Source organism: Panicum virgatum, chromosome 5N, assembly GCF_016808335.1.
Source record: "Panicum virgatum strain AP13 chromosome 5N, P.virgatum_v5, whole genome shotgun sequence".
Classification (NCBI taxonomy): Eukaryota; Viridiplantae; Streptophyta; class Magnoliopsida; order Poales; family Poaceae; genus Panicum; species Panicum virgatum.
Window position 1 is genome coordinate 62647618 of NC_053149.1, and position 69923 is coordinate 62717540.

The 69923-nt window shown below is 47.0% G+C and overlaps 5 protein-coding genes across 5 annotated transcripts; 2 read left to right on the forward strand and 3 right to left on the reverse strand.

Annotated features, from left to right (window-relative positions):
- Positions 1-3551: 3551 nt before the first annotated feature.
- Positions 3552-12953, forward strand: LOC120672223 (V-type proton ATPase subunit a1-like). Its single transcript, XM_039952547.1, has 18 exons — positions 3552-3872; positions 4879-4923; positions 5986-6108; positions 6234-6341; positions 6628-6741; positions 6821-6994; positions 7221-7358; positions 7521-7628; positions 7754-7861; positions 7964-8112; positions 8308-8461; positions 9064-9224; positions 10029-10235; positions 10322-10505; positions 10600-10683; positions 10898-11091; positions 11172-11231; positions 12233-12953. The coding sequence occupies exons 1-18, from the start codon at positions 3732-3734 to the stop codon at positions 12435-12437; spliced, it is 2457 nt and encodes an 818-aa protein (XP_039808481.1). The 5' UTR covers positions 3552-3731; the 3' UTR covers positions 12438-12953.
- A 1403-nt stretch (positions 12954-14356) lies between these two features.
- Positions 14357-17212, reverse strand: LOC120672224 (nuclear transcription factor Y subunit B-3-like). Its single transcript, XM_039952548.1, has 8 exons — positions 17047-17212; positions 16721-16935; positions 16473-16602; positions 16314-16319; positions 15177-15269; positions 15056-15106; positions 14884-14936; positions 14357-14672 (listed from the first exon to the last, which is right to left on the reverse strand). The coding sequence occupies exons 2-7, from the start codon at positions 16903-16905 to the stop codon at positions 14916-14918; spliced, it is 486 nt and encodes a 161-aa protein (XP_039808482.1). The 5' UTR covers positions 16906-16935; positions 17047-17212; the 3' UTR covers positions 14357-14672; positions 14884-14915.
- Positions 17213-18322: 1110 nt separating this feature from the next.
- LOC120674408 (40S ribosomal protein S23) lies at positions 18323-20225 on the reverse strand. The gene is made up of 4 exons (XM_039955596.1): positions 20067-20225; positions 18986-19141; positions 18779-18905; positions 18323-18682 (listed from the first exon to the last, which is right to left on the reverse strand). The coding sequence occupies exons 1-4, from the start codon at positions 20069-20071 to the stop codon at positions 18542-18544; spliced, it is 429 nt and encodes a 142-aa protein (XP_039811530.1). The 5' UTR covers positions 20072-20225; the 3' UTR covers positions 18323-18541.
- A 4779-nt stretch (positions 20226-25004) lies between these two features.
- LOC120673154 (zinc finger CCCH domain-containing protein 11-like) lies at positions 25005-30610 on the forward strand. Its single transcript, XM_039953871.1, has 8 exons — positions 25005-25364; positions 25486-25570; positions 27453-27593; positions 27678-27766; positions 28383-28571; positions 28696-28826; positions 28899-29001; positions 30056-30610. Exons 1-8 carry the CDS (start codon positions 25188-25190, stop codon positions 30239-30241), a joined length of 1101 nt encoding a protein of 366 aa, XP_039809805.1. The 5' UTR covers positions 25005-25187; the 3' UTR covers positions 30242-30610.
- Positions 30611-50076: 19466 nt separating this feature from the next.
- Positions 50077-53403, reverse strand: LOC120676944 (cytochrome P450 704C1-like). The gene is made up of 4 exons (XM_039958294.1): positions 52600-53403; positions 52174-52500; positions 50354-50569; positions 50077-50259 (listed from the first exon to the last, which is right to left on the reverse strand). The coding sequence occupies exons 1-4, from the start codon at positions 53401-53403 to the stop codon at positions 50077-50079; spliced, it is 1530 nt and encodes a 509-aa protein (XP_039814228.1).
- Between the last annotated feature and the right edge of the window lie 16520 nt (positions 53404-69923).

Here is a 69923-nt window from a genome sequence, read left to right on the forward strand (position 1 = left end):
CGGTCATCCGAAAGCGACTCTGCCTGGCAGCGATCTCCATCCCCAGCGCAGGATCGCGTTCGCGTCGACCATGCAGCTGCCGCCGGCGGGTGCGCGTCGTACTCGACTTGCTTGCCGTCGTGTCCACTGCTCGGCGGACACCTACGTCCGTCCAGCTCGCTCCGCCGCCCACCACCACCGCCCGCCCGCGCGTGCCGCGAACGAGCGCATTCAACACGCCCGCCCCCGCGCTCGCGCGAGCGCGGTGTCTCCATCGCGACGCCGACCCCTCCTCCTCCTCCCGCTCTGTTAGCAACCACAGGAGTAATGGCGGGGAGATACGGCCGGCCGGCGTGCGTGCGGCGTGGCGCTAAGCTAATCATGCGGACGTGCTCGACGGTCGGCGTCACGGTAGCAGTAGTACGTCGGCGTCGGGAGGAAGGGCTTCCGATCGCTGCTGGGTCGGCATCAGTCCTGTAGCCTCGAGCCCCCCGTGCAGCTTGGACTACGTTGATCACTGCATCGGCGAATCGCGCGTCGTTTTCACGAGGTGGTCATTCCGTCCCGGAGAGTCTCTGCTTGTGCTCAGACGGTTCCAGCAGCACATCCTGTTCCAAGTCAGGGCCTTTTCTAGCTTGGCGTTGCGGTTCTCCGTTCAGACGAGGAAGAAACGAGCTGGGGTGCAGAGCTGCCGAACAAGAGGTGTGGGGCCGTGAAGGTTCCCGTGACCCCTTCGCGTCGCCTCCGCGTCGGGCGACCGGAGGGCGAACCCTAGCCGCCGTCCCTCCCCTCCCCTCTCCTCCGCTCCCACCGTCGCGCCGCTGCCCGAGGGGCCTCCGGCCGAGAGGCGTCGAGGACGGCGGCAGCGCGGCCATCTCCCCTGGCTCGGGAGCGTCGGGGCGGGCGCGGCCGTCCAGCCCTCTGTGGGTGCTCGCCGGCGGCGACGACGGAGCTTGGTGGCCGCAGATCCGGCGTCGTCCCGGCCGGATCCGGTGGCCGCGCGGCGGGGAGCGCATTTGTGTGGGGGACGCGGAGCGGGCGTCCGGCGGCGGCAGCTTCAGCCGGCGCGGATGGCGCGGGTGGTGGCGGCGGCCGTCGCTGCGGCTTCGGCGTTGCCTGTGGCCGGCGTGGGATAATGATGGCGGTCGGCGGAGGAGCCGGAGGCGCACAGGCGCGTCACTGTGCAGAGACAGCGGCGGTGGCGGCAGCCTGCGAGGTGCAGGGCGCGGCGCCTTGTTGCCGCAGGAGGCTCTGTGTGGGGGGCGCCGGCGTGGCTGGCTGCTTTGGGCCATGGTGGCCTGGAGGTGGTGCTGGCGGACATCTGGGCGCGGGCTGTGGGGACGGAGATGACATGGCTGGTGTTCTCTGGTTCTTCTCCTCGACATCTTGACGGATTCGGCGCTACTTCGGTGGTGGGGCCGGGTGGCTTGCGATGTGCTCTCGTGGTGCCGTGGTGGCATTACGGGATGTGCCTGAGTCATCTCTCCGGCAATGGCGTTGCGGAGGCATCGGGGAGCATGTTGCTGTTGCTTGTTCGTGAGTGTGCGACAGGCACGCTGATGATTCGGACGAAAGTCTTCATCAGCACTCTTGCCGGTGGTAGTGGTGGCGGCGACCTTGGGGCGTCGTTCTTCCCATGAGGGCATCACTACAGGGCGCCGTGTCCTGAAGCTTGGGGTCTCAGGGTGAAAATCCGGTCCAAGTTTGGACGTGCGACGGCGGCGCTATCGGCGTGGCGACCTTCCTAGAGGCGCCGCTTATGGAGACCCGTCACGGCTTGTGGCGGTATTGGTGGTGATCTAGTTGGCCCGTGTGCAGGGACTGAGGAGGTGTGCAAGGTCTTTGTGTTGGCGGCAAGGTGCAAAGAGCCCAGGGTGTTGGAGGTCTTGAATTGGCACGCATGGCAGTGGTGACCTCTGTGACGGTTAGGCGGAAGTGGTGCTCTCAAAGCGGTTTCAGATATCTGAGTCTTTGGCAGAGAGACGGTGGGTGAGGCGAGGCCCCCACGCAGAGTGGCCGGGATCAGTGTTTTTTATTGATGCTGTGATGAGAATTTTCTGCTGTCGCAACGCTCGAGCAGGGGGTTCGACGATCGTGGATGTGCGGTTTGAGGGTGATAGTCCCGTGGTGGAGGAGTTCAAGTGGCGGCTCAGGCTAGCAGCGGGCTGCGGCTTATGGCGTGGCCCAGCGTTGGTGACGACAGCACAATCTTGGCGGCTTGTTTTTAGCTTCTCTCCCAGATGATGGTGGTGTAGCGTTGTATTGTGTGCGTTTGTTTGTGTGGTATACGCTTCAACGCGTTATGTACGAATATTTTTTTATATGACAGAGCAGTGCTCCTGCTATTATTTAAAAAAAATGAACGTCCCGTGCAAGACTCGTGAAGGTGAGAATTGTACTTGGACTGGACGCATTGACAAGGGAGCCACAGAACCATCATGGTCAATCAGTGGGAGCAGCGGAGAATGTGGACCGGATCAACGCAGCACCACCTCGTAAGAATTCCAAAGTCAAAAACTTCACCAGTATCACTTAAAAAAAACCTTCACTGGTACTCTCCACACTGGAGAGACGCCGCGAAAGCAATTTTGTAAGATCATCTCCAAAAGTTTGTCATATTTTATTTGGCATATCTTGTGTTTTGCCAACTTCTAAAAAAATATGCTAAGTAAAAAAAAGCTTATCTCCAACATTTTGGCATAATTCACTTGCCAAATCCAGATCTAACTTACATCAGGAACCCTGAGAGAGAAACAAAATTATATTTATGCCCTTCCACCTCTTGAAAACTTAAATCAGGAATTTTTCTCTGTTATTTATTTCTTTTTTCACCCTCCCACCTGACTAGAAATCACGATGCCAACCGCGCGCCGCGCGCGTATATTTACGCGCTGGAGGCTGGTTTTTCCCAAGTTGCCAAAAAATTGCCAAGTCTTTTGCCAAACTGTTGGAGGAATATTTTTAACATTTTTGTTAAAAATCAAAGATGGCAACTCGATTTGCCAAACTGCTGGAGATGCTATTAAGCACACACGACATAACGTGAACCGAGACGTCGGAATCGAGGATTCTCCCGTGTCCTGCACGAATGGGCACCTCAAATTGCGTGATCACTCGCAGATTTTGCTCGGAAATTTGGTTCATCGTTCTACAATCGACAGACGGAGCAGCCAGATTCGGCCATTCGGTTTAGGAATTCTCAAGCCAAAATCTACAAATGGGCTGCGCCGATTCCAAATGAGCCTGACACGGCCCCTATATATTCCGCCCACTAGCCACGCACAACAGGGCCGCCAACAAAGATAACCACATTATTCGGCACGGCCCAACCCATCCGGATCCCGCGCGCCAAGCTAGGCCTTTGCGTTCCATTCACGTCTGTTGACTTGAGGCCCAGTCCTAGAAACGCGGGACCGACAGGGTCACTCGCGTAAAAACCACCAAACCCGGGGGGCCGAGCGACCAACCGAATGAAACACCGGCCGGTCCGCGCCCACCAGGGTTGGGCCCACGGGCCAGCCACCGCCCACCGCGCGCCTCCCTTCCGAGCCGCTTCCTCCCCGTCCTCCCCCGCGATGGGTCTCATGGCAGTTGCACACTCGTAGAATAGAGTGGAGAATAGAATTAGGCGGGCCGACCCCCTCAGATCTGAGGCGCCACCCGACCACCGCACCGCCTCGTCCTCCTCCTCGCGCTCGCGGCGCCTTCTGGAAGCTTCGGGAGGGCGCGCTCCGCTCCGGCGGGCGGGAGGGATGGGGGTGTTCGACCGGCTGCCCCCGATGGACCACCTGCGGTCCGAGAAGATGTGCTTCGTGCAGCTCATCATCCCCGCCGAGAGCGCGCGCGTCGCCGTCACCTACCTCGGCGAGCTCGGCCTCCTCCAGTTCAAGGACGTGAGTTGCCTCCCTCGCTCCCGCCGCTCCTCGCTAGCCTCTCCGCCTCCTGCGTTCTCGCTGGGATCTGCCTGATCCAGCCTCGGGAGTCGTGATCTCTCTCCAGACCCCGCTCGCGCGCGTCACTCTCTGCGGTCTGTTGGATCCAGCTCTAGGCCGTGGTCGAATTGGAGGGGTAGTGTTTGATCTCGGGTGTCACTGGATCCCGGTTTGGCGCGTGTTTCGTGTTTGAGCTTGTTTGTGCACCTGCAATGATCGGTTAGTGTGGGTGGCTGTTTTAGATTGGACTATTGGAGGGCACGAACCTGGCAGTCTCGTTGAGGCCTCAGGTTCACGTGAATGGGTTAATGTGGTAGAGCTGCAGAGTTTTTCATGACAAGCGTGGAATTGGATCACTGTGCTTTAGCTTCATTTGAATATTCATAGTATCCATCTGTACTGACTTGAGCCAGTGTAAGCAAATGAATAGCCACTGTTATTTGAGGTCATCAACACAATATTATACACCACATAGTTGCATGCTTTCAAATAGAGAAAATAATACTCATATACTGGTTCAATGAAATGAGTAATGGTGTTCTTTTCTATTTTGAGATTGGCTGTCCAAACCCCTGTATGCGTAAATCCTTTTTACTTTCTTAGTTTTATAAACTTTTTTATGTACCAGCCTATTATCATCACGTTTGATTATTATTTTGAGGAATCCTGTGCATTATTAGTTTGTTGCAATGTTGTTTGAGGGGGTAAATTAGAAGAATGGGTGGATTCAAAACGATATTTTCCTTGTTAATTCATTTCAGCTAGTTGCTTTATTTGAAGGAGGTAATATTCGTCGACTTGGTTTTTACAATGTCACTGTAGAAAACTTTGTTACTGTATGTGGTATTGTGGTACCATCACTGGGTGGGGCTACAGACTACTTTCAATTTTTTTAAGTCTGTTTCTGTTTGTGTTGGCTGCTACAATGGGTTTTGCTGATTTCTTCTATTATCTGTATCTGCTGCAGTTGAATGAGGATAAGAGTCCTTTCCAGCGTATATTTGTCAACCAGGTACTCCAGCTTACTGTATTCTTCATTTCACGTTTTCATTTTTGTGTTGATGGCCTTGCTTTGCCCGCACCTATCTTTTGATTCTACTACAGAAATGCCTTGACTTGAACATTGAGTTTGGAAACCATATTTTATTTTGTTTTATTCTTCAAGCATGTCACTGCTTTGGTTAGCTCAGACTATTCCATGTGCAGTCAGATTACTAGTTTCTTAAGAATTAACAAGACGGAGCATTACAAGGGAATTGCATAGTGAGAAACATTTTCGGCAAGTTTTATTTGATTTGTTGGAATCTAAATCGAACGCAATAAATTAAAGCAATTTGCTGCTATGAGCTTTGTCCTTGTTAGTTTCTTTCCCTGAAAAATTAGTATCATCAGCTAAGTTTGTCCCCCCCCCCCTAATTTTGGAGGCACATTAATTATGATCATTCTGCTCTCTAGGACAAGTGCAAGCAAGCATCATGGATCAGGTGCTTTACTTTTAAAATCTTAACAATGAATGTTACTCTTTATAAGACACCTACAGAGAACATATATGATTGTATTGAACCGATTTATCTTATGATTGAGACTAATATTTCTTTCCCTTTTTGTTTTTGACTTTTGAGAACTGTTGGAAGTAACTGATAAAATAAGGATTTTGGTATTATATATATGAGAGTGAGACATGACTCTTGTTGGGGAAGGGGTAAAAATACATGTGTTGCCGTAAATAAGCCATGGTTCTATTTGGTATTATGAGTACTGTATGTCCGATCGAGTTGCCTCTTGAAGTACGCTAATGGCACAGAGTACACATTGAGTAGATGATGGAAAATTTAAATATCATGATGAAGTCATTAGTAGTGGAACTTATTATTTCCAATGAAGTTAGTATGCTCATGGCACTAAGTACTATTTTGTATATTTAGCACAATAACGTAACTTTTTATTTGGGCTGTTGCTTTTCTTTATAGATTTTTTATGTACACCAACTCCCTGATCCCATCTAAAATTTAAAAAAGCTATCTGGTTCCAAGTAACTTTTTTATATTGACAAACCTCCATAAATCCCCTGCAGGTAAAGAGATGTGCAGAAATGGCACGTAAACTAAGATTTTTCAGTGACCAGATCAACAAGGCAGGTGTAAGATCTTCTGTTCGACCTGCACTTGAACCTGATATTGATCTGGAGGAGCTAGAGGTGCATTGATAATCTTTCCTATGACAGAAAATCTTATGCATTTCCCCCCCAAAAGTAGCTGATCTAATCGACAAAAAATAGTATGCTTTGGTGAAAATAAACACTTGTTCTTGTTGGTCCTCTAGGCAAGATTGGGCGAGCATGAGCATGAGCTGCTTGAGATGAATACCAACAGTGATAAGCTACAGCAGACATACAATGAACTTCTTGAATTCAAGCTGGTCTTGACAAAGGTTGTATCTCGATTCTTGTTGAATATGGAACTATCAATCCATGTATTTACTATGTATGTTCCATGCAGATAAAAGATCTGCACTTGTATATTTATGACCGCATTGGTAGCCCTAGTGATTTTTCTTGTGAATAGATGAAACGTGCCAGAAAAATACAGCATAGTTAATTATTGGTGTATTGGTGCCTTGTTTTAACCTATGAACTGTTATATTACTTGGTGAGCATGCCTTTATTTTCACTTGCCCGTAAATTATGTTCCATGTTTTCTCAAACAACATCTTGCAGGCAGGTGGCATCCTTGCTTCTTCTCACAACCATGCAACTTCAGCTGAGCGGGAGCTAGATGAAAACGTATATGACAGGGAAGTGGACGAGGGAAATGCCTATTTGCTCGAACAGGTCTTATTTCTGCTCTGATCCATTAAGTTAAAATTATTCCATTTTCCTGTTCCATTATCGTAAACCAAACTGTTGCCAGGGAGTGCATCAAGGATCTTCTGGAAATTCTGGGGTGAGGTTTGTTAGTGGGATAATATTGAAGTCTAAGGCACTGGCTTTTGAACGGATGCTTTTCCGAGCGACGAGAGGAAATATGCTATTCAATCAGGCGCCTGCAGGGGAACCTGTAACTGATCCCATATCTGGTGAAGAGGTCTGATTAGTCATGGTTTGCCCTTGCTAATTCCTTTGTATATTGAGTTAAATGTTTTGCTAAATTTGTCTCAAATTATTTACTGATTGCACTAGCTGCACTCTATTCAAATTTTCATTTGGTTCTGCTCGAATCAATACATAGTCTAGCTTAGAAATCCAACTTTGTGTGGTACAGTTCATTTGATACGTTCGAAGCATCTGAAAATATTTTGACGTTTTGACAGGTAGAGAAAACTGTTTTTGTAGTTTTCTTTTCTGGGGAACAAGCAAAAGCAAAGATACTAAAGATTTGTGATTCATTTGGAGCAAGTTGCTACCCTGTTCCTGAGGAGATGATCAAGCAGAGACAGATTTTCAATGAGGTATTTTAGTTCCCTGTTTGGACCCTAGTTCATCAATTCATTTGTGCACTTTAAAATGCAACACATCATTTTAAATTTTTATTTTATTCTCCCTATTACTATATTTTTGGAGTGTTTTCAGGCTTCGATGATAGTAACCTACAATTTTACGACTTCTGTCAGGTATCCGCACGCCTCTCTGACCTGGAAGTCACCTTGGATGCTGGAATCCAACACAGAAACAAAGCTCTTGAGACAGTAGGATCACAATTGTGGAGGTGGACAATCATGGTAATAAAGTAAATGCCAATTTCTCATTTTCTCTTTCTGTAACTTTTCACCCCTATAAGGTCTATGTTTTTTTTCTGTGCTGGTACATGGAACTGTGAATCATAACATTTCTGTATTCCTTTTAGGTTAAAAAGGAGAAAGCTGTATATGACACGCTGAACATGTTAAACTTTGATGTGACAAAGAAATGCCTTGTTGGAGAAGGTTGGTGTCCTATATTTGCTAAATCTCAGGTCAGCAACTACACATTTCTTTCAATCGTTGTCGCCATTCCGTTTTTTTTTTTCAGAACAAAAGCTTTAGAAGATGTTTCTTACTTCGATCCTGCGTTTCAGATCAAGGATTGTTTACAGCGTGCAACATTTCACAGCAATTCACAAGTTGGAATAATATTTCATGAGATGGACACCCTTGAATCACCACCTACATATTTCCGAACTGATAAGTTTACCAATGCTTTCCAGGAAATTGTTGATGCATATGGGTATGTACAAAGATGTCAAAGCCATCATGAAAGAGAAATACTCCCTGTGTTCCAAATTGTGTGTAGATACATAACAAAAACTATGCATCTAGAAATGCTGAAACGGCCTATAATTTGAAACAGAGGGAGTACTTATGATAGTTTCATCATGAATCTTCCACACCGAATTCATAGTGATTTTTTTTTCTATTGCAGTGTTGCTCGATATCAAGAAGCTAATCCAGCTGTATATTCTGTTGTGACATTCCCATTTCTTTTTGCTGTTATGTTTGGAGATTGGGGTCATGGGATATGTCTGTTACTAGGAGCTTTGGTTCTTATACTTTGTGAGAAGAAACTCTCCTCACAGGTATACTTGGTTGAATTTGGTCCTTCTTTCTTTCTTTCTTTCTTTTGCGTAGCCATTAGAAACAAATTTTGTATCGTGTTATTACTGTATTAAATAGTTTCTTAAACTGTAGTTTGAGCAAATATTACAAAGGAATTCGGGTAACTGAATAATATTCTTAAAATGGAAAAACAGTCTACTCCCTATTGTTTCTTGAACATCTACCTCATTTCTGATAGTAGTGGTATAAAGGCACAAGGGACCTGTTATGTCACAGGACTCGTTCATAAATATGGCAGATAACCTGATATATTTTCATACAAGTCAAGAAAGTTCCTCTTATAATGTAGATGAGATCCAGCGCAACATATCTGCATGCAGGAACCCAGTGAAGAGGTGTTCTGGGGCTTCTGGCTTGGGCGACAGTTGTCTGTTAAAGTCTTAGTATAATTTTGTGCATTAAAAAATTTTCCGTAATAAATATGATGTTTGGAAGCTACTGGTTGCTTTAAGTGTATCTTTGAGAAACTTAATCTGAGCTTGGCATCTTGCCATTTATTCCACATTGTGTATGTGAGTTTGCTTAACCTCTTCAAGTAACCTCTGTCAATTACTTATTTCAGAAGCTTGGCAGCTTTATGGAGATGGCATTTGGTGGACGATATGTTATTCTTCTGATGGCAATATTTTCAATATACTGTGGCCTTATATACAATGAGTTCTTCTCGGTTCCATTCCATATATTTGGCAAATCTGCCTATGAGTGCCGGGAAAAAAGTTGCAGGTATGTCTGCTTCAAGTTTTAATGGGACAATTGTTCTCTGGAGTTTCTAAAATGCTGGGGAAATCACCTAAGCTATATTATTTGTTAATTAAGAGTCAGCATTGGCTTCTCTTCTCTCGGACTTTGTAGTAGAAAAATCTGTTTTGGTTAAGAATTACTGTGAATCCATTCCAATCTAATATTGAGTAATCAAATCCTTCACTTCATTGTTTTTGAGATCTTTAAATAAGTGGATTAATCAAACGAGGATAAAGAGAGAGTCACATTCTACATGTTAATACTGACAACAATGAGAGTTCTAGTAAAAGGAAAATCCATTGTATTCTGTTTTGCTGGTTGCTGGATGATCTAAATCCCTACTTTTCTTGTCACAGTATCTTGCGATGACATTAATCCCTGTATCTTCATTTTGCCCCCATGTTGCTATCACAGAATATACAGTCTACGTGGTAAACATGTTAAATTACAGGAAATGTATAGCTTTATCTTTTGTACTACTAAAGAGCTATATGCATCAAACATTAGACATGTGCTGTCGCTCATTCTTCATACTACAAAAATCATGGTAGTGAGTTTGATTTAGTGCATTGGCTGTAGTAAAGTTGTGGTCTAGCGAGGCATATTTGTTGCTCGGTGGTAGTCCGTTTTGTTTGCATGTTTGTAGAGCTTTGTGCACTTGTTTATTTCATTCTGATTTTCTGAGTGTAGCCTTGTAGTTCATGACCTCCTTGAGTAATGGTGCGAGATAGCCATGTGCCAAATGTTTTATTCTGGAAGATCTAACACCTAACCTGTGTGCTTCAGTGATGCACATACTGCTGGTCTCATCAAAGTCCGTGATCCCTATCCTTTTGGGGTGGACCCAAGTTGGCGTGGAAGTCGGTCTGAGCTACCCTTTCTAAATTCATTGAAGATGAAGATGTCTATACTAATGGGTGTTGCCCAGATGAACTTGGGAATTGTATTAAGTTATTTTGATGCACGGTTTCATGGAAATGCCCTTGACATAAGGTATTGTATATTTTTTGTATCTTCTTTTGGGATGTAACCAAATTTGAGGGGAAGTTGCAGTATTTTTAACTATTCACATTTTTCAGGTATCAATTCATACCACAGATGATTTTTCTGAATAGCCTTTTTGGTTACTTAGCACTCCTGATTCTGATCAAATGGTGCACGGGCTCTCAAGCTGATCTTTATCATGTAATGATATATATGTTCCTTGATCCTGCTGGAGATCTTGGAGAAAATCAACTGTTTTGGGGCCAAAAGGAACTCCAGGTTCAATAAAATGCCCTCTTCTTAGAATAGAATACTCTGTATTTCCAACACCCTTTATGTGATAACTGATAACTTATCTGTTTCTCCCTTTCAGATACTTTTGTTGCTTATGGCTTTGGTAGCTGTTCCATGGATGCTCTTCCCAAAGCCTTTTATCTTGAAGAAACTTCACAAGGAGGTATACTGATATAGTGATAGGGAAAATGTACTTGGGAAACATATTAAGGAAACTTTCTATACTAGTTGCTTTTTAACCATGCCAACTAATTAGGGCATCCCGAAAATTTCTCAAACATTCAAAGTAAATGATCAATGCTTATGAGAACCAAATTGAAATACCTTCTCTTTTCATGTATGCAAGGTGAATTACTAATTTTCATACCTGGATGCAGAGATTTCAAGGTCACACCTATCGTTTCCTAGGGACATCTGAAATGGATCCAGATTCTGAACCTGATTCAGCCCGAGCACGTCATGATGATTTCAATTTCGGTGAAGTCTTTGTGCATCAAATGATACATTCCATTGAGTTTGTACTCGGTGCAGTTTCAAATACTGCATCTTATCTTCGACTTTGGGCCCTGAGGTTTGTCTCTTGTGATGTTTTGCGATAAATTTTATTTCTCCCAGTTCTACTGCTCACTTCTGTGTATTCATCCGTTCCAGCTTGGCACATTCAGAGCTGTCAACAGTTTTCTATGAGAAGCTGCTGCTGCTTGCCTGGGGGTAAGCACCTTCTTCCTCGACTCGGACAAACTCCATGTCTATTTTTTACATTCATCTAATTGAACCTAGTCGCAATGGCACTGATAAGGTGATTAGTCGAGATTAGTTGTTGATTAGGCCGATTAGTCAAATCTGGTCGAGCCTAGTTGTTTGTATAGTCGTCCTGTACATCCAGGACCAATATGATATGCATACTATACAATACATAGTATATAGCAAGCACCAACACCACAAATTTGGCCCGAACTCCTGGGCAGCAGGTATTAGCGGGGAGGCATGGAGCTCCTGGGTGGCTGGATGCACTGGCAGAACACAATGGGCGCCAAACTGGGCTCCTCCCCCCCCCCCCCCCCCCCCTCCAATGGGAATTTTCCCTTGCATGACTCCATGCATATATGCAAGGATGCTCTCTACTTCGTTTTTTTAACCTCTTCATAGAGCTGTTTCAAATTTCGCCCCCCCCCCCCCCCCCCTCTTGAGGCCACGTTCCGTCACTAGCTGGATGCACCGGTGAACGCACCTTTCTTTGGGCAGCGGTGCAAATTTTGGAAGACGGCGACATGTTTTTTGGCGTGCGGACCGCGGTGCGTCCGCTCGTGTGTTCTACGGGCGTTATGGGGTGAGGTGGCTTGGCAGCACCTGCAGCTATGAGATATATACACAAAACCTAATGGGCCTAATTGTCAGCCCAGCGCCCACCACACACTAGGCGAGTCCCATCATCTCAAACCTGATCGCTTTTAAGCCTAATCGGATGACTAATCATGGTTAGTTAGACGACTAGGTTTCTAGTCGCTGGCCCTTATCGGTGGCAAGGGAGCTATAAGCCCAACTAATTGCGACTAATCGCTATTAGTCCCACGAGTCCACGACTAGAAAACATTACTCCATATATATTGTCTGCATCGTATAAGGAAACCTTATATCAATTTTTTTTTTACTTATACTGGCATGATGCACAAAATTTAATGATCGCTCACTTCATTCTTTATTATCCATAGGTATGATAGTCTTATCGTGAAGTCAGCGGGACTTGTAGTTTTTGCTTTTGCTACTGCCTTCATATTGCTCATGATGGAAACACTGAGTGCCTTTCTGCATGCATTGCGTCTGCACTGGGTTGAATTTATGAACAAGTTCTACCATGGGGATGGCTACAAGTTCAAGCCATTTTCATTTGCTCTGCTAGCAGACGACGAAGACTGATGCATGTGAAATTCAGCACATAAGGAGATTCAGTTTGTTTCTTGCAAATTTTTGGAGCATGGCAGTGGAACTATGTGGGCGAGGATTCAGTTCGTTTCTTGCAAATTTTTGGAGCACGGCAGTGGAACTTCGTGGCGCGAGATGGGTTTCTGAATACACAGTATTTTGTCAGACGGCCGGACTTCTTCCCAGCACATGCGTGCAATCGTCATTGAGATTGCCAGCGTCGGGAAGGAGGTTTTGTAAGTTTACGGCAATATTGTAGAGGGCAGGTTCATCGTACAGTTCCTCCAACAGAGATGCAGATTATAGTTGCTAACAAAAAAGATAGAAATGTAGATTTGCCCCCACCTACTTTTAGCTTTAAATGTTATCAAAGTGACTGGCCCTTACCACTTAAATGGAAACGACTTTTTTGGCCATTCTTGTGCCGAGGCTGGAAGAAGGCATGACAGATATTACTGTATTGTTTTACGATTCAAATAAATATTTATCCTTGTGCTTATTCTTCTTGAATGCTGCTCTTTTGTCTGCTGTGTCCAGTGCTCGTGTGCGGGCTTAGCTTTTTGGAAGTTTAATTTTGAGTATTCACAGTCAGTCGCAAAACTGTCATTTCTGTAAATCACCTAGAAATATTAAAATATTGATGCACTCCATTGTATTATTTCCATGATGCGTGGCTGATGTCTTTCCGGGACGGGCGTGACAGGAACGTTGTCTCATTGCAAATTTTAGCGATGGTTACCGATTCTGCAGAGAATGGTAGGAGAGGAGAAAGAAAGCGAAGAAGATAGCAGGACAATCTTCAAAAAAAAAAAAGAAGATGGCAGGACTAGGACTTTTTTAGAAGAAAACACGGGGTGAGGAATAGCCATTAGTCAACCGCATGGTCATATACAGGGGTGGAGCTTGAGAAAATAGAAGCTTCATAATATATGTACATGATAAAAATTTAGAAGTAGTAAGTGATTATAGAATTTTTATAGATGCAGCCGCAACCACAACTTTCCACCTAGCTCCCCGCCTGGTCATATATCTGTTTGTTTCGCTGTGGCTTGTGACTGATGTTGATTTGTTATGAAAAAAAATACTGCTGACTGACTGGTGACTGGTGCTGATTTGGTATGAGAAAAACACTGTTGGCTGGTTAGCTGACAATGTTACAATGTTACCGTGCTAGCACATAAAAGTGCATAAAAAAAGTTGCGTGTTCAAGAGTATTCTATTCAAAGTTCATGCACTTGTTTGCAAGTTTTGCTACATGTCAGATCAAAATGATACAGCCATACAATTTACTTTATGGTCGGTGTAATTTACTCAAATTCAACTAGGGCATAAATATATCATTTAATTACCTATGAGTAGTGGTGGATCTATGATGTGAATCTAGGAAACTCATTTTTCACATTTTTCTGGTGTGTGTGGTGGGGTGGGGGAGCCCTATATAGGATGGGGCTCCCGCCCATGCCCCCACGCTAGATCCGCTCATAGTCTCTTTAAATTTGGGTTGACTAAAAATTTGTGCAAGGTGGGAAAAAGGTGGAATAACATATGAATAGTAGAGTTGCTGCTTAGGAATGAACTGTTCAACTCACAAATATTCTTGTGCCGATTTCTCTCTTTTCTGTTTCTCCTTGCACAACATTCTGTTGAACCTCAACTGCTTGGACATAGATAAGCTCATAAGCATATATCTTTCTTGGAATTTTTTATTCACTTTTAGAGGCGCTGGTAGCACGGTAGAGACCTTGTAGGAGCAGCTAAACTCCTCCCGTAAAGACCCAGTGCCACCCCAGCGGAAATGCTTATAGCAGCCCTGCAACACACATCATAGAACTCACGGCAGCGTCAACTAGGATTCAGGCAACACTCACATTCTGATCGGAGGGACAACCTAGCAGGAATAAGGTTCCAGAAAATGAGCATAGGCTGATAGGTGACAGCAGACCTGTATTTAATCACCATTATTTGCTCCTAGGACTACTACATTATATTTATGCTCCACAATACAGATCTGTGAATGTAAAAGGCTGCCAAAATAGCAACGGTCAAATCATTCTGAATATACAGACAAAAGCAAGCGCTAAACCATTATAGGCGAACTATTCTCAAGGAAGCCAATTTACATCTGAGAGGCAGCCATAGCAAAAGTTGAACACCCTTTTTACGTGCCTTCAATTTTCTGCCAATAAACATAGAAGCAATGCGGCAACTTCCCTAGCTGATGGATAACCACTGGAGAAAGAGACAGAAGAAATTGTCAGCAGATCAAAGAAAATAAGGATGATTCATGCATAGGGCATCAAGAGAATTTTCTGCTTTAGAGCTGAAAGATGCATCTTTAGGTTCCATTGTTAAACAAATACAGATTTCAAAATAGAATAGAAATTTTGTGTATGTCATGTAAACAAAAATGCACAGGTAATTAAGGGGGCAATAAGATTACCATAAATTGCTGCTGTCTTCAGTTTTTGCCCTTTAGGTATCCCCATTATGGTACTGAGTGTGCATGGAAAAAATTGTCAGTGAAATAATGCAACGGTTAAAATTTCGTGCAAGGTTTAGTATCAGATATTTACTAGCAGGGTTTACTGACAAGTGAAAGGATGATATATTACCTGTGGTTGCATATAGCCCATCCCTTGGTTGTAAACTCCATGTTGAACCAACTGCAGGTGACATGATTAGGTCAGTTTCAGAATCGCTGGGAGGAGATCGATACAACTTAAAAATGCTAACCTGGTTACTTGAGCTACTGGTGCCACCATGGGGACTAATTGCATCCTTCTTTACAGAGCCCTCACCAGCCTTTGTAGACAACTTACTATCACCCTACCAGAATTTAGCGAGAAATTGTGATCAGTATTACATTGCATCTTGGATGTGCAAATATTATATGAAAGTATTAAATTGCTCACAGCAACCATACTAGTAGCAAAGAAGCTTGCTTGGTAGCCCAAGCAGCCCAACAAAGAATAGGCAATTATAAAAAATAAATCGATCATCTATGCAATGTTTCTCAAAACTAGCATCTACAATGTATTGCTTGCTCGTATATTATTGGCTTCTTGCCTGCAGGCAGGTACCTTACTAGATGGCATACAAACCATCAGGTACGTTTCCTAGACAGCATTCTAACCACGATAAGGATATATCCAGTCCTGTTCAGGTGTAATGTTTGCTAGTTTGCATTTCTCAAAGCTAGTTTATGTGCATTTCCTGCCAACTGCCAAATATTTTCTAAGGTTATAGCCCAAATGTTATACGGTGCTGAATGTTGGCCTACAAAAAGACGACATGTCCAGCAACTGAGTGTAGCAGAGATGCGGATGTTGCGGTGGTTTTGCGGGCACACAAGGAGGGATAGAGTCCGGAACGAAGTTATTCGGGATAGGGTCGGGGTGGCACCAATTGAGGAGAAACTTACCCAGCATCGGCTGAGATGGTTTGGACATGTCCAACGAAGGCCTCCTGAGGCGCCGGTGCGTAATGGGGTTCTTGAGCGGGTCGATAATGTAAAGAGGGGTAGAGGTAGACATAAACTGACGTGGGATGAGTCGGTTAAGAGAGACCTTAAGGATTGGAATATCTCTAAAGAGATAGCTTTGGATAGGAGCGCTTGGAGACTAGCTATCAATGTGCCTGAACCTTGAACTTATTTCTTTCGGGTTTCATTTCTAACCTACCCCAACTTGCTTGGGAAAAAAGGCTATGTTGTTGTTGTTGTATAGCTCAATAACATGAACCTGTTGTGTAGACTACACAGCTCAGTGGAAGCAAAGGGAAACAAGTGCTGACTACACAGCTCAGTGGAAGCAAAGGGAAACAAGTGCTGCTATGATGGAGAAATTAAATAAGTGTATGAAGACCAGATACCTCCATCTGCAGTCACCAGCCGGTCACCAGAAGAAAATATGCAAGGAGGACAGAAAGGCGTCATGAGACAGATGCACAAAAACATTAAAAAAGAAGAAGAAGAGAAGACATTGAAGAAGATCCACATCTACACAACAGCGAGCAGGAGCCATCACTGACCTCTCTGTACTTGTGTAGGTACATCTTGAGGGGCTCGACGTACTCCTCGAATCCGAGCGTAGCCATCGCCCAGAGCAGATCATCGCCGTTGATGGTCTTGCGCTTCTCCTTCTGGCACTTGTCGCTGGCCCTGCACGCACCCACCGGCGCCGCCGCCTCACAAATCAGAATCATCTCAGAAGAAAAGGGAGAGAAGCCAACCTGATCCGAGGCCAGAGGGGCTACGCTACCGGGCCGTGTCAACTCACTCGCTGGTGACGAAGGAGATGAACTCGGAGACGCACTCCTGCAGGGTCTCCTTGGCATCCTTGGCGATCTTGCCGTTAGCCGGGACGGCCTTCTTCATGATGCGGCTGATGTTGGCGATGGGCAGGAACCGGTCCTGCTCCCGGACGCCGCCGCCGCCCTCGTGGCTCCCGCCGTCGTCCGCCATCGCCGGGGACCGTGCGCCTCCGCCGAAACCCTAGATCCACCAAGACGAAGCCACACGGCATCGATCGCGTCAGAGCTCAGAGAGGCGCCGCCGGGAATCGGGAGGTGGCGGGCGGGCAGCGTGTCGACGCGCCGTACGTACCTTATAAAAACGCGCGCGCGGGGAGGCGAGGAGGGGAGAGAAGGGAGAAGAGAGGAGAGAGAGTGAGAGGAGGTGGCCGCGGAGGCGCGGACAGAGGAGGAGAGGAGGGGAATGGTGATCGGACGCTGGAGAAGAGGAGGCGGTCCGGGTGGGTGCGATGGAGGAGGCCGGGGTATCCGGGCCGTTCGTCAGCTGCAAATAGGGACAAGGAGGGGAGTGGGCCCTGGGCCGGCGATCCCCCTAGATCTGGCCATGGACCCGCGGGGTTTGCTATAGCCGTTTTTTTTATTATTTTCAGAAAAAATTATTTCAATTTTCAAAAGAAAAATGAGAAAATTTGGATTGTACGTAATATCTTGTTTTTTTACCAGGGTTGGAATATATAAATCTATTTCAACATGTCAATTTTCGTTGAGAAATTTGAACGACACGACAGTTAAAAAGACTTGCCAGACTAATAAACTATTTCGTTAATTCTCAGCATCTTATAGCAAATTTGAGTAGGAGTCAAGGTCTATGGAACCAATCAGCCAAATGCCTTATGAGGAATCAACTTATCTAGAATGGAATGGTCAGCTATACATTGATTTTTTTTTACCGCAAAAAAGAAGCTATACATTGATTTTTAGTGGGATGAATCAATTCCCCGTTAATTTACACTTGTGTATTTGCGAAGGATGATATTGTGATGAATCAGTTTATTCTACTCCCAAAACCATACAAAATTGTTAGCAGCGAAACCATGATGTATCCCCTCATTCTCTAACCAAACATTCCACGGATGAGGTGCCATAACACACACACACACACACACGCACGCACGCACGCACACACGTGTAAATTCAAGCCCCAATTTTCCAGGGTTGTTGTAAGGTGAATTTCGGGAGTGGTGATATAAGCTGCCACTTGCGTCCAAACATCTGTATAGCTTTCAAGATAATCATACTATATAACAATTTAATCATTAGTAGAATTCAACAAGTAGAACCATACCATTGCATTTTTCCTTATTGCAAAATCACCATTGCATCCCAGACATTGTTTTACCACACCATAAGCACCCCATCAACAGTAAAAGTGTGAGCACCAGTACATTTTTTTATTGCGAAATCACCATTGTATCCATTGTTTTATCACACCCTAAGCACCACATACAGGAAAGTACGATCACCAGTACAAGTACAAGCAATGGAAAGAATTGCGCCAAGAACCAGTGAGCAATGTAACCTCAACGAAAAAATAATCAGCCATGGATCGCAGAAACCAGATATGGATGTATCCGGAAAAGGCAAGCTGCTAACATTCTCGGCGAACAAAACTCATGATAGTACTATTCTCTTAACAGAAGCAAGTCTGACAGGAAGTTTTCACCAACACAATCTTAGATTAACAACTGCAAGAGTGAGCTGTAAACATAGCAAGCAGCCATTCTTAAACATCTAAAGCCTTCAAATTTTCTACTACATGCTTGCTAATATCAAGTGTCGAGAGCAATCTAAGACCTTGGCTTCTCCTTCTTCTCCTTGAAAAGGGCAAGCAGAGACACACCCGAAACCTTGACAACCTTGAATCGGACACCAGGAATATCTCCCACAGCGTGACCCTTACGACCAAATCCAGCAATCAACACTTCATCCTGGACAGACACACAAGGAAAGACAGGTCATATTTCTAATGCACCATAGGTTTCAGGACAAGCATTGAAACTTAAAGAGCTCTGGATGAAGAATACATTTTCCTCGATGTAGTTCAAGCAACCATCATTTGGCACGAAAGCAGCAATCTTCTTGCCATTCTTCACAAGCTGAACACGAGCACACTTACGGATAGCAGAGTTTGGCTGTTTGGCCTCAATACCACTGCAGTTGAATCAGTGTCATTTGCTCAGTTGCATTCAAAGTGAAGTGTCAAAGATAACAAAGTTGCAGCATATGCTTACATCTTCTCCAGAACGATGCCCTTGGCATGAGATGACCCAGCAAAGGGTTTCTTCCACTCATTGCCCAAATGGCTCTTCTTGTATGCTTTGTCAGCCCACCTCTGGTTCCTGCGGTGGGTCTTGAGCTTGCGCCCAGCTCCCATACCACGTGTCTTCCTGTATAAGACAACTTAAACATTAATATGCACAGCTAAAACAGACAGCACAACCACAAAATACTACCATGCTACAATTGACAGTCCATCCAAGAGAAATGCCTAATAGCAATGTGCTAGGAAAAAGCATTTATTAGGGTCCATCAAGTTATAATACATAACAGTTATTTATAATAATCAATAACAGAAAAAAGCCCTGGTCAAAATTCCAGATCACAACATCAGAATAAATTAACAGTTGGCATAGCTTGAAATGAGTCAAACTGTTGTATCTAAGCATACAATTCCAGATGCTGCCACATTTACTATAACCAGTTACCTAATAACAGTTTTGGTAAAGAGACTTGAAGTTCTATCACCTCACTGTACAATAGAATAATTCTTCAGAACACGAAACTTAAAGAGCACCACTGCACCACTGCCACATTTTTACTGGAATTGCCTAATGGTTAACTTTTGGATGGATTGAACTATTTAAGGCCAAAGTTCGGTAAACTGCATACAAAATGTTTCACGGCAACGATGACAACTTTATGAAATGTTACAGAAGAATGAAGTGTATGCTACCACGCATAACTTCCTAGATCCAACTAACCGGATCAAGAAAGATATCGCTACACGGCAGCAACGGATTATTATCGCTTATGAGTATGTTTAGCACTGACGTTTTTGAATCTGATCAGCACTGGACCGTCAATAAGCTTGGTTCACCGGACTTAACTAACTAATTCTCAATAAAAGGGTCAGACAGGGATAAAGTCCGCACTAAAGCATAAAAAATAACGTAGTAAGCATACCAGGGCAAGAACGCATCAAGCTACTACATGCAGACACACCAAACAACACTGGATTCATAATCGCTCAGACCAGAAACTGACAGTGACACGAATAGATCACAAGAGCGCGAATAGGAGAGAGTGAGCTACCCCATGTTGAAGGAAGTGTTCCGATGCGCTTCGCGGCGGAGGTGCGGCGGCGGCGAGGAGCGGAGCACGCACGGGCTGGGAGCGGCGGCGGCTGAGGGGAGAAGAGGGGAGGCGACGAAATTTATATGCGGCGGCTTTGGTGTTTAGGGTTTGGCTGTGCTGGTGCCTGCTTTGTGATCCGTGCTTCTGTAGGGAACCAACGGTTGGGATGCTGAGTGGAGGGATTGGCACGGTGAACCTGGTCTGCCACGTGGACACACAGAAAGCCTATGGATTTGTGGGCCAGCCTGCCGATTTGAAATTTGGCTCGTGGTGAATATTGCAAGGACGTGATATGCATCGGTGGTGTTTGGATTGTTGAAAATAGAAGGTAGGATACAGAGAAATAAGGTGTATGTTAAAATATTTTTTTGTTTGGGTTTTAGGTTAGGGATAGGAGCGGGTTTAGGTATGGGATGAACGCCTTTTTATCCAAATCTTTATATCTCAATATGGAGGGTGGGATATGAGTCGGCCATGTGTCAAAATGCAATTCTGCTTCTGATCATGTTGCTTTTGATTGGCTCCCTACTTCTTTAAGAAACGTATTATAGTCATTGGAAACTTATTTCCTTCATTTAAACATCTCACACACCAATCAAGAAAAATGGGATATAAATTTAATATCTCTGTTCCATAGCCACCCATTCTATGGTGCCAGATCAGTTGGTCTAATCACTCGGCAGCACCCCCTCAGATTTTGAGTTCTAACTCCTAGTAGGAGCAAACTTCAAACTAGGGGTAAAAATATCCCCTCGCCGACCAGCCTACCCGACACCTGACAACTGTGTGTGCTCAGATGGGTTAGGGTCATGTGTGCGCCTTGAGTTTTTTCCATGTTACGATTCTAGTGTCTAGGAAGAAGTCGGGTTCGGGAGTTTTTCGGGTCTGTGAAAGAAAACCTTCTTATTAAGATAAGGGGCAATTGCGTTTCTGCCCTTACTTTCACTCCCAATTGTGATTTTACCCTCATTTTTGTTGACTTTGCATTCTTACCCCTACTGTTCCAAAATGAAGCTGCCGTTTACCCCTATTTATAACACCGTCAGCTGCATCCCAATTAAAATAATTAGAAAAATATTCTAAACCATGCGAAAAGACAAATATACCCCTTATCCTTATCTCTTCTCCCCAACAGATCTGGCCACAACTCTCCCCAATTCTCTCGTTCTCTCCTCTCTGTCTCTGGCGGCGTGGGCACTGGCGGCCAGGAAGCAGGTTCCCGGCGCGGGCAGGGAGGCGGCCAGGAAGCAGCCCCCGGCGCGCGCGTGCAAGGGCCAGACGCGCGGGCCAGGCTCGGGCGGCACGCGGGGCAGGTGCAGGCGGCGGTTGTGGGCGCACGGTGCTTGGCAGCGTGCGAGTTCGATTCTTCTCCTGGAGATCAAATTGTAGCGATGGAGTGATTCAATCATCCTAGAGCTTTAGGGAGCGTTTGGTTCAGGAGTGGCGCGAGGTTGGAGCTGTTCTGTCCTGCGTTTGGATGAAGAGCAGAGGGAATGGAGCGGCTCCAACGAGGAATATACCCTCAGATACCGGGACGAGCTCATTCCAAAAAATCGGCCGAACGCGCTCGTCCCACTTGGATGGCGTCAGCTCCGTCGTGCGCCTCGCCCTCTCCCTGCCTCCCACACCACGTCGTGGACGCCGCCACCACCCCTACAATGCCGCCGCTCGACGCGGCGCCCACCCCGTCCCTCTGCCCCTCGGCAGCGCGGGCCCACGTACATGGAGCTCAGGGGCGCGGCCGGAGCGCACGGAGATCGGGTGGAGCGAGCGGAGCGCAGCCATGGGTGGAGCTCTGGCGGAGCACGGCCGGCGCAAGAAGCTCGGGGGGCGCAGGCGGAGCGCGTCCGCGGGCGGAGGTCTTGGGCGGTGGCGGCAGGCGGAGATCCGTGGCAGCGCTGGCAAACCCGAGGCGGAGATCCCGCTGGCGGCAGCGCAGCGAACCCAGAGCGGAGGTCTTGGGTGGCGGCAGGGCGGAGGGCGGTGGCGGCGGGGCGACCGGGGGCAGAGGCCCTCGGCGGCGCGGCGGACTTGGGAGGGAGGCCCTCGGCGGCGCGGCGGACCGGGGGCGGAGGGCCTCGTCGGTGCAAGGGACCGGGGGCGGAGGGCGTCGGCGGCGCGGACCGGGGGTGGAGGGGCGCGACGGCGAGGAAGGCACGGGGCGGAGGCCGCACGATGCGGGGGTCGGCGGCGCAGCAGGGAGGGAAAGAGAAGAAGAGAAAAGGAGAAACAATGACTGACGAATAGGTCCCACATAAACGGAGATTGACGGAAGTGGAGCGATTCAATTCTCATCCCTCCAACAAAACAATAAATAGAGCCATTCCATCCCTCCAATCAAACATGAGCTATAGAATCATCTCATCCCTAAAATCTAGAACGGAGCCAATCCATCCTACTTCGCTCTCCAACCAAACTCACCTTTATTTGCTGAACCAGAGCTTGGTCTGGCAGTGCGGAACCTCGATTTTGTTGACACCGGATTTTGGTAAATCCGATGTACTCTGACTTTCGAGGTAGTCGGCTGTTTGTGTCAATGTAAAAGCCGATAGTTAATAATAGTTGCCGATGAAACTGGAAGCCTGCTAATTAGGAATTCACGTGTGAAGGAAAGAAGGGCAAAAGCTAGCAGCATCGTGGCCAGATTATTTTATAATAGGTGATATAAAATATGGAGGCCGATGATTTATAGAGTAAAGAAATTGCATGAAGGATCAGCGCGTGCAAGCGAAGAGGTTAAAATGAACAGAGATGCTTTTGCGTGCGTCTGTCGGAGCTTATTTGCATGCGTGCATATATTGGAGAGATATTTGGCGTGCAAAATGATTGAGGAAAGCAAGGCTGACGTCATGGAATAAGTCTACGTGCGAAGGAAATAATGAAGATATGGCAAGGTTGTTTGCATGCCGATTGGGAATAGGAATATTATATCACACATGCATCATGAGAATCAGGCTTGGCACGGATGACTCAAGAAGAGACTTAATCGAGAAGGATTCTACGAAAAAGAAAAATAGTCACATGTATCATAGTATTTCTTTTTTATTTAGATTTTGCTTGTCAGGCAAGTTAGTCCAAGTTATAAATATGCACCCTGCCCATTTATAAAAGTTTTGTCATACGACCAATCAACAAATTTTATTTTTTTCTTGCAATTTACTTTTCTGTCGGCGGCTTCGCTATTTTCTCTTTCTGCGAGTTCTTCCGAGTTGATCAAGGACGCCTCACATTCGAGCGACTTGATCTGTTGGTAAGTTTTCGTTTATCGAGTAAGTCTGAGCTTTAGCTTCCGGGCACATCGCTGTTGCTTCGTTCAGATCTATTCAAAAGTTATCGAATTCATCTAGACTTTGATTTCTGGCGCATCGCTGTTTTCTCGTCTAGATTTATTCACAATTTGCCCGGCTTAGCAATCTGTTTAATCGGCTATCAGTTCTTTTGTTGTAGCGTTAGATCTCGAAAAGCTCCTTATATCGGTTGTAAGCTTAGTTTTGCTCAGATCCATATATTCGTGGGTTTGTACACTGTTATCTGGCACGTGTTAGTTTTAGATATAGCCGTCTGTTACTACCTATATCGGCAGTTTCTTGCCAATCTCCCGCAGAAATCTTTTAATATTTGTTTATCCCATTCGATCTGTCGTTTTCTGTATCGGCAGCTGCTTGTCAATCAACACGTCAGATTGACTGGTACGTCTTGGTTTGAATCAAGTGCAGTCCGAGTTTGGCGTACGGGTCTCTCGGGGTTTGGTGTGTGATTGTTTCGCATCAACAGATTTGGCAGTAGCTGATCTCGATTTAGGGGAAGCCCAGAAAGGGCAGGAAGTCAGGCACACAATCTCGGGGAGCTCGATTTGCTGCCGGCGAGCTTGTTCCAGCAGCCGCGCACGTGGAGCTCGGGTCGATTGCTCGGCCAAGGGATGCTGATGCTGACTGGGATAGAAGCGCTGATCTTCCTAGAGTAGAGGAAGAGGCGCTGGAGGATTAAAGGCACAATGGCCATGGGAGCATAGAAGAGAAATACAGAGAGAAAGGAGAAAAACAAAGTTAGAAATTGGGAGCTGGTGCAAGCTAATTGCAGCCTAAGCAACTTGACCAACGCCGGCAGTGAGAAGCGGCACTACGAGTCTCCCAGCTACAGGTCACTCAACTTCGACGAGGGCCGCTGCGACGCGCCGCCCTTGTTCTCCACCATTTGCTCGAGGCCTCGAGCTGTCCAAATTGGAAAGAGCGATTCACAAAAAAAAAAGGAAAGAGCGGGGACGAGGAAGAGATGCATGTTGTTTCAACTTAATTTTGTGTATCATAATGTTGTTCAAATTCTAGCAAATTCATATCCATATTCTTATTGAAATGCTCCTGAAATATAATGGCAAACAAGGGTTTTGTGTGTCACTTTTTGTCCATATTCTTATTGAAATACTTCTGAAATATAATGGCAAATAAGAGTATATTCATAAAGTTCTAAAAAAGTAAGGATATATTCACAAGGGCAGAATTGTTTTCTTTGACACCGTTTCACGGAGTAGGGGTAGAATGAGTCTTCATTTCCAAACAGTAAGGGTAAAAATGTAAAGTGAAAAAAATGAGGGTAAAATCATAATTGAAGTTTAAAACAAGGGCAAGGATGCAATTACCCCTTAAGATAATGCATGAGGATGGTTTATCCCGAGTTTTTTTATCGCATTTTTTTTTTTGCTATCCCAAACCCTTTAGACTTCCAAAATCCAAACACCAACTTCGCTCTTATCAAAAAAAAAAAAAAAAACACACAACTTCGTTCTGACCTAGGAAGGCCGAAGGCCCAAGGGCCCAGCGTGCCCGTCAAGAAGCCCTCACCGGGCGGCCCATTATCCACAACCACCATCCAATCCCGTTTCCTCACATCGCCACGTGACCTCCACCATCTCTAGAAACTTCCTCCTCGCCTCCGCCTCCCTCCGCCTTCCCCTTCCTCACAAGCAGCCCCAAACCCACGAAACCCTCCTCTCCTTCCCTCGCCGCCGCTTCCTCCTCCCGCCGCCCGCTCCCGTACCCAACCCGACCTTCGTGACAGCGGGAATCGGAGCCGCGGGGCAGGATGCCGCCGAAGAAGGCCGCCCCGTCGAAGGCGGAGCTGGCGAAGAAGCAGAAGGTCGTGGAGGACAAGACCTTCGGGCTCAAGAACAAGAACAAGAGCAAGAACGTCCAGAAGTACGTCCAGTCCCTGCACCAGGCCGTCCAGCCCAAGCCCGACCCGACCAAGACTGCCGCCAAGGTACCAGATAACGCTCAGATCGAGAGCCCTCGCGGGCGCTTCCGTCGCTTCTTCCTCCGATTGCCTAGCTCTCTTGATGTTTCTTCTTTTCTTTGATGTGGATGTGGATGTTTGTGTGCAGAAAAAGAAGGAGGAGGAGAAGGCGCGCGAGAAGGAGCTCAATGATCTGTTCAAGGTCGCCGTCAGCCAGCCCAAAGTCCCAGTTGGTAAGGCATCTTCTCCTTGCACTTAGGCGTCTTGAGTTGCCCCATCCTATAGATGCTGTACAGTTCGTTTCGTTATACATGTGGATGAAATGAATGAAACAGTTCCTTTTGATGTCACTTTTAGTATCAAAAAGTAGTCTGCGCAATGTTAGCGTGATTGTTTGACAAGGTTTGCTTAATTTGTTTAGTGTAAGTTGTGCATTGTGAAATCCCAACACCTTAGAGCTCTTTCACGCCCTGTAGGGTGGGCATAAACATAGCAAGTTGTAGCGAAAATGACATCTCATGCCATATTTCAATATAATGTTTTGGCGATTGATGACACACACAACACTTGGACTAATATGATTGTTAAGATGACCATTCTCAGACTTTTAGGTTCAAGTGATGACAAAGAGAAGATAGGCGTAGCTAGGCCTGAAGGGCCGCCTCTTCGGTCCAAAGGACAAAGAATTGAAGAGACCGTGAAGAAATCAAGTCAAAACAAACAAGACAGAGATATTTTGCTATCACCGGTTAAACCGATGATGAGCAAATTGTACTCACCGGTGCAGTGAATCCAGAAACTGAGGCTAGGGTTTTGCGTCGGTTGAACCGACGATGAAGATATTGAATACGTTGGTGCAACGGCAGAAGAAGACCAAGGGAAATGCATACATCGGTTGAACCGATGATACACCGGTCAATTACGTCGGTGTAGTTGTCCAGAGAGTTGGTTTTCGGGAACTCTGGGACAGTTACATGCACCGGTTAAACCGGCGATGAAGATGCATTCACCGGTTGATTGCGTCGGTTGATTAAGGTAGCCGTTGAAGTATAACGGCTAGTTGGAAAAAGGTGCTCACCGGTTAAACCGGTGATGACACAAAGTGGATCATCGGTTTAACCGGTGATAGCGCTTTTTGTCAGCCACTTTTCCAACGGCTCTTTTGGGGTGTGTGGGCTATATATACCCCCCAAGGCCAGTTGCTACATATGGTTGGACGCCAGAAAAGTTGAAGGAAGTGTTGTCCAAGCAAACTAACATCTTCAACCATCCTAGCAAAGCTTAGTGTCATATCTAGCTTGTGAGAAGTTTTGAGAGAGTGCTTTGTGCACTTGTATAGGGATTAGTTCTTGCGATAGCTCCCTTGAGCAAAGTCTTGCTGCGGCAAGCAATCGTGTACTCGTCGTGTGACCCTCCGACTTGGTGTGGAGCGGCAACGACACTTTGTGCGGGGAAGGAGACCCCTCTTGGTGAGAAGCTCCAATAGTGAAGACGGTGCCGTTGGTGACGCTTTGAGAGAGACGGTGGCGGTGGCCTTGTCTTGGTGACTTGGCGCCACTTAGCCTTTGCTTGCCGGAAGCCTTGGTGGCGAACGCAAGACTGTGATCAAGTGAAGAGACTTGGCATCACACTTGTTCTAGTTGGACAAGTGACCGTGGACGTAGGGAGGGACTTGGTGTTCTAACCGAACCACGTTAAATCGTGTGTCTTGGTGTCTTCACGGGAGTTTTCATATTCTCTCCCTTACCTCTTTACTTACCGTATTACGTTTCCGCATTTACTCTATCTTGCGTGCCTTTACTTTCCTAGTTAGTTTGATTAGGATTGGCTATAGGTTGCAAGTCTTTTAGGGGTAAGTAGAGAGTAGCATAGATAAACCTTAGTCATAACTAGCATGTGTAGGACGTGTTAGGTTTATCTCATGCAAATAGATTGAGTCCTAGGATAGAAATCGATTAGCGACCCTATTCACCCCCTCCCCCTCTAGGGTCGTACACCCCGGTGATCCTTACACAAGTTATTAGGATGGTTGCAACTGGGAGTTTTAGTGTTTTACGCGTTGTGGCTGCTGGTGACAGTTCGACAAATGCTGATGCCTCAAAATATGTTCTGCAGGTGTTGATCCCAAGTCAATATTGTGCGAGTTCTTCAAGGCTGGCCAGTGCCAGAAGGGTTTTAAGTGCAAGTTCTCACATGACCTAAATGTCCAGAGGAAGGGTGAAAAGATTGATATCTACACTGACAAGCGTGATGCAGGTATTGGACCAAACATGATTAGACTATCACCTGCTTCTATTAAAATGGTTTTGTATAAATTCATATGCTATTTTTTATGGCCAGAAACCATGGAGGACTGGGATCAGGAAACTCTCGAGAAGGTTGTTGAATCGAAGAAAACAGAGTATCAGCAGAACAAACCTACTGATATTGTACGCACTACTCTGAGCCTATTCTGCAGTCAGTCTGTGATTCTTTCCTGTCAAAATGATGCGTCCCCTTCTATGTTCCTTTGCATGTTATGCTAATATCTACATTTATCAAGTTTTAGACTTGCTAGAATTGTTGTTATCCATCTTGATTATTGCGTCTGAAACATTCATGAGTTGAAATCATAATTAAGTGACTTAACATGTTACCTGTAAAATCTACTAAGAGTTTATGCAGTTATACTAGTGAATTGCCATTTGGTAGAAAAGCTTCATATCTGTGAACTGTGGTATGCTGACTAACTGAATGCAAATGTATATGCACTGAATATATTTTTCATGAGTGCAATTTTGAAAAGATTTACCAAGCTATGATGATATTTTCTGATGTAAAGGCACATCAGAACTAGTGTTCCAGTTTTTATTGTGACGGGGCTATAACTTTCATAATCAGCATTTTGTTTCTTTATATGATGTTTGTTTCTCTAGAAATGTGGTATTACAACTGTTTCTTTTTGTCATCAGTTGGTAATTCATTTACACTAGTGCCTTGTGTACTCTGTCTGCAAACTGTTGTTGAATAGGAAAGCATTTTTGGTAATTTGTTTGTTCTGTGCAGGTCTGCAAGTACTTTCTTGATGCCGTGGAGAAGAAACAGTACGGCTGGTTTTGGGTTTGCCCAAATGGTGGTAAAGATTGCCACTACAGGCATGCCCTTCCGCCTGGATATGTACTAAAATCCCAAATGAAGGCCTTACTGGAGGAAGAGAGTGAAAAGATAGCTATTGAAGATGAGATTGAAGATCAGGTAAATGAACTGTAATAGGCATCGTTTCTCTGGAGCTGTGAAGTTCCTGTTTTCCCCATTTCTTTTGTGTAATTCGATTCCTTTAACACTGTGATTACATAGTCTTGTTGTATTGGTTTCACAGCGCAAAAAGACAAAGTCTACCACTCCTATGACCACGGAATTGTTCATGGAATGGAAGAGGAAGAAGGCAGAAGAAAGAGAAGCTGGCCAAGCTGCCTTGAAGGCGGAGAGGGCTAAGAGTGATCGCATGAGGTAACCTCCTTTTCTTTAGTTAAATATTTTCTGCCCTTCTCAATGTACTAATGTGGTTGTACTGGTTTCCAGTGGTCGTGAGTTGTTCATGGCTGATGCAAGTGTGTTCGTTGATGATGCGGAAGCATATGAAGTTTATGAGAGAGAGGAAGAGTCTGAGGCCAACGAAGAATCGGTAAACTTACCTTCCTTTGATGATATATTTGTTCCATGTTTAGTAGGCATGGTCAAAGTGCTGATAGGCACCTGGTCCTGTGACCCAGTTAAGCGCTGATAAGTTAGTAAGATAAGAATTTGGCTGTGAAGAAGACCTAGGCACCTGGTCCTGGCCCCAGCCCATGCCCACAAAATCCAAATTATCCCACCGTGCACCCAAATGGAAGCAAAGTGATATATGTCATGTTGGTTTCCGCTGAAATTATCATGCAAACAAAAAAAACGGAGGAACACAAGAATGAGTAGGCTCAACTACTCAAGAAACAAACCTTTCTTGGTCCTCACATGATGTACCATATCCATCCTATATCCATGTATAATCTTGACCTCCAAAATGTCCAAAACATAAAGTGGATGTTGCTGGTTCAGATCTAGACTTAGTGCCTTGGTCTTAGCTGAGCCTTGGAAGTTTCTTTTTTTTTCTCTCTCTCTCGGTGTGATAGAAGATCAAAACATCTAAAATGGCTCTATGTAAGTAGTGTCTAGACTCAGGAAATTTAATTTCTGTATACTCATTTAGAAGTTAGGTAGATAATCTTTGGATGCATTCAAGAATCAAAGAAGTAATCCAGCATCTTATTCTGCACAGATTGTATGGACTGCACAGAGATTTATTTTTCTCACACTTGATATTATTCTCAGATAGAACTGTGATGATTTTCACAAGCTATATCTCTTATCCTCCTTTATGCCGAGAAGAAATACATAGCCCTGGAATTAGCCATTAAATAGGAAAGATGATCAAGTCATGGATCTTGATCACAATTATGTCAGTTTAATGAATTGAAATGTGTATTCTAGAAAAGGAACTTTTGCTATCTAATTTATTTATCTTATCCTTGCTACCTAATTCCTAGTTAAAGGTGAATTGCTTTCATACCTACTGAATGGCTGCATGGAATATGACAGATGCTTTGATAATATATCTATATGAAGGCTGGTTTGCAAACTTGTACAATGTCTATTTTCTCTGTAGATCTATTCTTATATGTATTTTGCCTCCCATGTGACAGAGCAAGAAAAGTCAGGATGCAGGTCCAAGTTCATCAACTTCTAATGGCAAGGAGGTTGAGGAGCCAGACGACGAAGACATCGATGTTGATGATGACTTGGACATTGATGAATTAAATGAACTTGAAGCAAGCCTGTCGAGAACTTCCATCCAAATCCGAGAGCCTGGCGATGGAACATCATCTTGAGCAAGTGGTATAATGAAAGATTGTTGAGAAGTGCTCTCTATTTTTGGGCTCCTCAAACCAATCTAGTTGCTATTGGAAACGGAAAGGTGGAGCATAGATGCAAGTGGAGTTGATTTCTAGGAGACTATGTGTCGATGTTCACGCTATCTCGAGGGAGCAATGATCCACAGATGACGCCCAGTGTTTGATTACATGACAATTGATGTTTGTCGTGTGCCCTTTTATCATGTAACCCTTTTGGGAGATATGCTGCTACTTGTGAATAACAGGACTCAATTATTTTTGTTGACTTTGGACTCGTGAGTAAAATTTTGATCCGATCGTTACACAGCGGTGAGTCACAATGATGAATTGATGATAGTTTGTTGATTTTATTTAGTCGGTGACGTGAGTAATCTGCAGCTCAGCGTCTTTTATCAGCAACCAATTCTGATTAATTTCCCCTTTTATGGAACACATGCTGTTTCTTGCTGTGGACTTGTATGTATTTCCCCCATCCATTTTATCCATATTTTTTTTTGTAAACTCCTATTGCATTTAACAAATCGGCTGTCTCATTACGATCCGAACCTTGAATGACACAAAATTTTGCTGATAAGATCAAGCTGATTCGCATCGACGATGATCGGAATATACGATCTCAGCCTTTCGTCAACGCCTGCATTCTGCTCCTGTCGATTTTCCGAACCATTCTGGATAAGCACTGCACGGCCGAAAGCTCGTAGTAGTAACTTCGATGCGAGGACCTCTGAGTCAAGCATAGGCGCCTAGCATAGTAGCATCTACTCCGTCCCACAAACAAGGCTCATTTAGTATTTAAATTTTACCAACAAGGAGTGTTCATTTAGATTAAGTACCAAGAAACAACCCACTCCATTCATAGATGATAGTCTTATTTTAAAATCTGAAAAATTCAAGATTGATAATCTTATTTGAGCTCACCCATTCATAGATGATAGTCTTATTTTAAAATCTGAAAAATTCAAGATTGATAATTTTATTTGAGCTCACCCGTCCGTTATCTCTCGGGCCTAACGTCCATTAACTGTGTAGGTAGGTAGGAGTAAATTCGTGCCTTAGGAAACGTCGCAATGTTTCGAAACTGGCTGCATGCAAGAGGGGCATCAATGACCGTTTGTTTTGATGATGTTTAAACATTAAAGATTGTTTCTTTTCGCTATGTAAATAATGATGGGATAAGTAGGATTAATAAGCAACGTATTTTGCCATGATTATTCTGCACATCCCAAATAAGACTATCCTCTATGGATGGAGGGAGTATTATACGTAGAGAGGTATGGAGCTAATCAAATATTTATGTCGATACTATTTTTCTGTTTCGAATATATTTGTAATTTATTAAGGATTTAGGAATAAATAAACAATGTGGTTTTCAATCACAAATACTATAAATAATTAGTTAGGGGTAATAAGATTATTTCTCACTATTAGTAATGTGTCTGAAATTTTCTAAACGAACGCTGTTTAAAGGATGGAGGGAGTACTACCACTCCTATTGAACCCAGTACCCTATAGGCTATAGCGGATTTACTCATCTCGATTCCGGCTCCAATCAAACTGTGTGTCATGTTAAATTCTACAAGGTGCTGGGTTTTGCATGACCGACCTAATCTCGAGTCCGATGGGATCTGCGAGACATCCACGATAATTAGTAGCGCTTGGACGGCATCGTAATCGTAACCCAACCGACCTGCCGATTGGAGAGAATATGCCATTCGTGCAAAAGCGGCCACGGATATCATGCATGGCACGACGTACCATCAGCACAGGCACCCTCACCCATGGGGGCACGAAGCCCGTCACTATTCAGCCTAGCCCAAGCACGGTCCAGGCACGATATATTTAGGACTCGGGCCGGCATGGGCCCGATAGGTGGGCCGTGCTTGGGCTGTATACTCGGCCTTGTGGATGTGTCCAGGCACGACCCGCTAATCCCGACCCGATCAGCCCAATGGACGGCACACCGGCCCATATATCCCTGGAGGCCCACAAATCCATCTAAACCCTAATTTATCCCAATCTTTCCCCTTCCCCTCACCCTTCTTGGCGCAGCCGCCACCACACCTTCCCTCTTCAGCCCTCCCCTATCCCTATAGCTCACGGCGGCGGCGCAACGGCTCATGGCGGTAGTGCGGTGGCTGCGCGATGGAGGTGCAGTCACTACTACAGAATAGGCCTTTGTTCCAGGTCATTTATCCCGGTTACCTTTGGGCCCGGGACAAAAGGTGGCTTTTGTCCCGGGTCCAAAGGCTAGCCGGGCCAGCGGGGGGACATGGACCTTTTGTCCCGGGTGGAGCCACCAACCCGGACAAAAGGCCCCCCTTTTGTCCCGGTTGGTGGCTCCACCCGGGACAAAAGGTCCAACCCCTTTTATCCCGGTTGGTAACACCAACCCGGACAAAAGGGTGACCCTTTTATCCCGGTTGGTGGTACCAACCGGGATAAAAGGCCCTTTTTATCCCGGTTGGTGTTACCAACCCGGACAAAAGGCCCCTCCACGTGATAGTTCAAAAGGAAGTTATTCTATACAGAGTCACGTGTACTACTTAGGTGAGTTGGTAAGGAAACCATGTGCTAGGTAAGAGGTCTTGGGATCGAATCCCGTGGTGTGCAAAAATTTTTTTAACGTCAAGCACCTTTTGTCCCGGTTCTGCCACCCGGGACAAAAGGCTCGAGGCTTTTGTCCCGGAAGCCTTGTCCCGGTTCCAAAACCGGGACAAAAAGGGGTTGGCAACCGGGACAACAAGCCATTTGTGTAGTAGTGAGTGGCACGACTCATGGCGAGCGGCGGCAGTAGCCGGAGGCTGAGGGCGGCGGGGAGGTGGAGCCGGAGCGGGCAGAGGACGGTGGCGAGATGAATCCCGGCGCGCGGAGGATGGCGGCGAGGCAGATCCTAGGTGCGCGGAGGACGGCGTGGCTAGACATCATTGTGCCTGCGTAATCTGTGTCGCTTGAGTCGTGTGGTGTGGAGTCTGTTCTTCCCATCACGAGTCCAAATTAAAATGCTACCGTCCGAGTAGTGAAGCTTCAGGTGTGGTTTGAACAATTGAAAACGTGAGCCGTGGCTGCAGTGTTTGGACTTCACGGAAGTTGAAGTCTTGTAATTTGTGGACCAGGGTCGAGTTTGCACTTGCCGGCGATCGTGATGGGCTCCTCCCAGTACTACCTATACGGCGGCGAGGCGCGGCCGGCGGCTGCCGGCGGACGGGCCGCGGCATGATTGGGCTATCGAGCCAAACGGGTCGGCATGGCACGCTCAAGGCACATTTGGTCGTGTTTGGGCTGGCAGCTCAGCCTATGGACGAGTACGGCATGGCCTGTGTCCTTAACCGTGCCTAAACGGGCCATGCTTTAGCGGGCCCGTGCCGTGCCGTCCGTTTGGCCATCTATACGCTCACCCCTAGCCGTAGTTGCTCTTGCGCACTGGCCCTCCACAAACGGAAGCGAGTGAGCCCCATGCAGACTGCAATACTGCAGGGGAGATTCCTCCACAAACACGGGTGGCACGCCTGGTTGCTCAATTGCACACGACGAGCTTCACCCGAGCGTGTGAGCGTGCCCCCCTCTCGCCTTGGCACCAGCTATACCAAGGTCATAGCAATGCAATTAAGCAAAACCAAATGATGGGCTAATTTTATTCATCACGCGTATGGGTGGTGCTCGCGACACCGCAAAAGACCCATTTTTATCTTTCTCCCCAAGCCGTGGTGGCTGGACTTCGGGAAGAGGGTTGCTAGGGTGCAGGTGGCCACTGACGGTCTTAGGAGGTAGGGTAGGGAAGATCGGTGGTGGAGCCGGGTTGTGAGGGCAGTGCGGCGAGCCCCGCCAGCCGGTGGTGGTTGGGGAATAACCAATGCGTCGGATCTGGAGCAAGAGAGTTTGACATCGGAGTGGATGTGGGTAGCGGAAGCGGACTATGGTGGCGGTGCCACAAGGACAATGGGTGGAGGGAAGGCCGGAGGCGCTCACCGGCTGCGATTAGATGGATTCCAATACATGCAATGAATATAACCCTCCCCCCACCCACCACACACAGACAAAGAACAGCCCAAATCATGAAGTTGAATTATTTTTTGTCTAAAAAAGTTATTAATGCACCTTAGAAATGAAAGTGTGGTGACTTAATGATTTACAGCAAAAACCTCTGCTGTTCTCGTCAGGTCACCATTAGTCTCAGCTCGATTGTTATGCTTGCAACACAGCACTTGAGGCAGAGAGAGTACAGGGGGGAGAGGTTGTACACCACGCAACAACATCCTCGTTATCATGCTTGGTTACATATGTTAATCAGAACATAATACTCGCCAACCCTTCCTCCTTGTTTGTAATCACACAGTTACACACCATGATTACAAGTTACTCAACCATAAGTCCATAACCCATAAGCTTGGGGACACTCACACTCATCAGAAAACACCTACGGCACATTATTACCATCGTAACAAGTGCACTTCCCTGACCAAAACCAAACATCTCTTAACTAAGCAGCCAAGCACACAAAGGGCAACTTCACCTCCCGGCCCGTTAACTACTCGACACAAAACGGTCATACTCATACATACAGTTAGTTTGCATTGCACATAGTAGTTTTTCCTCTCTCTAGTCGTCTCTCCGACGATTATTTCTTCTTGGCCCCGGCGCCTTTCTTGCCGGCGACGGCCGCCCTGTCGCAGGCGAGGACCGCCGCCGTGGCCAGCGCACCCGCGATGTCCTTGACGATCCTCTCCTTGACCTGGCCCCTCCGGGGCAGCGGGTTCCCTGACGGCGTCTCGCTGATGCACCGCCTGATGGCCGGAGCGGCATCGCTGCTAGCAGTTGCCATTGACCACGAAGACACTAGCTGCCTGCAGGCGTGGTCTACTGAGTGTGAGTGGCGACGAGCACCAGCTAGCAGGGGCAGTACTGTGCTGTGTGCTTGGTGAAGACTGAAGAGCTGGCTGGCTTGCAAAGTTGCAACCTGGCACCAACCCCCATCCGTAGCCGGGGTATAAATAAGGGAGGAAAAGGCCAGGCAGGGGAGAGACGCATGGAACGCAGAGTGCCCGCCTGGTGAGCCTCGGTTCCTCGCCGCGTCGATTCTCCGGTTGCGAATAACGGGGTGCTGGTCAAGCCGTCAACGGCGAGCTGAGGTGGTCAAGCCGTCAACGGCGAGCATGGTGGTGCGCGGCCGGTTGCGGTTGCCGGTTCGGCGCATCTCATGTTTCGCAGTGCGTTCGTTCGGATTCTCTGAACAGTGCCATGGAATTGTTCGAGAGAAAGGAAGAAGGCCGGCCGACTAGGGGTGCTGCAAGCCTGCAACTGCAATAAACTTGCAGCTAAAATCTTGCCCAGATAAAGTGTGCTATTCCGGAGAGATCGTATGACGCGCGGATGGCCTCGCGGGCCGGCGTCACATACTGACATGCTGCCGTGGCATCGTCGCCCACGGACATGGAAAAAAACAAGCCAACATGGATTTTTCATCAAACCGGAGACAACTAGATCTCGTGGGTTCTATACTATTTGATCATCTATGATGTGTTTGTTACCAAGGCTTAAAGGCACAGAGACACAGAGTATATGATCATATATTGGAATACTGTAAGACTATGATAATAAACTTCAGCATTCTGGAAAAAAAAATACTTCCAAGTATTTCGATATATGGACTAGGATTTAGTAACATTTGCCCCCCCCCCCCCTCCCCAACACACACACACACACACACACACAATAACCATGTACTTTCAAAAGTTAATGATAATGGTGTTTTTTTTAAAAAAATTTACAGACCTTTTTTGATGATGTGGATACGAGTAGTCGAGTAAAAGAGATAAGAGGGAATACTGCGAACCGAGAATCCACAAATAGTTCAGATTATTATTACTAGATCTTTATCACAGACGCAGATTTCACTAGCATAGTAGCATCTCCATATATCACCCTGAGTTATCTTTTAGCCTAGCTTAGTGCTCCTAATCATAGAGAATATCGTTCCTAAATCCCTATCGCCATGCTCCGGGCGTTGAAGTGGTTTTCCTGCCTGGCAATGTGATACCACATGATAACGGACTATAGTTTGTTAGCATGATGGTTAATGATTAACAGCAGTATATATTTGTACGTCCTGCCGCTTTGTGCTGATCCTGGCGATGCTAATATCTGTTTCGGTAGCTTATCTGATTAACAGGAGAGCTTTGTTTAAGTTCAGTGTAGATAGTACCCTATAGGGAACAAATATGGAGAGTTATTGACGGATCCCCTTCTCTCTCGTACTGCTGAGATCTCCGATATATCTAGTACTCCCTCCATTCCAAATTATAAGTCATTCCAAGAATCTTGGAGAGTCAAACCATCTCAAAGTTTGACCAAAATTATAGAAAGAAACACATAGATTTATGACATCAATCAAATAGATATACTATGAAAATATAACTAACAAAGAATCTCATGACACTTAATTGGTATCGTAAATGTTATTATCTTGTCGTATAAATTTGGTCAAATTTGAAAAATGTTAACTCTCCAAAATTCTTGGAATGATTTATAATTTGGAACGGAGGGAGTACATACCAGAGATTGCTGAGATTCTGCTTTAGATTTGCAGAACAATATTATCATACTATCGGACAACACAAGTGCAGGTTGTTTAACATCAACACAAACACGAGGGCCAGCCATACCACTTGTAGAGCATAGAGACCACTGGAACAGTGGAGTTCTAAACTGCACCGGGTCACCGGAGTTACAACCATCGGGCCTCGCGCGGGCGGCTGCCGTAATCGAACAGGACGCACAAGCACCGCATCGACGCACACCTTCCTCTTCAGGAAACATGAGTGAGCATGCGTGCCAGTGCCTGCACCGCTAGCAGGTGCGTTGCCACGTTTCCTTGCCGGCGTTGCAGGGCCGAACAGGTGCCAGCCGGCGGCCGCCGGTGGGCGGTGGCGACGGACGGACAGCATGGGAGGCCGAGGTGAGGAGGCTCTCCAATCTCTATCCAGCCGCAGGCAGGGGCGCGCCCAAGATTACAAGCGTGGGTATTCAAAATTTCCAAAGGCTAAATTTTTTTGACGCCTAAAGTGTACTCCCTCCATGACGGCCTAAATAGAGTATATATAGATTTATATCACATAATTCATTGCTACTATTTCATGGCACACAACAACTCTTTCGAAAAAAAACTCATCAAATAGTGATGGCACTGGCACTCTCCTTTAAAAATTTGGCACAAATTCACTATTAATTTATCACAAACGTTTTTCTCACACATTGCTATCAATTCATCAAAAGCTCACAAGTATTTACCAATTGCAATTATTATTCACAAAACAAGAAAATTTCTCGCGCTTGTAGTATCCATAACCCATGGCTTGCTTCGTGCTGCCGCCGGTCGCCCACGCGGCCCTGGGCATTGGGCCGTGTGTGGTCCTAGTGCATGGGCGTGGCGCTGAACGCCGTGCAAAGCTGCAGGCCGGTGGCGCTGGTGGTCTAGTGACATCGCCCGCAGGCAGATGGCGCTGGTGGTCTAGTGCCGCCGCCCGCCGAGCGGAGAGCCGGAGCCACGGTGGGCCTGGCTGTGGTTCGCCGCCGTCCGCCCATCCCTCGTCCACAGGGATCCGCCGCCTGTTCTTGGCGAGTGGGCACATTGGCAGCTAGCCGGCTGCAACTCGGGAATTCAGGAGAGAGGAAGGGGCAGCGGCAGCCACCACGGGAGCTCCTATTTACCTTGCGGAAGGTAGATAATATATGGATCTTTAAGCCCAATAGATGGCCCAACTAAAATTCATAATGGCCCACTGCTGTACCCCAGGCTTTTCATTCAACGGGAGACACGGCAGCGTGCATCAAAGCATTCAAACCCTCCGGAAGCAACTGGAGGTTCAGACAATGTACAGATATAAGCTAGCATATTTTTATTTTCTTTCCTATTTCTAGTCCATATAGGTACTAAAGAAATGCATGTTCGATTCCATGTATTTTAAAAGGCGTCAACATTTTCAAAAAGTTAATTCAACAAATTTCAATAACTAGTGCAACATTTGATATGAAAGTGTTGGCATAGCATATCCAAATTGTTGAACAAGGTGATTCAAAATGTTGACTTTTGAAAAGTAGCAAAATATATTCATATTGGATCTTGTTATGTTAGATTAATTCTCAGTAACACAGTGGTCGAAACAGATTCAAAAATAAATTCATGATTTAGAAAAAAAATGCATTTTAAGATTGAAATCTACAAGGCACGTGTACGGGCAGCAGCCAACCATGAAGCTATACAGAGGTCACACTCAAACTCAGCTAGTTGGCTAGCTCTGTTCTGCTCTGGGCTCCGCCGACTGCACATGATGTATTTTAATCGGACGGTGTAGGATGTGCGCACGAATCTTAGACATTGGAAGAATCTTAGACATTGGAAGATATGTAATCTATTTTCTTGCGGAAGATGGATAGGATTTCTGCAGGCACCACACACCAGTCAAGTCGGGTGCCTGTGTGGGCCGTGTGGGCTTCGGATCAGCCGGCGGGGGGAAGGGAGAGGAGAGGTAGACTTACTGTCGTCTATGGGCATGAATGAGAGGAGGCACAGACAAGAGAGACATGTTATTGGTGAAATTTTCGTTTTTTTACTTATATACATGGAATACAGTATATATACAAAATATTTTTGCTAAAAATAATGTGATCTCTCCGCCCCGTCGGCGCTGGGCTCGACACCGCTCCACGCATGGAGGGGACGGAACGCGGCGGCGCTCCGGGGACTGGGATGCAGCGACCCCGAGGGTGGACGGTAAATGAAATACCGTCCGCTCGGGGTGGTTCTCAGCAGTCGGATCAAAATTGCACGGACAGTATTAGCCGTTCGGATAGTTTGTTGGGGAGCAGCAACCTTTTCCCCGTCCTGTTCCCACCGCACCACGTGGGCATCCCGCTCCATCTCCTGAGCAAGCGGAAGCTTCTAGAACATTCGTGACGGCACGCGCGAGACGTACAGTGGTGCTCTGCAGCAGGTGAAGTCGGCGGCGCCCGCCTCGTACTCGTCCGAGGAGGAGGCGGAGTTACTGTACTGGTGCGACGCATCCGCGGCTGTTGCCGGCGTGGCTGCTGCGCTCGCCGGCCTACAGGTCCCGACTCCCGAGGCCCGCCGCCTCCGAGGTGAGGGACTGTTGTGACAAAACCACCGAGTTAAACCGACTAATTAAATATAATAACCATCATTTGAATACATCAGGCGCATTAATTTAATTAGACGTAAATTGACAGTCTATTTCCAACCCACAGGCCGACCGAAACACACCAGAAATCTCGCACGACGGCGAGCGCAGACGGTACCAGCATGATACACTTTTACAAAAATAGAATATAATTCAACATATTATAAAGTTTTTTTTGCAAAACATCTTTATAGATTATAATTTACATAAGAAATGAATGCAACGAAAGAGAATCTAACCTGAGGACATTTTTTTGATAAATATCAATTAAAATAAAATAAAGCGAGAACTAGGACGATGCGAGGACGTCACATCAAGCCCACCGATGTTAATTCTGGTTAGCTTCTACAACTGAAATAGTTAAACAACAAACTCTGAGCAACTAATACTTAGTAAGACTTACCTGACAATTAGATATACTTAGCCCACATATCTAGACATGCAAGGATTTCTGGCTGGTGGTTTGTTTTGCAGAAAAAGCATCTAAAAGTAGATCTTTCATTTCAAGATTTTAACTCCAAATTATAGCTATAAATTTGCTACACATCTATGATTTGCATATCTATAACAATCATTATGGAAACATAATTGATTAAATAACATCAACATATATCATATCATATCGTTTCATTTCCTTACTACGATGTGACTCGAAGATCAAGGTGCTCATGTCCGAGAGCGACTGACGACGAATCGATCCGATTTAATCTTGCAAGGTGGACCCAACCAACACGGCACGTATTTGCCCCGTCGGACTATGCGAACCAACCATTCCCGTCCCCGCCTTGAACTATAGAACCGCCCCACCTACATATAGCCAGCCGAGCTCAACAAGAGACCACTAAAAGTAAATAAATGCATTCCTATTCTTCGAGACTACTCGACTCGCCCTAAGGGGTGGTGATGAAGTTCTGTACTTTCGAAGCGAGACAGTACTAGACTTACCGGTTTCGACTACCTCCTACTCCCGGCATGCGGTTGGTACAATTCAAACATGATCAGTAGGGCCAACAACGGTACGGTCCTCAATCGACATAGACGGGGCTAGACACTAGGAACCCTGTTCTGTTGCCATACCTATATATCATCATCATTTCCCGTCCGGTCTCAAATTCCATCCATTACATCTTGAATTCAAACTTCATATACTGAATTATAAGTACAACCTATATCTAGCGAGTAACAGGAAATTACTCGACTTCTACCGAATCCTATTTAGCATGGCAGTGCTATCGTCCTACACATACTAGTATAAGACCTGAGGGAACCTATAGATCATGCAACTAAAGTTCCAAACAATTCCTGAAAAAGTAGTGCACAAGTAATAGATAAAAACATGTAGATATAGGTTCCATAATTTAAATTATTAGGTTGTGCACCGGGGCTTTGCCTGGAGGTAACACTAAATTAGTGTTAATACTATCAAGGCCTTGGGCCCTTCCGACCTTGGGCCGGGTCTTCAGTTGCACTAGCTGGTCCTTCTCTCTTCAGAATAAGTCCGCCAAACACCGTCTTGTGGTTCGGCTCCAACATCACGTGCTTCATGTCCATACGTTGTACATCTAGTGCATCTACATGAGATGTATATGAAATGCTGATTAATGCAATGCAAATGTTAGGGCGGCGGCGCCATGATATGATGCATAAGTGCTCATGATGCAAGGCAAACTGAATAATTTAAGATCTACAAATACACACATGACTTATGGACATGAAACCTTTACAATGAATTACACATACAAAGATTAGACTACTGCGTAAATTTCATGATTTGTAGACTAATACAACAGGAGATATGAGAAAGATAAAAGCTACAAGCTTAAACAAGCATTAGTCATGATTTTACAACACATTATAAAAACATCAACCAAGTAGCATGTTTAATATTTTTCCTAAGTAATACATGTCAAAACAAAACTAACCCAACTGGTTTTACATTTACAGCATGGCCCTAACTCCAGTTATGTGTTTAACAAGCTATAAATTATTTTATCTAGCATAAATAAAACTGTATAGAAAAAGTTGTCAAACAACATATTTCATGGTTCTATTATATAGAGCATGAAGATACGAAGCTAACAAAATTAGTTTTGCATTTTTCTGATTTTTCTACAATTTTCTACGCATTTTACAAACACTGCTGCTTAGTGCTGATCGGAAGTTCCGACCCGGGGAAGGAAGTTCCGACAAGCGTCGGAAGTTTTGACTTTCTTCCGATAAGAGGCGCTCGGTCAAGCCAAAATAAATGTGTAAGAAGTTCCGATAAAGTGTCGGAAGTTCCGATAAAGTGTCGGAAGTTCCGATAAACACGTTTTTTTTTGTCAAAAACAGAAATTCTTATTGAGGAAAAACTAACCAACAAAAATCGAAACCCTTTTAGATCCTAGTTGGGGGATGCATATAGAGACGATTGACCAAAAGGAATTATTTAAAACCTCTTAGAAAGATAGATCGGGCCGGCACAAGTTGGAGTACCTTGAGCGAGATTTTCCCTACGCGAAGAACTTGAAATCCAAGGCTCCCGGGGAGGAATACGTGGGGAAGATGGTCCTTCACGCGGATTTGAAGCTCCCATGGCCTTGAAATTGATTTGGGATGAGGGATTTGGATTGTAGGGTTTGGGGGAGAGGGAGGGCACGGTGAGGGAGAGAGTGAGAAAGAGTGAACGTGAGAGGGAGAGTGAACGGGTGATGGAGAGAGAGGGGGCTGGTTTTAGTGGTTGTGGGATCCAGGTGAAATTAAAACACTTGGATCGACCGGTCGGACCGGTTGCTCAGACCGGTCTGACCGGTCTAGTCTGAGCTAATAAAATTTGACAGAAAATTTTTTATCTAGTGATTTAATCATGAAGATTTAAAGCTAATGACTGATGTTAGTCTTAATTACGGATGATTAACAGTGTTACAACTGTACGCCGACCACGTCCTGTAGGCCAGCGATATGCTGGCTGCAGTTCTAGAGGACTGTTCGCCCGACGCTCTCTTCGTGTTCCTCGCTGCAGTTCCTCTTGCACTCGGCGACGAGCTGAGCTCCGGCGAGGGTGGCGGCAGCAAGCGGCCTCGAAGATCCTCTCTGACGGCGTGAAGGAGGGTTCGCCTGCTTACTAAGCACCGGATCGCACCATCCTCTTCACTTCTTCAGGAACATGAATGGCGGAATGAGCACGCGTCAGTGTCTGCAGCGGCCGCAGGGCGTTGCAGCGTTTCCTTTCCGGGCTGCCAGCCGCCGGCCGTCGGCGGAGACGGACATGGCTGGCACGATCTCCTTCAGCTGTGCTCAGAACATCCCTAGCGCGCCACGGCCGCGCGCCGCCTCTGTCGGGCTCCGCGCACCGCCCCTCTCACGGAGCACGGACACGACTCCGCTCGCCGGGAGTTCTGCAGGACCTACCGGAGTCCTCCAGCAGGGCGGAGGAGACGGTTCCACGCATGGAGCGGCCGGAACGCGGCGGCGCGCCGGTGGCGTAGCGCCCCCGGGTGGATGGTAAATGAAATACCGTCCGCCACCTCGGTTGTTCCCGACCGTCGGATCATACTTGCACGGCTGATATTAGCGCCCAGGGATAGTATAGGGAGCCCCCTTTTCTCCTTCCTCGTATCCCACCGGCCACCGCCGCAGCGAGCAACAGCGGAAGCTTCTAGCCTTTGCGGCGGCGAGTGGTGGTGCTCTGCTGCACGTGAAGTCGGCGGCGGACGCGGACGAGGAGATGGAGTTTCTGTACGTGTGCGATGCCTCCGCGGCCGTCGCTGACCGGCGTCGCTGCCGCGCTCGCCTGCCTACAGGCCCACCGGCCGCCGCCTCCGAGGTGAGGGGCTTTACGCTGACCGTGCCACGTCATCTTAGCTTCCGTCGTTGGTCGATGACACGAACATGATTCTCGCACCCTTGTGTTCAGAGCAGACACCCCTCCGTTTCTAAATTCAGTTCAGAGCAGCCACCTCTCTGTTTATGAATTCAGTCAGAGCAGCCACCGCTCTGTTTATGAATCCCGTTAAGCAGCTGGCCGAATGGTCCAGAAACGGCTACCAGCCAATTCTGTCTGAATTTCAGCACGGTTTTGGAAATTAAAAAACCCAATTATCAGGCGAAACTCTTGCCAGTTCCTTAAAAAAAGCCCAATTATCATAAAAAAACATGCTATCATGGATTGCTTCTGATCTGACCATACATAAAACAACAAAGAGTAATACACATCTCCCTCCACATTGCTTCACCAAAGAACAGAGCTCTAAGCTGCATTCAAGTAGCTGAAACCTGAGTGCGAGCAAAAGGGGGAGAACCAAAGGAGCAAAACTTGGCACCAACTACTGCCAAATTAGAGAAGAAAACTAAAACTCACTTCGCAATACCTATGTCAAGCACTACACACCATACATCTAAACTGTTCTATCAGCTAGCAGCATCTTGCTCATCTCCCGAAGCTGCGCTCCCTGTTGGCGGCACCGGCGCCGGCCGGCACCACGAGGTTGCCCAGCAGGGTCTTGGCGATCTGCAGCTTGAGCTGCCCCCGCTTGAGCGGCGGCCTCTTCTCCTTGTTGCCGCCGCAGCCATTGTAGGGGTACCCGTACTCCATTGCTAGATTCTCCGCTTCCTTACTCTCTCGCTGGCCGCTCGCTCTGTGCGTGAGCTTCCGGTAGCTCCCGGTGGCCTGCACCCTGGGCTGCGCTGCTGGTGGAGGAGGCGAGAGCTGGCTGGCTGGCTTGGGATGGAGTGTGCAGGGTAGCGTACATTTTATAGCCGGAGATTTCAGATATGTTGTGTTGGGAGATGGGAACGCGCGTTCTTCTTTGTTGCAGGGGTCCGGGAATAAAGTTGCAGGCTTATTTTGAGCATGTGGTTGTCTCTGTTGCTAGTGGGGAAGGCGTCACTTGACTCACTCGTAGCTCTGATTCCCCACTACCTTTACCTCGCATACTCAGAGTTCTTCGAAGCATCCATGAAGGACAGGCGGGCCAATTGGCAAAAAACAGGATTAGGGAGGGATTAGCCTCATGGCAATTGGAGATTAGGCGACCTAATGTCATGCCAAATGCAATGCTCAGGATGCTCGCAGGCGCCTCTTTATAGGACTAATGCTAGTCTCTTCGTTCAAGAATATGATTTTTTTTTTGCGATTTCAAGTTCACATTTCGACCCTTTTTGTCATATAATATATTGTTTATAGTTAAATTTAAATAGTGTGCAAAATTTTTTTTACACCAATTATTAATAAAATATTCATTTTTAAAATTAAAAATCTTCAGGTATTTTTGAATGGAGAATTGCTTGCTAACTTCTTTTGCAGTAACTGAACTAAAGCTTGTGAGAATGTCACATAAATGTAAAGTTCTTAAGTCTTTCACTTAAAACACAATTGTGGATTATATAAACATTGCTACATTCTTATATAACCGAGTTTAACGATCTGATGTGCATTTTATAGATATTTTAAATGTTCTAGATACCATGTAAGAGAGACAAGAGGAGAAAATATATCGCAATTGCACATGTACTATATTTTATCGCATGCCTTAAATATAAGTCATTTAGGATTTTTGTCATTCACATGAATAAGATTGGCTTAAAAAGATTCATGATGAAAATTACTTTCCTAAAATACAAGTATATTTTTTATTTGAAATGCGATGGTCCTGGCTTGGGATTGACCGACGAGGACGTCGGTCTCTTAAGGGGGTGAGTATGTGACATCTCGGCCCAAGGCTTAATAGGATTAATAGGATACTCATACCAACAAGTTGCAACTTTTTTTTCGGGAGCCGATCTCGAAAGAACTCTAAAGTTAAGTGTGATTGACATGGAGCAATTTCGGGATGGGTGACTGACGGAGGTAGATCTATATATCTCCCTGCCGAGTGGGGTCCCCGAACTCGGGAGACTACCCTGCTCGGTGACTCGGCTACGACTACTCGGCGTGCAGGACTCGGCTGTGCACAGATGGGATCCCCAAAGGATCAGGATGAGAGGCTCTAACTAGAAGCCTGGATATCTAGAGATCTTAACCGACCTCTTTTTTTTATTGTAAAAAGTCCGCAGTTTTCTGGAAAAGTGTACTCTGTGCCTGTAAGGCAGCGAAAATGGGGTACTCTTGGAAGATAGGTGATGGTAGAACTGTAAGGTTTTGGGAGGACCAATGGTTTGGTAACTCTAGCCTAGCGATTCAATTCTGGCCTTTGTACAATATTGTGAACGAAAAGGGCACCACGGTTGCGGGAGCTTGGGATGGAACAAATTTAAAATTTATCTTTAGAAGAACAGTGTCGAGTCATGACATGTCTCTCTAGTATGAAATTTGTAATATTGCTATCTCTTTCTCGAATGAGCAAGATGAGATCATCTGGAGTCTGAACTCCTCTGGAGTGTACTCTGTACAATCTCTCTATGCTGTAATTAATTTTAATGGCATCAAACCAGTGCATTCACCTGCGGCGTGGGGGCTTAAGATCCCTCCCCGTGTGCAAGTCTTTCTGTGGCTGCTCAGCAATAATAAGCTGCTGACTAGAGATAACCTGTCTAAAAGAAAAAATATTGCAGACAAAACTTGCTTGTTCTGTGGGGAGAATGAAACTATTCATCATCTTTTCTTCAATTGTTGTGTTGCTGTGGAAACGTGGAATTCTTGTGCTGATATTATGAACATCCAAGGAGCTCATAGCTTTGAAGCTGTGGCCCGCTGGTGGATCAGCAATAAAAAGCACACTGTTCTTAACATGTGTACCTCTGCGTTTTTATGGAGTCTTTGGAAACTAAGGAACAATATTTGTTTTCAGGGTGTGATATGGTCGGAGGTGCGGACAGTGGTGAGGAAGGCAAGCATGATGCTGAGGAGATGGAAAAGCTTATGCAGGGAGGCCGAGGAACTTCGCTTGGGGGAAATAGTGGAAGAACTGGACAGAAGGGCAGCACAACCGCTACGCATAGGTTGGACTGTGTTGGATTCGCAGGCTGTTCCAGAAGCTCAGACCTTGGCGGAGTTGGGAGCGGGCGTTTCGTCAGGTTTTGGCGTGAGCATGGGGCCTGAAGCTGCCGCTCAGGATATGTCTTTCTCTTTTGTCTTAGATGACACTCCTAGCGGGCGCGCTTAGAATACATACATTGCTTATTCTGCTGTAGAATACTGGAGATGTTTTCTTTCTTGGAAATGAAAACAGGGGACCCCCTTTCCTCTAAAAGAAAGTCCGCAGCAACATATGTTTCATGTTCCATTGAACATTCTAAATTTCTCTAAGTAAATGCAATATCGAGATAAAACACTTGCGACATACACGTGCAACATCGGAAACATCTAGATTTACTTTTGCAACATCCGCATGAAATACTTGCAACATCCCAAAATCCCTACTTCAACATCAAGTGATATTATTGCAACATGACCACCGATGCTCCCTACCATAGCCTTCGCTCCTCCTCTACAACTAGTAATGAAAGTGGGACGGGAAATTTCCGTACCGACCGATACCGTTTTTCATTTTATGATATCGTTTCCGACCATTCTCATTTTTTAGAAAAGAGTAAATTACATCTCAGGTCTCCAAACTTGTACTAAAATTTCACCTTGGTCCTTAATCTCTCAAATCGTTCATCTGGGTCCCTAAGCCGTGTTAAGAGGTTCAATCGAGGTCCCAAACGCGCCACACAAGCAACAAAAGCTGACGTCGCATGCCACATGGCACCAAGGTAGCAAATATTTGCAAAATGATTAGCCTTTCTTTTCATATTACAAACAGGCCCCTGACTTTTAGCACTTACGATCCTAGAACTAAAACATAGATTACAATGTGGCCCTCAAACCCACCTATCCGAGCTCCCATGGCGGAGCTAACGTCCTGGGCACCGTCTTGTCCCGGCACTGGCTACCTGCAGCCCGGTAGCGACGGCGCGACTGCGCCGCGGCCCTGGGACAGTTGCATTTGGGCCCGGACGGCCTCAGCATCGGGTTCGGCACCATCATCGGCGACGTGAGACAGAGCAGCTCGGGCACGGCAGCAATGGCGAACGGTGGGGCGACACTGTGGTGGTGAAATTGTGCAATTGATGGAGGGGAAATGGAAAGGGAAGGTACGGGATGCTGTGGTAGAGGGGAATCGAAGAGTGATGGCTCGTGCTACTCGAATTTGGCTGGCACTCGAGCTTGGATCTGGAGGAGTGGGTGGCGACAATGGAGGCCGAACTTGGCCTTTATAGGCGAACAACAGAGGGGGAGGGGGGAGCGCGGTCAGGGGCAAGCCTAGGATGCGTGTGTGAGCCCCCGCCCCTGGTCCCGCCGGCAGCGTTGCTGCAGAGCTCGGTGATGACGCCGCAGTAGGCCTCGAGCTCGGTGAATGGGTCGAACGTGTCCTACTGCCGGACGGCGTGCTCGACGCACGCCAGCACGCGGTCGCGGCGGCCCAGGCGGAGCAGCCGTTCAACGTCCCTACGCACCTGCGCGCACCGCACCTTGTGGTGGCCGGACCACGCCAAAGCACGTCGCCGCTAGCCCCTGCAGTAATTGGAGCCGCACCGCCTGCTTCGTCGTCCGCCCTAGAAGCACGTCCAGCCTCCTCCCCCTCATCGAGCACTGAGCTAGAGCAATCGCCCCCTCCCATTAGTGCCGCCATGGGCCTCCTCCAGCATGTGCACCTCCTCCCCTGCGGCGCCGGGCTCGGGGTGAGAGCGAGAGAGATTGGAGAAGGAGAGAGGAGCAAATGTTGAAGACAAAATTATGATGGGGTTGTTTTGCAAATATTTGCCACAATGGCATCACATGGCATGCCGCATAAGCTTCGGGTGCTCGCGTGGCACTTTTGAATTAGACGAAGTGCTGTAAAATTTTTAATTTTTCCTTACCGATTTTACAACTTCCGATCACTAACAACATTTTCCGGTCGGAAAACACCGAAATCCGGTCGGAAAATGTCGAAAACCGAAATTTGAATTTCAAATAATTTTCTGATCGGAAAATCCGAAAAAACCGGAAAACCGAAAATTTTCCGTTTACGGAGCAGTCCGAAAAATGGTTTTCCGACGGAAAATTAATCCCTGGTGGCGAGTCCATGCCCGGTGGTGACGGTGAGCGCCAGAGCGGCTCGATTAAAAATCACTATATCCGAGTCGAAAATAATATATAGAATAAGTAATTTATGATAGATGCAATAAGAAATTTGAATTTATTCCAAGTCGATAACTAATTGCAACTAAATAGACTCATAATAAGTACAACAAAAGACTCGGATTGATTCCACACCTCTCTACTTGTGAATTGATTTCCGGTCTCTTGTTGTTGCAAATAGTTCTCAACCCGAAATAGATCTCAGTCTCTTGTTGTCTCTATCATAAATCTTTTACTCCCTACATATGTATTCCGGCCCGGATCCATTCCAAGACAACCGAACGAACCCTGGTTTGGACTGGAGTTGGAGAGAGACGGTCTTGAAGCGAGCTCTCACGAAACATGACACTTCGTGGCTTTGTCTTCACACACTTGCCCATCATTCTTCGTCGTCTTGGCCCTGGAACTACAATCACTCCGTCAGGACGCAGTTGGTGAATTTTATCGCACATCTCGTATCCTTCTGAAACTAGCAAGTTTCTTAATTGTGAAAATCCTTTTTCCCAAGTTTTTTCTAAGAAATACTATACACTTAATTTCTACTACTTGTTACGTGTAACTTTGTCAAATTACTAATCATAATAATCATCAGGACATTTTGTCCGGAAATATTTGTGAGAAAAGGTTCGCGCTCTCACACAATTGGTAAGCTAACTTCTTCCGCCAACCTATTAGGACCACGTCTACACATCTGCATGATAACTTTTAGACATAATTTTTACAAGGTTACTGTTTACAAAACTTGTTCAAAACAACTCAATCAACTAACAGTCTGTTCGGCTGGAAAAGCTACTGTTGCTGCTGAAATAACCAGCCACTAGCTCCAGCCAGCAGCCAGCCCCAGCCATTGTACATCCTAACCGTTTGCATCGTGTACATGAGCTCCAGCTCCAGCCCCGGCCCTTCAGCCTCCGCCCCCGCCCCCGCCCCCGCCGAACAGCTGGGTTGAGAACCAGCCAGCGGCAACCTCAAACCACCCAGCCGAACAAGACCTAATTTTTTTTACCAAACTTATTCGAATAATATTGCAAAAGAGAGAATCTACAAGCACCTTGTTCCGATAGCAATCCCAAAGAAGCTTTGTTAGATATCTGGGAAGGAAGAATTCCTTAGAGATCAAAATTTTGGTAAGTATAATGATGGCAAGTGGTATGACTATTTAAAAGCAAAATAAGCTTGACAAAAAGAGAGCAAAAAGAAAAAAAATAGAAATTAAAATTTAAAAGTTTGGGCTCCGTCATGTTTGTAGAAGAGTATTAACACTTATCATATCAAAATAGTAGACTATAAATATGTTTCATAATGGATCTAGTTATACAGTTATTTGATATTATAAATGTTATGGTTCTTTTTCTATAAATTTTGATCACACTTAGAATAATTCGACTTAGGACAAATTTAAACGCCTTTAAGATGAAGCTCGTAATTAGCTATGTGCTATTTAATAACTATCCATGCCGTACTTCTCCTTTTACATGGTAAAGAGCCGCAGAGGTTGAACTTCTGGTATGAGGCACGACGGCACGACGCCCACCTCATCGCCGGGGCGAAGCACGAACGTTGAGCGGCCCGTCCATTTTGAGCGTGAGCATAGGCCAGTAGCTCACGGTGGCTTTGGCATCCCACATCTCAAATCTAAAGAGGTAGAGAAGCACGGCCGCGAAGATTTTCATCTGCCTATACGCGAATTCCTTTCCCAAGCAGATGCGAGGCCCTGCCTGTAGATTATGCAATTGAACCAGACGACAAACATGTAACTTCAGTTCGGTCGTCCCAGTAGCTCGTATGGCGAAATAGTGTCAGAAAACGCACCTGGAAGGCCGTGAACTTGAAAGGGCTCTCCGGGACGAAGACGCCATCGTCGTCGAGCCACCTCTCCGGCCTGAACTCCTCGGCGTCCGCGCCCCATAGGAAATCCATCCTTCCCATGGCGTACGGCTGGTAGTTCACCATGTCCCCTTTCCTCACAGCGTATCCGTCCGGCAACGTGTCGTCCGACAAGCAGCACTTGGCATCCTGCAGCAGCACCTCAGTAGCCGCGCGCCAACGAATTGAAATCCGTCACCCGCCAATCGTGTATAGTCACATGGCGTAATGTTAAAACCTTACGCTGCGTGCCGGGTTTCGGCCGGGCACTGCCAACTTACGACAGGTACGGCGGGGTGTAACGAATATGGCACCATTTATGTCATTTCGAGTGATTTTAGTGATCGAATGACAACACAACACTTGGACTAATATGATTGTTAAGATAATCATTCTCAGGCTTTTAGGTTCAAGTGATGACAAAGAGAAAGAGAAGATAGGCGTAACAAGGCCCGAAGGGCCGCCCCTACGGGGGCCCGAAGAGCGCCCTAAAAGCTCTTCGGATCAGGAGCACCAGAAGAACCGACGCCAGGGGCATCGGTGCATCCGACGTTTGTCGGAAGAACCGACGCTATGATATTTGGTGCAGGAGGGAAACGAAGCCAAGTCAGCCTATAGGCACCGGTTGGACCGACGGTCCAAGAAAGAGCATCGGTGCATTGGGCGTCCTATGTTCCAGAGATGATGTCAAGTGCCCAGGAGAAGTTTCTTCAGCACCGGTTTAACCAACGGTGCATCGGAGTATGGCATCGGTGCAATGACGTCAGCGCCCAGGAGAAGATTCTTAAGCACCGGATGAACCGGTGATACATCGGTACAAAGCATCGGTTCAACCGGTGATCACTGCGTCAGCTGTCAGAAACTCAACGGCTACTTCGGGCTATGAGTGACCGGATGAACCGACGCTACCCCGCCAAGAGGTTCGGTTCTTCCGGTGATACACAGAATTTCAGCTGACCGTTGGAGCAACGGCTACAAGACTTGGTGGCCTATATATACGCCTCACCCCGGCCATTTGAAGATTGCTGGAGTCCCAAGACACCTCATACACATCCAAGAACATCTCCAAGCCATACAAGAGCTTTTAGATCATATCCTTAGCTTATAGCACTAGCTTTGTAAAGTGTGAGTGCTAGATTAGCTCTTAGTGAGTGTGATTGCAAGGCCTTGAGCCTTTGTGCTGTGGTTCTCTAGTGAACCAAAACAAGAGCTTGGTGCGCCGGCACCTTGGAGCGTGAAGCTCGCCGGCAACGTCATCGACCCTCCGACTTGGTGTGGAGCGGCGACGACACTTTGTGCGGGGGACGTGGAGACCCCCATCCTTTGTGGAGAAGCTCCTTAGTGGAACCCGGGGCCAAGGTGACCGTGATTGTGTTCACGGAAGAGACTTGGTGGCCGAGTAGCAATACTCTTAGTGAGTGCTACAACAACGTGGATGTAGGTGTGCCTTTGTGGCTAACCGAACCACGGGATAAACACCCGCGTCAAGAGTTTGCTATCTCCTATCCCTCTCTTTAAGCTTCCGCATTTCATACTAGCAATTTGTGTGCCTTTACTTTCATAGAACAATTTCTTGATAGGAAAGGCTATAGGTTGCTAAACTCTTTTGGGATAGGGGTTTCACACTACAACAACCTAGTTGCACATCTAGATAGCATGTTTTAATTTAAGTTTTGTGCAAACTAGTTGGAGCCATAGATCTAAGTTTTTATTAGTGCCTAATTCACCCCCTCCCCTTTTAGGCTAGAGCACCCGATCACTTTCACGGGGTACAGCCTGAGGGTCTCCGTCAGCGCCGCGTGCATGTACTGCATCTTGCTGATGGCGTCCTCCGTCAGTCTCGCGGCGAACTCATGGGCGCCGACGTCGCGGTCGCCGACCGTGGTGGCGGCGCGTACCTCCTCCGCGATCCGGTCCTGGACGGCCTCGTTCCTGCAGAGCACGTAGAGGAACCAGGCCAGAGTCCCCGCCGTGGTGTCGCGGCCGGCGATCACGAAGTTGAGGATGATGTCCCGGAGGTACTTGTTGTCGAAGCAGCCGGGGTCTTGCTGCCTCTCGAGCAGAAACCTCGACAAGATGTCCTCTTTCTTGGCCTGCGGCAGGAGAGAGATAATGTCCTGTCAGAACCTGCATATCCTTCTTCCATGGACCCACTACCCAGCATATATATTCTTTGAAGTCTTTGAGCTCACGAATTCTTGCTGGCCTCGGCCCATCTGCTCGATCTTCCTGTCGATGACGGCGTAGACGAAATCATTAATGGTGCGGACGGAGCGCTTCATGTCCGCCTCCGACAAGACGTTGAGGAGCCTCTTGGCCTTCCACAACGGGTCGATGAAGCGGTACAGCACCTGCTCGCTGGCGTCGTCGAACGCCCTGGCGAACGCCGCGCCCTCCTCGCTGCTGGACCCGAACACGGCGCCCAGGCTGACCCCGAACCCGACCTGGAAGATGGATTCCAGCGTCGACCGCATCAGCTGGTCGTGCACGTCCACCTTCCCCTCCCCGGCGGCGGTGGCAACGACGGCGGCGAGCTCGGCGGCCGTGTCCCGGAACACGGCGCTGCTGTAGTCGCGCAGCACCCGGGTGGAGAACTCGTGGCTGGCGACCTTCCGTTGGTGCCGCCACTTGGCGCCGTCCACGTTGAAGATGCCGTCGCCGAGGAGGTCCTCCATCACGTCGTGCATCATCGCCCCCTTGCCGTAGTTGGCGAAGTTGGCCTTGAGGACGTACTCCACGTTGGCGGGGTCGACGGTGTAGACGTCGTTGCAGGTCGGGGTGAGCACGCGGAAGGTGCGGTGCCTGCGGGAGTGCTCGGTGTGGTACTCCATCAGGCGGTCGTAGTTGAGCAGCTGGTGCAGGATGGTGCCGGCCACGGGCGGGTACTTCCGGTTCGTGCCGGCGCCGCCGCGGCGCCGGCGCACGGCGTAGAGCATCGCTAGCAGCAGGGCAAGCGACAGGGCGAGCAGCGCGGTGAGGCTCAGTGGCGAGTCCATTCCCATTCTCGGCGGCGAGCAATGGTGTCTCGGCGCGAGACACGGCCGGTAATCGTTCTTGTTTGCGTTTTGCGCTCTGGACTCTGGAGCTTGTGTGTTTCTGTGACCATCGCCATCGTCCTTGTCTTGCACCGTTGATATCCAGCGCCGTACCGGAATTCTTGGTCACATTATTCTTCGTCCTTTTTCCACCCTCTTACTGTTCCTCAAATCGTGCACTGTGGACGATGGGATTTGTTCTGCATGACTCAATAAACATGTGATTTCCTTTGGTAAGGAAGGGTGTCCTAGGCCCAAAGGTGTTTAATTTAGACGTAGGCTATGACCATTTTGAAATAATCTGTCTGAGTAATCCAGATTTATTTTGAATTATACTCAAATAAATGCTACAGTCGTGCGAATCCAATTGGATTGAAACTAACCTCTAAAATATTCTAATAATCTTACTATTACTAATTGAAGGTTTTTTTGGAGTCTCCACATGAAGCCACCTAAAATTCTAGGTGGACATTCTAAAAAATAGAGAAATCCTATAAATTCTCACAAAAAATCAGAAAATTCAGCTATCAATCCAACAATTCTAATTCAATAGCAAGGTGCCCCGCGCAAATAGCGCGGGTAGCTAGTTTTTTTCATTTTAACATTTTTTACTTCAAAATAATTTGTCCAAATATTCTTGATTTCATTGTTATTCTTTTGTTCAAATAGCACAGACCATGGTGTCACATTTTTTATCTTCATATTTTTGGTGGAAGATGAATTCTTAGTAAAAGTAATACATTATGCAGAAATATATCTTTTATGCTGAAAGTATTGTAGTTTTGGTCTTATAATGTGAATTCCTATTAGAGACTTTTAGGTACGGTGATATCTTTTATGTTAGTAGTTTTGTGTAGTCCGTATAGAATAAAAGCTTGCGAATGTAGTCTGGCCTCACTCAATCCAATTATTATATCTAGCTAGGGTGCCTATATTTGACTTCTCTGTGTCAATCTTGTATTGGCAGTGGCGGATGCATTCATCTACTTTGCTGAAGGATGTGTTTGCCATGGCTGCATCCATGGTGCCTCTTCCCGCGATAGCCACCGATGTAGGTGACGACATCATAGAAGTTGAGGGTTTCATCGTTGCAACCTCCTTCTTATGTAACAATTTGATTGTGATAATAGATAGATCACATCAGTTTATGCCTATATATATTTTCTTTTGTTTTCATACCAATGAAGAGTTCCTTCTATCCTATTCATCGTGAATTTTAATTTCCATATAGAATCCGAGTCATAGTAATCCATATACGACTACAATAAATCTAATCTTCTTCTATTTTCCATTTTTATATATTCTTCTAATACATCTATCGGTTGTAACTTGCATATATCCTTACCAACAATTTTTTTTCTAGTTTCCACCTATTAGATCTAAGCATTTTTCAAGTCAGACCCAAAATGTATGCAACTAAATTTAGTCCAAACTTCACATCTAGTTCCATACTATGGCCAACTTTCGAACCTAGCTCGAGCTTTCCACTATTTTTGGTTGAAAAATAATTAAATTGTAATATCGGGCTATGCTCTCATGAGGCTGATTCTCAAATATGATTTCCTCTGACAATCATGACCCTACAATGGTGTGGACTGGGCAAGACCGAATAAGTTCAAGCAGGGTCTAAAATGCTTGTGTTTACCACCTTTTAATTGATAATTTCTTATCCCGCAACATTAAAATGGTAGTTAATATTTTTATACTAAGTACTCTCTCTATTTTATTTACGTGTCGTATTAGGTTTGTTCTAAATCAAACTTGGCAAACTTTGACCAAATTTGTAGAAAGAAATAATAAAGTTTACAATACCAAATTTGTTTTATTGAATCCACCATAAAGTATAGGTTGATAGTGTATATGTTGGATAATATAGTTGTTGCTATATTTTTCTATAAATTTGGTCAAAGTTAGTTAAGTTTTACTTAGTACAAGCCTAATATGATATGCAAATAAAAATGGAGGGAGTAGATAGATAAGGGTGTCGAGCTATTTTATTATTTATCTGTAGACATGGACTCTTTAAGTTACTGTAGACTAATAAAATCCAACTTCATATATTCTTTTCTTTTTTCTAGATTAATATTTTAAACTTTGGAAAATTGGATCCATAAATTTTTAGAAAAATACTATTGAAAGATTGTATTGTAGATTTTTAACATCAAAATGTTACTCCATTATTTGCATCTACCATTTCACGTTAACTTTGAGAAAAGAGAAAAGCTCACACACTTACCTAATCATTGGCCTTATAAGCATTTCATCCAGGCTTTTCGAGCTCCGGCACCGTGTACAACTTCATCTGCCGACTTCTGCATAGTAGTTGACCTCGGTTTGCTCCTCAACCCAACTTTTACCATATCTGTGCTCACCTTCTGCTCCTTGGTCTTGTGCCATGCAACTTTCTTACCACCTGTGACAGTGCCTCCACGACGATGCTAATGGATTTGCGCTCCTCGTCATGCTCCGTGCATTCCCATGCTATGAGACCGATAGTGGGCCTTGCTGTGAACATGTGCCGCGCTCGCTTTTGGCCATGCCGGAGTGCTCACGATTGTCAAAATGGTGATATAGCTTCGCGTGCCAACTCATGCACCCTGCATCTGTGGCTGCGTGTCAAGAACTGGGATGGTGAGGATAACTTCTTCATGAGCTCATGACTGCTGAGGATTATTGATGAGATGGACTGCGGTTGATGCAAAAGGTGCTTGTCTTGGTGCCTTGCTCCATGTGTGTTTTGACCTGGGATGCGGGCAGGTATTTGAGTTGGATGAGTGGCCGGGTTGAAACAACGGAGCAATCTTTCTCATAAATTCTAGTGTTTTTCCTTATCCGATTGATAAGACAATTTTTTATTTTTTTGTCGAACGTGGACTCTCTAGGTTAGCCTAGACTAAAATTAGCTTCTTATTTCTTATTTTGGGATGAACTCTTTAGTCATGTCCTAATTTCTTTATTTTTTAAATATGAAATTAGCTATTTATTAATTGTATTTGATATGGACTTTTGAGTACTCAACAAGTTAGACACCCTATTCGCAAGCTCGAGTAGGTATTGGATATTTTTAAGATGGTTTCATCTTAGATAACTCGACGGAGTTCATCCTAACAGATCTATCTTAAAAATTACTCTAGTCCTTGATAGGACACACTACTCACTTGCTCGAGTAGTTTATGGATATCTTTGTAGTCTTTCTATCTGGGTAATCCAACGGGATTCATCCTAACTGATCAACTATAAAGATTACTACATACAAGCATTCTACTCGACTACTCGAGTAGTTTGTACACATCCTACGGTATCAGATCATACTTCTGAAGACACACTAATAGGATAAGAGCAATGTTTACAAAGACAATGAGTTGTTACAAGCAGTTACTCTGCCAAGTTGAAGCGTCCCCTCATAAGAGAAGACTTAAATGTGATACAAATATCAGTCCCAGGAGGCTGATAACACATTTATTACATCAGATGGTACATCACCGTACAACTCTGCGCGGTAATGGGCAGTGAAGCGCCACTATCGCGAGGATAACAACTAAAACCCAAACAACGATATTAACTACGAAGAGATCGTCAGAGTCTTGCGCCATACGGAGCTTCCTGCGGGTGACCCTATCCACGGACAAGGTTGGGTGCAGAACGAAACCCCTACTCAACGTCCTCGGGAACAAAGTCTGGATCTTCCTCTGTAAAAATTAAGTAAGGGGTGAGTACAAACGTACTCAGCAAGTCCAACCACACCCACGGAGGGGGTATAAACAGAATATAATGCACTGGATAAATCAAGGATAAGGCTAGGGTTTAATTTGTGGAAAGCAAATTTTCATGCATGGGTTTATTTGAGAGAACAGGATTTTTGAAGCAATTATCTTGACACGTAGGGTTGATCCACACAGGATCCCAGTTTATAAGCTGCTACCGGACTCCCCGTCCGCCGTAGCACACGTCACAACTGCCGGACACTTTTCAAAATAACTCATGCCAACCCATCCATTCCCAGAAGAAATGCTAGTTGTGTGACCAAACCGTAACTCGCCCAGTACCATGGGCACGGCTATTCGAATAGGTTTTAACTCTGCAGAGGTGTGCAACTTTACCCACAAGCGGGGTACCACATCACGATCACCTTAGTGTCGGTGCAGATCCCAACAAAGCCATTACCCACCTTAGCTAGACCTAACTAGCCAACACGGAATCCACCAAGGGGCCATTGACCTATCACTGAGGTTTAACCGGGGCATAAGTCACACAAAGCTTACCCCTTCTTCTTGGTCACCCGTTGCTCTCAGCTCTCCTGATGGCTATCAGACTAACTAGTGGGGTTTATGTTAAGCCGTTGCCACATACAACGGTCGAGTGGTTTGCACGATGGTGGAGTTAGGCAAGATGACACATCAACTCGGTCCTTAATTGTGACAAGATGGATATCTCCCAACCCTGCTCAACCACACAGGTACGAGCACACCTTTTGGCAATTCACACAGAAGTGCCATCCATCTCGTCCTTCTTTTGGTTTCCAAAAATTTCCACATTTTCTCTTCCCACACACTCACACATTTTTCTTTTATGAAACAAGTTGTACGACGTTCAAGGTCCTAAGAGTTTTAGCAGTGATTAACATCCAAACAGAACAGATCACATTCAGACGTTAATCTAGGTGGTCTAGGAATAGGTATAACAAATCAAGGGGTGGCAATCCAACAATCTTTTTAGCAGGCAAAACATATGCAGTTTTGTAAAACAGGCCAATAGGTTGCATTTATAAAACTGGGACAAAACATGCATCAAAGGATGGGATTGAACTTGCCGTTCTCAAAGCCTTCCGGGAAGTCCTGATCGAGGTACTGTCCTTCGGGTTCGGGGTCCCGGAACTGATCCTTGCACACTTGCTCGCGGTACAATCAAGAAAAAGAAATAAAGGTTTTATCGTTGAGCTCGAATCGGGAACAATTAAGATATAGAGATAGGAGTAATATTTCTGGGCGGTTTTCTAATGGCACGGTCGAAACTATATTAGAAATGGCGTGGTAAAGTTTTAGGTCAATCGGGGAATGTTTGGCGCATGAAATGATAGATTAAAGGAGTGGTTAGGGCTAAACCGGGGTTTAGGGGCCTCTTTGTAATTATTCTCTGGAGAGAAAGGACTTGGTTGTAATTTCTAGAATTATCTGGGGCATACTAGAAAGGGCAGGGGTCTATTTATAAATACGTTATATGGTGGAAGGGTTTGTTTTGGAATATAATAAAGGAGAGGGTTCCTTTTGCAAAAAAGGCTAGAGAGAGTGGGAGGGCTCTTTAAAGAATAGGAGAGAAGGGAGGGGGTTTTAGGCAAAATGCCCTTCTTCTTCCTCCCTCCCGTGGGAAATAGAGGAGGGGCGCATAGGCGCCGCCCTGGGCACGGCAGCGGCCGAGAGGAGGGGGAAAAGGGGGAGGGCGACATAGGGAATCGATTCCCCTCCTCGATTTGGGTGGTGGCGGCCTGTAGAGGCGGTGCCACGGCGGCGGGTGGCGGCTGGCTTCGGTGTTTGTGGTAGCGGCACGGTGGGGCTCGGCGGCGGCCCAGAGCTAGGGGAAAAGGGAGAGGGAGGCGAGGAGATTCTATCCCCCTCCTTACCTCGAGTAGGGACAGCGCGAGGAGGTGGCTCCGCGGTGGCCGGCGGGGCTCGGCGGCTATGGTGGTGGCGGCGGCGCTGGGAACTCGGGGAGGGGCTGCGCGGTGGTGGAGGTGGTTGTGGAGCTCGGAGGCGTGGTGGAGGGTCCTTTTATAGGCGTTGAAGGCAGTGGAGGGAGGGAACGCGGTGGTGGCCGGCCGGCGGGCATCCCGCGGCCATTAATGGCGCTCGGAGCGTCGCGGAGCGGCAGCGCGGGCGGCGAGGCGGCACAGGGTGATGGGATAGCTCGGGTAGGTGCGAGCGGGGCAGGCGGCGCTGTGCTTGACGACGGGCGGCGCGGCGAGCATCCGGGCGCGTGGTTCACGTGGGAGCAGTGCGTGCGCGTGTGTCAGTACCCTGCAACTGGGGTACACACTCCTACTGTGCCAAGACTCGCGTAGTTATCCGTAACTACGCCCTAAGAAGCTGAGCAGCTGGACCCTTGGGGTCCGACTCCATCTCACCGGACCAACGGTTTCCGACCCGCTTCCCGCTCGGGGACCGGTCCGGTGTCACCACGTGTCCCAGAGGTGGAAATGCTCAGCACCTGTGGCCGCAGACCCGGACTCCCGCAGGTGGGTCCGGGACCTCCACATGCCATCCAGACTCCCGCAGATGGGTCCGGGATCTCCACGTGCCTATCCGGACCCCCGTGAGCTCTCGGCTCAGCTAGCTGCTCGGGAGGGGTCCGGAGCCGCCACATGTCACGCAGACGCGGGCGCGGGCGCAAGCCTTCCGCTGGAAGTGTAACACCATAACTTAAATTCCAGCATTTTATAATAATTTAATTGGGCTTTATTTAAATTTGTAAGGTTATTTGTGTTTAGTCTTGCATTTAATCAAAATTTTGCTTCTTAAGTAATTAAAATTTATCATAGGGTTAAACTGTGTTGTTGCATTCATGCTGGTGCACTTCTTTATTTGGTTGTGTGCTAGGGTTTTGAATTCAAAATTCGAATTTGAATTCAAATAGTTTTGTGTTGGGAGTAATTAGAATCTAGAAAGGAAAAATGGAAGCAAACCCAAAGCAACTCAACCCAAAACCAATCCGGGCAGCCCAGCAACCCAACCCGCTTGGCCCAACTTCCTTTTTCCCCTTCTCCCCGCGGCCCGCTTCCCACCTCGGCCCAGTCCTTCTCTCCGCAGCCCAACAGCTTCCCCGTGCGGCCCAGCAGCGTCCCGCAGACCCTGCGTCACTAGACCCCGCGTGTAACGTCCCGCCTCCCCGAGGCCGGGCCCGCTTACATCTGGCTGCTTTCTAGGACATAGACTGTCCACACAGACCAACACCAGTGTTTTCTGCACACTTTGTCCTCACTCGTGCGCACCCGGGAAGAACTTCCCGGTCGGTCACCCATCTGTAAATTTCTCCGGGCCAAGCACGCTTAACCTCGGAGTTCTTTTGAGACCGGCTTCCGGAAAAGAAGTTGCAACTTGTTGGTATGAGTATCCTATTAATCCTATTAAGCTCTGGGCCGGGGTGTCACATGCTCACCCCCTTAACAGACCGACGTCCTTCGTCGGTCAATCCCAAGCCAGGAACATCCTCTCTTGGCCACGTCCCGTACGTCCAGTGCCAGCAGCCCATGTGACACGCCCGTGCGTCCAGTGCCAACGGTCCCTGTGCCACGTCCATGCGTCCAGTGCCAACGGCGCATCCCAGATGCCCGCGCACTGACCCGCCACGAGCTCGTGCACATGCCGGTGGCATCTGCGCCCCTACGCGCCCGTGCTCATGCCTCCGCACTTACGCCCGTACGTGCCCGTGAAACCGCGAGGTCGGCTCTGATACCATTCTGTAACATCCCGCCTCCCCGAGGCCGGGCCCGCTTACATCTGGCTGCTTTCTAGGACATAGACTGTCCACACAGACCAACACCAGTCTTTTCTGCACACTTTGTCCTCACTCGTGCGCACCCGGGAAGAACTTCCCGGTCGGTCACCCATCTCGAAATTTCTCCGGGCCAAGCACGCTTAACCTCGGAGTTCTTTTGAGACCGGCTTCCGGAAAAAAAGTTGCAACTTGTTGGTATGAGTATCCTATTAATCCTATTAAGCTCTGGGCCGGGGTGTCACACCGCGTGTCACCCCCTCCCCTCACCGACAACGCGGCCCCTCTGGTCATCCCCTTCCACGCGCCCTCCGCTCGCGCAATGGCCGCGCCGCGTCACCCCGCAATCCTCGCCGGAGTTTCCCTTCCCCAACTACACCCGCGATCCTCGGCACCTCCCCTTTAAACGCAGCTGCACCCCTGCGCCCTCCCCCATCCCGCAGCCGCCTCTAAACCTAACTCCGCCACCCCGCCTTGCCTCTGCCCAGAGCAGGACACCCCGCCAACGCGGCCACGCCGCCACGCTATGTCCCAGGCCCTGCAACCCACCACCGCAGCTTCGCCTCGGGCCCTGGAACAACCCCGCGCCCACCATCCCCGAGCTCTACCTGCACAGCGCCGGAATCGCGACTGACCTCAACTCAGGTGAGGACGGACCGCCGTTGAATTTCCTCGCCACCGGTGTTGTTCACGCTTCCCTGACCCCTGGACCACCTACACAGGACCCGCACAGACCCCGTCGGCTAATCAGCAGGCCCGGAGGACCACTGCTTCGACCCGTCTCCGACCCCGTCCGAGCGCCGCCGCCCGGACCTCGCCGACGACCACGCCGCGCGGCATCTCCGACCCGAAGCCCACCCCGGTGAGCACCAGCACGGTCGCCTCTATCGATTGCGCTAGCTTGTAGGCCTTGTAGCACGCCCTAGATCCTAGAACGCCGGAACGCCGATGCCACGGCGACCTGCGCCGCTGCCCCGCGCCCCGTTGGTTCCTGATCATCGGATCTAGCGTGGACGCCCGAGATTAGATCGTGCCCAGAGTAGATCCCCGCCATCAGCTTTAGATCTAACGATCCAGATCCGCGCGTACCCCTTCGCGCTGCCACTTTTGTTAAAGAACCCCTAAGCTTTCTCTGAATCAACCCGCAGTCCATATAGTGTAAAAGTATTTCCAGATAAGCCCAGAATTTATCGTTTTAACCCCTGAGTTTTCCAAAATTTGTACCCGCCGTCCAGTTAGGGCCTTTTTGCGCGTCAGCCCTCAGTTTTTACGTTTTAGTCCTCGGTTTTGCCCAGAAACCCCCTGGAACTCCAGTTTTCTTACAGATAGGTCCCTGGATCTTGTTTTAAGCGTAGTTTTCACGTTTTAGCTCCGTTTTAGGCGTTCTTTATGTCCACGCGATCGTTGTAACGCGTAGAAAAGTTCTAGCATAGTTTTCTTTGCTGTTCTCATGTATTGATGTACTGTTTCTTAGTTTATGCTTTAGTTTGCATTTATGTTTATGTTGTGTATTATTTTTGGCCATGTGTTCGTGAGTAGACGTTGATCCATCTGAGGAGCCCCAGTACCAGTACCAGGAGCCATCTTCTGAGCAGTTTGAGCAGTAGGAACAGTTTGAGGAAGGCAAGTATAACATGAACACCACCTATCACTTTTAAATACATTTTCATACTGCATTTTAATATTGTATGCCTATAAGGACTCTCCTAGCCACTTTATATCCTTTATATATATATCCTTGGGTTGCATTTTGGTTAGTTGTGCTAGGTGCCGCGCTACAACACACTTGGTCCTTTTTAATTAATTTGATTAATGGTATATGCAACTTAATTCTGAGAGTGGCCCGTTTGAGGGGCTCACGTCTCGTTAAAATTGGTTTAGTTAGAAACATGGTTTAGGGGGCCAGCACGGTGCTTACTGGCTGGTTGGCCACTCTCCATAAGGACCGGTTCATAGAGCGACAACCTGGGACAACAGCGCTACCACAAGACTGGAATGGGATGGTCTTGGCTTACTAATTAGGTCATTTTGGTTCGGGAGTAACTTACCGACGGGGCACGAGGGGGGTCGAGCTTCAATGGCCCCCAGGCTACGAGGCTTGGTCTGTGTACCCCTCGAGGTGGGCACCATCGTTGCATTACCTGAATCCTTAGCGGTTACACCTTACCAACGTGATCCTTTGTAACGGCCTCGTAGTGAGTTTGCTAGTCATCTCACCTAAGGAAGTGTGATGAACAACTAGCGTAGCTCACGACTTGTGGGTAAAGATGTGCAACCTCTACAGAGTGTAAAACTGGTATACTAGCCGTGCTCACGGTCATGAGGGGCCCAGATCCTCCTTTTGATTAGTGGGGTTATCTTCCTTTGACGAGGCAGGTTTCCCCGGGTGGCTTGGTTCGGTTTGGTTCTCAGTAGTAACATGATTAATTTTGATTAATTTCTATGTAACTGGGTTTATGGTAATTCATCAACTTGTAGTAAATAGCTTTAATAAAATTTTGTCAAGACTTAAAAGCTAATGCAGTCAGTCAGCCAACCTAGAGCCTCATAGTTTGTGTTATACTTGTTGAGTACAAGTTGTGTACTCACTCTTGCCTACTCTACTCTTTTTCCTCTTGGGGACACTCTACTGCTGCTCAGTTTCTGCCGACGCGAGGGAGTTCACCCGGAGCTACCAGGAGTACGAGGACTTCTAGGCGTTCGTCTCCCAGTCGACGTCCCTGTCGCGCCCTGCTCAGCTTCCGACGAGAGTTATCGTTTATGTATTACGCTTCCGCATACTTTGTACCAGACTTTTGTCATTATTGTAAGCGAATAACATTCGTATTCGCTTTATTATATCTTTTACGTGATATGTACTGTGATATATTGTTCATTTTATTGTATATACGTGTGACTTGATCCTGACACATATATGATTGCTCGGTTTATGTCCTTTTATAAACCGGGTGTTACAGAGTGGTATCAGAGCCGTATCGACTGTAGGACGAAAGCCTAGATAGAACTAGTCGAGTTTTAGGACTTCTTCTCTCTCAGCCTTGTCTGCTGAAACTATTTTGCTATTATATTCCTTGAATTCCAAGACTCTTACTCGTCTTGCCTTGATTTCTCTCTATAGAATAGTTTCCGTAGATTCTGGCCTGGAGTAAGACGTCTGACTGTCATAGGTGTAAGCTAGATGACCCCTTTATAATAATACGATAGCACGTTCTGCGACGCGTTGTGTTAGTCGAGTCATGTGTTAAACTCGGCTAAGTTGTGAAATTGTATGCTTGTTATTATGCTACATGTTCGATTTGGATTTTTGGAATGATTGCATAGTTTAGTAGTTAAATTTGTTTAATGAAAACCAGTTTTAAGTTAAAGTTAATTAATTAATAAAATGAGTTAGATCGTTGGGGGTAAAACCATCCACTCTATCCTGTCTACTTTATCATGCCAAAGTCTTCCTTGCCGAAAAATATCATATCCGTCTGAAATTATTTCTGCAATATCTTTGCTCATACATCTTTTGTTCAAATCAGATGGTGAACACCAGGAGCACCGGTTCCGGTTCTGGCCAGTAGCAGGGACAGAACAACCAGGGTACCAGGATGTCGATGCCTCCACCCTTGACTCCGGAGCAGTTCTTTCAGCTCCAGATGCAGATGATGGCCACCCTGAACAACACTGTTCAGGCACTGCAGCAGATCCACGCTCAGCCGCCGCCTCGTCCACCGCAGCAGACCCGCGATAGGCATGCTGAGTTCCTGAGGGGTCACCCGCCGACGTTCTCTCACACGTCTGACCCACTTCAGGCAGACGACTGGCTCCGTGCAGTGGAGCGCCAGTTGGACATCGCACAGTGCGATGATCGGGAGCGAGTCTTATACGCAGCAGGACAACTGCGAGGGGCAGCATTGGACTGGTGGGAGTCCCACCCAGTTTAGGACCGCGAGGCTTTCACCTGGATCCAGTTCCGGGAGCGGTTCCGCAGCCACAACGTCCCCGCGGGCGTTATGAAGACAAATAAGAAGGAGTTCCTTGCGCTTAAGCAGGTAAACTTAGATATAATTTTTCAGCATTTCCTTTTGAGCTAGTATCCCCCTTGTTCTATCTTTCTGAAGCATGAGCTAATCATTCGTCATACATCTGTCTTTTCCACTTCAGGGGACTATGACGGTCACGGAGTATCGTGATCGCTTTCTTCAGCTCGCTCGTTACGCCCCTGCCGAGGTCGCGGATGACCGCGAGAAGTAGGAGCATTTCATGGAGGGACTGGAAGACTACATCCAGTACGCGCTGCTCAACCTCCGCTTCGGCGACTTCAACCATCTGGTTGACAGCGCGCTCAACACGGAGCTCAAGCACCTGGAGATGCAGGACAAGAAGAGGAAGGTTGTTCCCGTTGCTTCCGGCAGCAACACTCGTCCTCGCCTCCAGCCGCCCGAGCAGTACCAGCAGCAGCAGTACCAGCAGAGGCCGCAGCAGTACCCGCCTCGATAGTAGCAGCAGGCAGGTCAGGGCCCGAGGTTACCGGCACCTCCGGCTCGTGCTGCTCCACCAGCTCCGCCAGCACCTCAGGCTCCACGGCAGGCAGCTCCTCCTGCCGGGCAGCAGGCTCAGGGACCCCCTCGCACTTGCTATCACTGCGGACAGCCGGGGCACTACGCCAACTCTTGCCCCCGGAAGGCGCAGGCGGGACAGCAGGGGCACCCAGCTCATCCCAGGGCGCCAGCACAGGGTCGGGAGAACCACGTGACGGCCGAGTCAGCGGCCGAGGCTCCCAACGTGGTCATTGGTACGTTCATGGTCAACTCATATCCAGCTACAGTGCTTTTCGATACTGGTGCTACTCATTCATTCATCACCAAGTCATATGTTGATGTCACAGAACAGTCCAAATAATACCGATCAAGTGCACTAATTAACCATTTAACTTAATCCTCCACTACTGCACTTCACCAGTACACTCAGACTGTCTGCTTTAACCATGATCGATTGCACAGGAACTCTCGCCAAAAGACGAGCACATGTGATTACAAGCAACAAAAGTTTTCAAACTTAACTTACAACCAGAGTTAAACAAAAGTCTCCAAATTAATTTACAATAAAGTTTTACAAGCCAAGGTTACATTTCGAATACAGAGTTCAAACGCAGCGGAAAATACAAACAGGTTTGAAACAGGCTTCAAAATACAGTACGATAAATAACGTCGATGACCAAAAGACGAACTTCACATCTTGCCCACTGATGTGAGGCTCACCTGCCTTCACTTCACGGAGAAGACGGAACCCACTCGACCGTCCAACCTGGAGGAAGAGGCTGACCACTCCAGGACGCACTAATTTCCTCAAAGTCTTCTGGAATACAACCTGCTCAGAAGGGTTACAACCAAACCCTGAGTATTCTAATACTCAGCAAGGCTTACCCGTCTATGGGTATACTTAGCCCATTATCTAGACATGCACAGCTCTTTGGCTCTGGGTTATTTTGCTGAAAAGCTACTAAAACTGGATCCTTACTTTCAATATTTTAGCTCCAATTGTGTTGATAGCTAGAAACTAGGTTTGCCTAATTCTCTAGAGCACACCTGGTTAATCATATTATCTTTTCAAGAATATCAACAAAAGTCCAACTTTTCTCTTTATGCCCTTTCAATCCTTACTACGATGCGACACATTGACCAAGGCTCTCATATCCGTGAGTCATGGCGAATCGATCCGATTTAACCTTGCAAGGTGGACCTAACTCACACGACACGTGAAAACCCCGTCGGGCCACACACATCAACTGTTCCCATAATTACCCCGAAGTCTGAATCAAGCCCACAAGCACCCGGATGATGAGCCCCGCACGTGCGAACACCCAGTGAACCCGTGGGCTACTTCACCATCCGTCAACCCTACCCAGCACCGCAGGTCGAGACCCAGATTCCGACGCAATTAAGGTAATTAGCTTACCGGTTTCGACTACCTCCTACTTCCGGCATGTGGTTAGTACTGTTCAATCCTCAGTCAAAGGGCCAACAACGGAACGGTCCTCAATCGACGCAGGCGGAGACTCAACTTTCCTTTAATCAACAACCATGTCCAACTTCCCTCTGCCCGGTCTCTAATTTCCTTCTCATTGCATTATTTCTTAAAATACTGCCTGAAGTATCAACCTTATATCTCGCGGGTGACAAGAAATCACCCGTTTTCTACCGAGTTTACTTAAGCATAGCAGTGCTAGCGATACCTACACTAGTAAGGACACTGGGTAATCAGGATTATGCATCTATGGTTCCAATCAATTCCTTGAACGTAAATGCACAATACTTTAAGTATAACATGGAGTAATTAAAATAAGGGATATGCTCCGGGGCTTGCCTTGCAAGTCAATGGGGTTAGCGATTTCTTCGGAAGTGTGCTCGACTGCGTCCTCCTGCTGTTCTCCTGCTTGTGGCTCCTGGACCGACTCAGCAACCAGCTCGTAAACCTCTTCATTCGTGACATCTACACATATGAAAAGATGCCATGCAGAGGTTACAACGGTGCAAGGCACTCAGGAGGCAATGCAATGCCAGTAAAAGAAGATATGACTGGCAATCATTTAACGAACAACCATGAAAAACTAGCGATAAAGGAAACGACTTGGTGCTGCTTGGCAGGTTTAATTTCCGACTGAGCTTAGCCTGAAGTGTTTCCTTTCAACAACACTACTAAACTTGCATTAAGAAAGCTAGGTGCACCACAAACAAAAAGAAGCAATAAGGCATTGCTTAGCCACGGTGAAAGTAAAGAAAGACTAAAGCTAGGAACTAGCTAAACACAAAAACTTAACAAACCGTAATGATCTAGCAGCACAACTTTTCTATCATGAAAAACTACTGATAAGGAGTGCATAAATAAATTAACAACACTTATTGATATATAAAAGTATTTACTTTAACTCTAGAAAAGGAAAATCAAACAACAATAGATCCGCAACATGTACACAAGCTATGCACCTGAAACTTTTTCAGTGGACTACACATGCAAAGAGTAAGCTACCATAAAACTTTCAGGATTTTTAGACAAACCAAACAACCGATACAAAATAATCTAGATTAAACGCAAACCCTAATTTTAGTAGGGGAAAAAGTGACATTTCACAAGTACAAGTATTTTTCTTCTGAAGATATTGACCTAAGAAACCCAACAAAATTTAGTTTGCATTTTTAGGATTTTTCTGCATTTACTAAGCATTTATGAAATACCAGCCTAAAATATACAATAAAGAAAACAAATCTATCCCTAATCCCCCCTTCTCTCTCTGACCCGCGGGTCCCACCCGTCAGTGGGACAGAGAGAGGAAAGGGGGCTCCTCTGCTCTGCCCGCGTGCCCGACCGCTCACGCCGGCGGCTCGCCTGCGCGCGCGGCGGCCATTGGCCGGCCCGCGGGGCAGCGCAGCGGCCGCGCGCGGAGCCAACGCGGGGCCCGCGGCCGAGCAGGGCGCGAGAGGGGGCGGCCAGGGCGCAAGCGGAGCGGCGATGGCGGCAAGGGTAGGGCGGCGGCTTGCGGCGTCGGCGGTGGCCGGCCGTTCCGGCGGCGAAGAAGCAAGGCGGCCGCGGGAGGGAGCGGCACGAGGTTCAGGGAGACGAGGCGGCCTTGGGGCGTGCGGCGGCGTTGTGCGGGCTTGCGCAGGGCGGTCCCGCGGCGTGAGCACGGCGGCGGCATGGCGCACGCGGCGGCGCAGCGGCGCCCCGGCGAGGGTGGTACCGAAAAGGGAGGGGAAAAAGGGCGGGGAGCTAGAGGAGAGCACGTGGAAGCTCATCGGACCTTCGATTTGGGCGGAGTACGGCCGGAGGTGGGAGATCGACGATGAGGGCGAAGCTCGGCGGCTCGGTAATGGCGGATCGACCCGCGCGTGAGGAAGGAGAAGGGGAAAAAAAGGATACGGCTCCGCGGGGATAAGGACGACGTGCGAGCGCGACAGGCGAGGATCGTCGACAGCCGACGCGTGGCGTCGCCGGTGACGACGCGGGGTCACGGCATGGGCGCGCGTACGGTTCACTGGAGAGCACAGTAACCGGGTTTAATTCGTTTGAAATGAATTTGATCAAAGTTTGACTGCCCAAAACTTCAATTTTCACATTGAAACCCAAAATTTGACCAAAATAGAAGTTGTAGAGGTCAAGATGATCTACAACTTTGTTTTTGGGCACAACTTGATTTGACGCTCAGATCATTGAGAAAAACGGGGTCGAACTTGGCTAAACGATATATACCGTGACAACTCGATTAATGCTAACGATGAGCTTAAGTCCATAATTAACGGGTTAAGCACACGATTAGCATCGCGATTAACACTGGAGTGTTACAGTTGAGGAGCATAGTTTCTTTACCACTGCATTAAGGAAGTGTCTGCTAGTCTCTTCACCGGGAGGGGAGTTGAGATCCCATATTGTTTGCCCCCGAGTCAGTATAGCCATAAGGGGGGCAACATTCAGTGTTGATCTGAGGGTGCTAGACACCAAGGGTATCGATATGATTCTGGGAATGGATACTCTTGCCAAGTGGGGAGTCAGAATTGATTGTGCTCATCGGGCAGTTCACTTGACAACATCTGATGGCCAAGAGGTGACAGTCAGTGCTTCAGAGCCCTCGGGATTTCTTCATCAGATGGAGGCTAGACCCACAGACGGTATTCGCGTGGTGTCTGAATTCCCAGATGTCTTTCCGGATGATTTGCCAGGTATGCCGCCTGAACGCGACATCGAGTTTTCTATTGATCTCTTGCCTGGCACTGCTCCTATTGCAAAGCGTCCTTACCGCATGGCACCTATAGAGCATGAGGAAGTCAAGAAGACTATTGATGAGTTACTAGCCAAGGGCTATATCCGTCGCAGCTTCTCTCCTTGGTCTTTTCCATTGTTGCTAGTAGATAAGAAGGATGGCTCGAAGAGAATGTGTGTCGATTATCGGGAGCTGAATGCAGTTACCATCAAGAACAAGCATCCACTGCCCCGTATTGAGGATCTCTTTGATCTGC

Excerpts from the sequence above, each read along its gene's own strand:
- LOC120676944 (XM_039958294.1), bottom strand. The coding sequence starts at position 53,403 with ATGGACTCGCCACTGAGCCTCACCGCGCTGCTCGCCCTGTCGCTTGCC. Across the intron at positions 52,501-52,599 it reads GCCGAGGCCAGCAAGAATTC|GCCAAGAAAGAGGACATCTT; the intron begins GTGAGCTCAAAG and ends CTCCTGCCGCAG. Across the intron at positions 50,570-52,173 it reads AGACCCTCAGGCTGTACCCC|GTGCTGCTGCAGGATGCCAA; the intron begins GTGAAAGTGATC and ends GCGGCTACTGAG.
- LOC120672224 (XM_039952548.1), bottom strand. The coding sequence starts at position 16,905 with ATGGCGGACGACGGCGGGAGCCACGAGGGCGGCGGCGGCGTCCGGGAG. Across the intron at positions 16,603-16,720 it reads ATCTCCTTCGTCACCAGCGA|GGCCAGCGACAAGTGCCAGA; the intron begins GTGAGTTGACAC and ends GGGTGCGTGCAG. Across the intron at positions 15,107-15,176 it reads CCAGTAGCTCAAGTAACCAG|TTGGTTCAACATGGAGTTTA; the intron begins GTTAGCATTTTT and ends TGTCACCTGCAG.
- LOC120672223 (XM_039952547.1), top strand. The coding sequence starts at position 3,732 with ATGGGGGTGTTCGACCGGCTGCCCCCGATGGACCACCTGCGGTCCGAG. Across the intron at positions 7,862-7,963 it reads CTATATTTGCTAAATCTCAG|ATCAAGGATTGTTTACAGCG; the intron begins GTCAGCAACTAC and ends CCTGCGTTTCAG. Across the intron at positions 10,684-10,897 it reads TGAAGAAACTTCACAAGGAG|AGATTTCAAGGTCACACCTA; the intron begins GTATACTGATAT and ends ACCTGGATGCAG.
- LOC120673154 (XM_039953871.1), top strand. The coding sequence starts at position 25,188 with ATGCCGCCGAAGAAGGCCGCCCCGTCGAAGGCGGAGCTGGCGAAGAAG. Across the intron at positions 28,827-28,898 it reads GCTAAGAGTGATCGCATGAG|TGGTCGTGAGTTGTTCATGG; the intron begins GTAACCTCCTTT and ends ACTGGTTTCCAG. Across the intron at positions 29,002-30,055 it reads CTGAGGCCAACGAAGAATCG|AGCAAGAAAAGTCAGGATGC; the intron begins GTAAACTTACCT and ends CCCATGTGACAG.
- LOC120674408 (XM_039955596.1), bottom strand. Across the intron at positions 18,906-18,985 it reads GGCATCGTTCTGGAGAAGAT|TGGTATTGAGGCCAAACAGC; the intron begins GTAAGCATATGC and ends ATTCAACTGCAG. Across the intron at positions 18,683-18,778 it reads TGAACTACATCGAGGAAAAT|GATGAAGTGTTGATTGCTGG; the intron begins GTATTCTTCATC and ends GTGTCTGTCCAG.